Below are 71452 nucleotides of genomic sequence, written 5' to 3' on the forward strand. Positions count from 1 at the left end.
CTTTGGGAGGCTGAGCCAGGTGGATCACCTGAAGTCAGGAGTTCGAGACCAGCCTGGCCAACATGGTGAAACCTTGTCTCTACTAAAAATACAAAAACCAGCCTGGCATGGTGGCGGGTGCCTATAATCCCAGCTACTTGGGAGGCTGAGGCAGGAGAATCGTTTGAACCTGGAAGGTGGAGGTTGCAGTGAGCCAAGATCTCACCACTTGGGAGGCTGAGGCAGGAGAATCGCTTGAACCTGGAAGGTGGAGGTTGCAGTGAGCCAAGATCTCACCACTGCACTCCAGCCTGGGCGACAGAGTAAAACTCCGTCTCAAAAAAAAAAAAGAAAAGAAAAGAAAAAAAAAGAAAATGTATTCAACAAATACATTGAAAGAAAAGAAAAGAAAAGGGTTTTAAACTGGCTCACAATTCTATACAAGAAGCATGGTGCCAACATCTGCTTGGCTTCTGGGGAGGCCTCAGGATCCTTCCAGTCATAGTGGAAGGAGAAGGAAAGCAGGCAAGAGAGAGAGCAAGAGCGAGAGCAAGAGAGAGAGAAAGAGAGAGAATGGGGGAGGAGGTGCTACACACTTTTAAACAACCAGATCATGCATGAACTCAGGGGAAGAGCTCACTTATTATGAAGGGGATGGCCCAAGCCATTCATGAGGGATCCAGCCTCATGATTCAGACACCTTCCTCCAGGCCCCCCCTCCAACACTGGGAATTATATTGCAACATGAGATTTGGGCAGGGACAGACATCCAATCTATATCACCTGGATACTGTCCTTGCTTTCTAGTACTACTAGATGTCCTCATCTTGTTCCTCTTCTGCCCCAGACCTGGAGTCAGCCATTTCTCTGCCAACCCTGGTTTCTTTCAGTGGGAAATGGTGTTTAGAGAACATAATCAAAACATAAGGGTGCTTACCTTTGGCCTTGTTTTCAGGCCTCTCATTGAACAGCCAGGAAAAAATACACATAATGTCTTAACACAAAATACACAAGTTCAGCCAGGCACAGTGGCTCACACCTGTAATCCCAGCACTTTGGGAGTCTGAGGCAGGTAGACCACCTGAGGTCAGGAATTCGAGACCAGCCCGGCCAACGTGGCGAAACCCCGTCTCTGCTAAAAATACAAAAATTAGCCAGGTGTGGTGGCACACGCTTGTAGTCCCAGCTACTTGGGAGGCTGAGACAGGAGAATTGCTTGAACCCAGGAGGTGGAGGCCGCAGTGAGCCAAGATTGTGCCACTGCATTCCAGCCTGGGTGACAGAGTGAGACTGTCAAAAAAAAAAAAAAAAAATCACATTTACTACCCTGGGATTTTTAATTTAACCTTTTGCATCTCACATGGTGTATCCCCTTTCTCTCATGCCACAAACCTAGGTTCACAATGACATCAGGAGTGCTCGAGTTGCAATAGCCCAGATCTGCTCATTTGTCTTCCCCGGCTTGGTGAGCTCAGACCTGTGAGCTGTCGTAGGGTGTGACAGAGAAGCTGCACAAAAGAAACTCCAGGGCTTCCTGGAGTGCCTGAGGAGGAAGCTCTGCACACTGGCTGCGGCTCTGCAGGGGGCCTCAGGGCCAACAGAGCCAGCTGAGTTGAGATGAAGCAACGTGAAGTGTCACCAAGGGGAACAACAGGAGGAGTCCCACCTTGGGATTGAGTAGGAGACCATGTGAGGGGTGAAGAAGGGCCTGGGGGGTAAAGAAGGGCCTGAGGGGTGAGACATCTCTGGCCTGTGAAAGGGATTAAGGGTGGGGCTCTTCACACTGGAGAGGGGCCATAACTACTTCCATTTGTGGGGCCACCAGAATATTAAAAATAAAAATAAATAAAAAAATAAAATTTTTTTGAGACAAAGTTTTGCTCTTGTCACCCACGCTGGAGTGCAATGGTGCAATCTCGACTCACTGCAACCTCCACCTCCAGGGTTCAAGTGATTCTCCTGCCTTAGCCTCCCAAGTAGCTGCGACTACAGGTGCCTGCCACCGCATCCAGTTAATTTTTGTATTTTTAGTAGAGATGCGGTTTCGTCAGGTTGGCCAGGCTGGTCTCAAACTGCTAACCTCAGGTGATCTGCTCGCCTCGGCCTCCCAAAGTACTGGGATTACAGGCTTGAGCCACTATGCCCAGCAGAATATTTAAAAAATTTTTAAATCCCAAATTACAGGATGTTTTAAGTGTTTCTGTTTAACACCTTAAAGCTGTTATAAGGAAAAAAAAATACTGCAATGTAGTTATACTCACCCAGATCATTAGAAGATCTATAAACATGTGCATATATTAATCTGGAGTCACTGTAAGGAGTGAGAACAGTAGTGAAGCATGAATTTACACTGAATAAGAAATGTCCTCTTCTTTCAGCTCTGTTAGTGAATCTCTTTGTATGTTCAAAATACAACCTTTTGTTTCTTTTGTTTCATTTTCATTTTCAGTTTTTAAAATAAACTTTATTTTTTAGAGCAGTTTGATTTTCATAGTAAAATGGAGCAGAAAGTACAGAGTTCCCGTGTGCCCCCTGCCCCACACATGCCCAGCCTCCCCACACACACACTATCACCATCCCCACCAGAGTGGTACATTTAGCACAATCAGTGAACCCGCCTGGACCCATCATCACCATCCAGTGTCCCTCATTCCCATGAGGGCTCACTCTTGGTATTGTGCATTCTATGGGGTTGGGCAAACGTATAATGGCACATAACCACCATTGTTAGAATCACATAGAATGTTATCATTGCCCTAAAAATTCCCCCATGTTCTGACTATTCATCCATTATCCCCACCATCCCCTTCCAGCCCCTGGCAGCCACTAATCCTTTTCCTGTCTCCATAGTTTTGCCTTTTCCAGAATGTCACAGAATAGGAATCATCTAGTATGTAACCTTTTCAGATTCACTTAGTAACAGGCATTCTTCCTCTGCGACTTGTCATGGTTGAGAGAGCTCATTTCTCTTTAGCACTGAATGATATTTCATTGTCTGGATGACCTCCAGTTTATCCATTCACCTACTGAAGGACATCTTAGTTGCTTTCAAGTTTTGGCATTATGAATAAAACTGCTCTAAACATATGTGTGCAGGTTTTTGTGTGAACATAAATTTTCAATTCATTTGGGTAAATACCAAAGAGTGGGATTGCCGGATTGTATGGTAAGGGTATGTTTAGTTTTGTAAGAAACTGCCAAACTGTCTTCTGAAGTGGCTGTGCCATTTTGCATTCCCACAGCAATGAATGAGAGTTCCTGTTGCTCCGCATCCTTGCCAGCATTTGGTGTTGTCAATGTTCTGGATTTGGGCCATTCTTGTAGGTGTGTGGTAGTATTTAATTGTTGTCTTAATTTGCATTTCCCCGATGGCATATGATGTTGAACATGTTTTTACATGCACTTTGCCATCATCTGTGTATCTTCTTTGTTGATGTGTCTGTTCAGATCTTTTGCCCATTTTTAAATTTGGATATTTGGGGATTTTTTCTTTTCTTTTCTTTTCTTTTCTTTTCTTCTTTCTGAGACAGTGTCTCACTCTGTCACTCAGGCTAGAGTGCAGCAGTATACTTACGGCTCACTGCAGCCTCAATCTCTCAGGCTCAAGCAATCCTCTCACCTCAGCCTCCTGAGTAGCTGGAACTACAGGTGTGCACTACTATGCCAGTTAATTCCTGTATTTTCTGTAGAGACAAGTTCTTACCATGTTGCCTAGGCTGGTCTTGAACTCATGGCTCAAGCATTCCTCCCATCTCGGCCGCCCAAAGTGCTGGGATTACAGGTGTGAGCTACAGCACCTACCTGTTTTCTTATTGTTGTCTTAAGCATTCTTTTATATTTTGGATAACAGTTCTTTATCAGCTATGTCTTTTGCAAATATTTCCTCTCATTCTGTGGCCCATGTTTTCATTCTCTTGATATCCCCCTCTTTCAAGGAGGATGTTGAAGGCTTGAGTTGAGACTCACCACATGCAATATGGATCAGGCCTCCACTGTCCTGTGCCCCAAGGAGAGAGACGGGGCCTGTGAAGGAAAGAGGCGGACCTCCTCAGGAGGGAGGCCAGGCCAGAACCTGTGTGGAGGCTCCTCCCTCTGCGGAGAAGTTGCGGAGGGGAAAGTCGGGCCCCCTGAGGAAAAAAGTGTGAGGAAGGGGAGTTTAGGGGTGTAGGAAGCTGAGGCTGTTGCAGAAAGCTTGTCTGGGAAACGGAGCCCCGTTAGGAAGAGGAGGCCATGTGAAGCCATTGTCCCCGAGGCACGGGTGACACTGCTGGCAAGTCCTGTGGGCCCAAGCCCCGAGGACCTTCCTTTGCCAGGACAGGCAGATGCTAGAGCCAGCCTGGCCTAGGGTGCAGAGGAGACAGCGCTCCATGCGGTCACTAGGGGTCCCTCTTGAGCTGCTCCTACAGCCCAGCCCTCAAAGGAACACTAAGTGGGACATGCCGTTGTTCCTGACACTTGGGACAGTCAGGCCCTAAGAGGGCCAGTGGTCAAATGGGAATGTCGGGTTTCACTGTGCTCACCTGTGCCACACATCCTGGAAAATCAAGACCTTTCAAATCTACAATCCAACTTTAAGCCGCTCCTCGGGCCCAGCCTGTGGAAGTCACATTCCAGAGAGAAACTTCACTTAAACATTTCATGACTTGGCCAGGCACAGTGGCTCACGCCTGTAAACCCAGCACTTTGGGAGGCCAAGGCGGGTGGATCACGAGGGCAGGAGTTCAAGACCAGCCTGGCCAATATGGTGAAACCCCATCTCCACTAAAACTACAAAAATTAGCCAGGCGTGGTGGCAGGTGCCTGTAATCCCAGCTACTCGGGGAGGCTGAGGCAGGAGAATCACTTGAACCCAGGTGACAGAGGTTGCAGTGAGCCGACATAGCGCCACTGCACTCCAGCCTGGGAGACAAAGTGAGACTCCGTCTCAAAAAAAAAAAAAAAAAAAAAAAAAAAAAATCCTGACTTGACAAAAGAAGTCGTTTTAAGGATACATCCATGAAATTGTTTGCATTTGATTTCCCTTTTCAAACCCCACACACCAAAAATAATCAAGGAGGTAAACATAAAATCAGGCAGGAGCCCAACCTACAAATGTCTCTTTTGGCCTGAGATGTTGCCAATTTCACAAAAATTTGTCAACTGTCAAAGCAGAACTGCAGTTCTGGAAGAACAGGAGCTGTCACTGTGCCCTGACTGTAAGATCGCAAAGTGAAAACCTTAGCCAGACTTCTCAGCTCCCCATCTATCTACAAATAAACCAAATAAGGAACCTAAGCTTTAACTGTCCTGGCTCAAGACCACCTTTTTAGCTCATTAAAGCCAAGAGATTCTCACTGGAGGTCCAACTGGGCACCATTGGTCAGGTGGAGGGGTGTAGGGAGAAGAGAAGAGGAAAAAGTGAGGGCAGAGATCAATGTTGAACAGCATTCTGAGTCACCAACCTGCAAATGTCACAAGGAGGCCTGCGACGCCACGGGAAGGAAGCACGCTGACACACACATGCACAGGGTCTGCCCCGTGACAACCCGGCAAGGGCTCCTTCTGTCTTAAGGACTCCTGACCTCGAGGTGGACACAGGTGCTCCTAAGAGCACCCAGAAGCCCCGATCCCAAATACTTCCTCCATGTCTGGAATTCCACCATGAAAGATTCTGTCTCCTGGAGCACACACAATTAAAAAAAAAAAAAAAAAAAAAAAAAAAACTGGAATCAGCCCAAATGTGCATAAATGAGGGACTGCTTAAATAATCTACGATACACACTTCAATGGAACATACACAGCTGTGGAAAAGAAAAAGAAAAAGACGGAGGAAGCTGGGCATGGTGGCTCATGCCTGTAATCCCAGCACTTTGGGAGGCTGAGACAGGTGGATTACTTGAGGTCAGGAGTTCGAGACCAGCCTGGCAGCCACGGTGAAACCCCATCTCTACTAAAAATACAAAAATTAACCAGTGCAGTGGCGCACGCCATAGTCCCAGCTACTCAGGAGGCTGAGGCAGGAGAATCGCTTGAACCTGGGAGGAGGTTTCAATAAGCCGAGATTGCCCCACTGCACTCCATCCTAGGCGACAGAGCGAGACTCCGTCTCAAAAAAAATTAAATTAAAAAGAGGGAAGAAACTCTTACCAATGGGTCTCCAAGAAACACTGTTCCATGAAAATAAATCAAGGTGCAGAACCCTGGGCATGAGAAGGAAGGGGAGGATGTATCTACGTATCTGCTTGTGTATACAAAACCTCTCTCTGTAAGAATCCACGAGGAACTGACTATGCTTTTCTCTACAGAACATAACTGGGGGCGGGGTCAGGCCATGGGATGAGGCGGCTTGCATTACATGCTCTTTTGTGCCTTGTGAATATTAAATCCCGTGAATTTAACATAAATCTTTTAACATAGATTTAAATTTTAAAAGGAAAGGGATGAAAAAGATCTCTACGTAGAGACATGGAAAGATGTACAGGATTTGTGATTCAACAAAAAGTGAGTTGAATAACAGTGTGTCTAGTGCACTTCGATGTGTTTAAAAAAACACAGAAAGAGATAAGAGGATATTCACATATATACTTGTAAATATATAGAAAAAGACTTGAAGATTACACTAAGAAACAGAGGACCCTACTGGGGAAGATGGAAAAATACAGATCTTTCACTTTTTTAACCTCTTCTGTCATATTGCATTTTTTTTAAGAAGCATGTATTACTGTTCTAATAATAGTAATACAGAAATGGTGAAGTTAAAAGGAAAGACCTGGTGACTGTCACATGGTCCTGAGATGATACTGGCTCCTGCTACCCCAGCCATCCCTGATAGACAGCACAATGGTGGGCAAACTAACCCTCAATGGGGCAGCTGTGCCAACCTCCAGGGCTGCCATAAATCTCATATAAAGAGGTTGGTGTGAGCAGCTCCAGCATGGAGCCCAGCACTGAGGTCTCATGGGCAAGGGTAACAGGAGGGAGGCTGTGGTGTGGGAAGTGCTCGTAATCTCACTGCAGTGGGATATGCACAGCGGCACAGATGATAGAATTGCAGAGAACTAAATACACAGCACATACACATGCACACACGGGTGCCCCATGGGTGTGCAGACACAGCTAGCAAAACCTGCAGAAGATAGGAGGATTGTATTAATGTCAATATCCTGGCTGTGTGTTGCACTGCAGTTTTATGAGATGTTACTGTCAGGGGAAACTGGGTGAAGGGTACATGGGATTTCTCAGTATTATTTCTTACAACTGCATGTGAATCTACAACCATCTCAATCAAGATTTCAGTTTTTAAAAACATAGAAGCAACTTGCAGCCTCATGAACTTTGCCATGATCAGATGAGGCGTTTCAAGAGTTGAGGCCACAGCAGAGACGGGGGAAAGGAGATGAGCCCCTGCAAGAGGGTGAGGGAGACTCAGGATCCACATGTGTCCTTGGGTGCTGCTTCCTGGGTCCCCCAAAGGGAACCATCACAGGGCCCTCCCTGCAGCACACGGGGAGTTGGGCCTGAGAAGGAAGACTTCATCCGGGGAGGCGAGTTCCATAGAACAGGAGCACACAGGAGAAGCGCACTGGCCAAGGAGATCTCTCTCCACCCCCTTGAAGTGCGGCAGAAATATCAGGGTCTCCCATTTGTGAGGCAGGCCTGGCTCAAAGCCCAGCATGCCTTTGGGCAGGGGGCCTTGGCTCCAAGTCTCTGACTCGGCCTCTGCCACCTCCAGGCAGGCCTCTGCAACCCCCCGTGCCTGTTTCCTCTTTGTAACCTAGGATCGAGAACTCCCAGGATGAGCGTGAAGATTAAATGAGATAATATAGATGAAAGGGCCTTGCACACAGCAAGTTACTTGCTATTATAGTATTATTATCGATCCATTTGGTTACAGGACACATCTCCCCTCCACTGTCGCCTATGAGCACAGACCGATATTCCAGTGGAGGGAAGATTAAATGGTCATAGTAACACTTACATAGCAGGGCACAGCTTCAAGTGCTGGGCTTAACTGATTCTCACAACAACTGTGCGGTTACTGGGGTGATCCCCACTTTCAGGTGAGGAAAATGAAGCACAGAGAGATCAAGTCACTGACATGGTTTAAACTTCCCAGCTGAGCGTGGTGGCTCATGCCTGTAATCCCAGCACTTTGGGAGAGCGAGGTGGGCGGATCACAAGGTCAGGAGTTCGAAACCAGACCAGCCAATATGGTGAAACTCCATCTCTACCAAAAATTAGCTGGGCGTGGTCACGAGCGCCTGTAGTCCTAGCTTCTCAGGAGGCTGAGGCAGGAGAATTGCTTGAACCCAGGAGGCAGAGGTTGCAGTGAGCCAAGATTGTGCCATTGCACTCCAGCCTGGGTGACAGAGTGAGACTCCATCTCAAAAAAAAACAAAAACTTTCCACATAGCCCCAGTCAGCAGGCACAAGCAGCAGCCACCTTCCTGCGTGGAACATATGTGCACCAGTTCGCCAAAGTCCCCACCACTTCCTATTGCCACCTGACATGGAAGCTGAGATACTGTTTTCCTTCTTAAAGGCCCTTACGCTGTTGCTCTTCATGTGGTGGAGGCACCGTTTCTTGTTCCAAATTCACACTGTCTGGTTTAAGGAGATTAATGTGAACACACAGGCCAGGGCGGCACCTTTCATGAAGACTCAAACAGGCCTGGCATTCCTGAGTTGTGCAGTGTGGCAGCTTGATCTGGTGCCAGATTTGCACTTCTGGGGCCTTAGCGGGACCACTGGGAAGGCGGAGGCCAGTGTCAACATGATGTGGTGGAGGACAGCCCTCTGACCGTGCACACTCACCTCAATTCCTTTTGTTTAAGAGTTATTTATCTGTGCCCAGGAGTGCCCTCTCCTCTTTCAAAAATCAGAAAAGCTGCCCAGGTGCTGTGGCTCACACCTGTAACTCCAGTACTTTAGGAGGCCGAGGCGGGAGGATCACTTGAGGTCAGGAGTTCGAGACCAGCCTGGTCAACATGGAGACACCTCATCTTTACTAAAAAATATAAAAATTAGCCAGGCATGGTGACCTGTCCCTGAAACCCCAGCTACTCGGGAGGCTGAGGCAGGAGAATCGCTTGAACCCGGGAGGCGGAGGGTACAGTGAGCCAAGATTGCGCCACTGCACTCCAACCTGGGCCACAGAGTGAGACTCTGTCTAAACAAAAAAATCAAATCAGAAAAGCTGAAATCTTTGGTCCCCAAGTCACAGAAGACGAAAAGAAAAACAGAAAAGAAAAGCTGGGCGGGGTACAGTGGCTCATGCCTGTAATCCCAAAATTTTGGGAGGCCGAGGTGGGCAGATACCTTGAGCCCAGGAGTTCGAGAACAGCCTGGCCAGCATAGCAAAACACTGTCTCTACAAAAAATACAAAAATTAGCCAGTGTGCTGGTGTGTACCTGTGGTCCCAGCTACTTGGGAGGCTAAGGTGGGAGGATTGCTTGAGCCTGGGAGGCGGAGGTTGCAGTGAGCCAAGATTGTGCCACTGCACTCCAGCCTGGGCGACAGATATCTTATCTAAAAAAAAAAAAAAGGCCGGGCACAGTAGCTCATGTCTGGAATCCCGAGGTGGGCAGATCATCTGAGATCGGGAGTTCGAGACCAGCCTGGCCAACAAGGTGAAACCCCATCTCTACTAAAAATACAAAAATTAGCCAGCCATGGTGGCAGGTGCCTGTAACCCCAGCTACTCAGGAGGCTGAGGCAGGAGAAACGCTTGAGTCCAGGAGGCAGAGATTGCAGTGAGCCAAGATCGCACCACTGCACTCCAGCCTGGGTGACAGAGTGAAACTCCATCAAGAAAGAGAGAGAGAGAGAGACAAAGAGAAAGAAAGAGAGAGACGGAGAAAGAGAGAGAGGGAAAGAGAGAAAGAGAGAGACAAAGAGAAAGAAAGAGAGAGACAGAGAAAGAGAGAGAGGGAAAGAGAGAAAGAAAGGAAAAGAAGGGAAAGGAAAGGAAAGGAAAGGAAAGGAAAGGAAAGGAAAGGAAAGGAAAGGAAAGGAAAGGAAAGGAAAGGAAAGGAAAGGAGAAAAGAAAGAGAAAGCTGAAGTCTAACACCTAATCCCTACATATAAGTGGCTTCATTGAGACGGCAAATCAAAGGAAGCACTGAGGAGCAGAGGCAGTAGTCCTGCTTGCAGGGTCTTAGGTCTACTGTCCCATTACTCCTGACAAGGTAGTTGCTATGAGTCCTCCCACTCCACAGATGGAAAAGCTGAGGCACACAGAGGGTAAGTCACCTGCCAAAGATCATTGAGCCAGGAGGTTGGCCAGGGAGAGCTCTGCTCACCGAGTTGGGACTGAGGAGTGACAAGGGGGAGACTAGTGTTTACAGAGACCCACGCACAGGATTGAGTGCAGGGCTAAGGCAAGAGCCCGTCTGCCTGGCTGCAGGACCTAAGCCCTGGAGAGAGAAGACAACATCACCCTGCTGGTGCTGTCCTCTCAGCCCCCTCCATGCCCTGGGCACTGGTGCCTGATGCCCAGCAGGGGGTGGCGGCCTTGGCCCTGGGTGGACATTCTAGAAAGCCAGCAGTTCACTAGGTCCCCCGCTCCAAAACAAGGGCCATGTTTGAGACTCATAGGTGAGGGCAGGGCTCTGCTGCTTCTTCCAGCCCCCACAACCAAAGTGGGCAGGGTGGACACTGCTGTTTCTCAGGCCCCTGTGAGTGCCCAGCCCTTGCCCTACCAACAGGTGACAGATGTTGCTATCCCAGCTGCTTCTCCACGCCTGGTGCAGCCCTCCAGCGAGTTTTGTCAGGCCTATGTGGTAATTCAAACACATCTGAGTCAACATGTAAATATCAGAGGATTGCACTTTTTAAATCCGAATTTCAAATTTCTCTAGGAAAAAAAGTAGATCAACCAGCCCCAGGCCTATACCCTCACAGAGCCCCAGTCAGCTGGTGCTGAGCAGCAGCTACCTCTTTGCGTGAAACATGTGAGCATCAGTTTGCCCCAGTCCCCACCACCTGAAGCCGAACTACTGTTTTCTTTCTTTTTTGGAGGCAGAGTCTTGCTCTATCACCCAGGCTGGAGTGCAGCAATGCGATCTCAGCTCACTGCAACCTCTGCCTCCCGGGTTCAAGCGATTCTTCTGCCTCAGCCTCCCAAGTAGCTGGGATTACAGGTACGTGCCACCACGCCCAGCTAATTTTTTGTATTTTAGAAGAGATGGGGTTTCACCATGTTGCCCAGGCTGGTCTCGAACTTCCGAGCTCAGGCCTCCCAAGGTACTAGGATTACAGGTGTGAGTCACCACACCAACCCTACTTTTAAGGACCCTTCATTTTCAAGGGCCCTTATGCTGTTGGTTTGCTCATGGTGGAGCCATAGTTCTTGGTACCCATGTCTCCATCAAAAATTGGAAAATAGAAAATAAATGGAAGGGCCTCAAGTTTTCCTCTGTGGACATGCAGAATGTTCAGGTGCAGTCCATCTGCAGACACCTGTCCTGTTCACTATGTGCGGCACCGCTGGGCCAGAGGCCCCTCTCAACGTGGTAATGGCTGCACGCTGCTCCTCCCCAGGGGGCAATGTTCAGCCAGGTCTTTGAGAATGGCACCTCCACCGTCCACCCCCCACACAGCAGGGGCCCCAGGAGGCTTGGCGTCTGCGATCTCAGATCTCAAGGCCCTCAGCCCTGCTCCCCATGCCGTGCACACAGGGCTGCCTGGGTTTGAGGGTGCCCTTCCGTAGGCTCCACGCTTGTGGTGTGCATCTGCCCCAAGGCAGACCAGGCCTGGGGCTGGGTCCTCTCTACCAAGCCCCTGGCACTTCCCGAAAGGGCTGCAGATAATGCAGCAAAGATGGCCGTCAGCGATAAGGACAATGATGACGCCGACAAACGGCACTGCCCAGAAGCTTCCCGAAAGTGATCTGAGATGCATCTTCTGATCTGTGAACGTCCACGAATGAGAGTCCCCTAGTTTCAGTTTGGGCCTCACATAATCGCTGCCAGGAACCACTAAAATATAGTTTTTAACCTATCCCCCTTGCCCTGTTCATTTATTTCTGGAAATCTAGTCTTAGAAAGTCATAAAAAAAAAAAAAAAAAAAAAAACCGATAAGGGGAGAGGAAGAAAAAAGAAAAAGTTATGTTCGTGAAAATGTCCAGCGGGCAAGGACACACCCAAATGATCATGGTGGGAATGCGGTTTTGTGAGGAAATGTTTTGTTTGTTCACTTTGGTTTTCTTATTTTTAAAACTTCTGCAATGATATATCACTTCTCAGAATAAATAGATACAGGACGGGAGCAGTGACTCATGCCTATAATCCCGACACTTTGGGAAGTCAAGGCAGGAAGATCACTTGAGTTCAGGAGTTCAAGACCAGCCTGGGCAACATAGTGAGAACCCATCTCTTAAAAAAAACTTAGCTGGGCATGGTGGCACACACCTGTAGTCCTAGCTACTGGGGCAGAGGGGTGGGGGCTGAGATGGGAGGATTGCTTGAGCCCAGGAGGTTGAGGCTGCAGTGAGTTGTTATCATGCCACTGCACTCCAACTTGGGCAACAGAGCGAGATTTTAACTCAGAAAATAAAATAATAAATAAATGCGAGCTGGGCGTGGTGGTTCATGTCTGTAATCCCAGCACTTTGGGAGGCCGAGGCGGGTGGATCACCTGAGGTCAGGAGTTTGAGACGACCAGCCTGGCCAACATAGTGAAACCGCATCTCTACTAAAAATACAAAAAAAAAAAAAAAAAAAAATTGGTGGGCATGGTGGTGGGCGCCTGTAATCCCAGTTACTAGGGAGGCTGAGGCAGGAGAATCATTCTGAGGCAGAGGTTGCAGTGAGCCGAGATCACGCCACCAATCTGGGCAACGAGAGCAAAACTCCTTGAAAATAAATAAATAAATGCAACCTTAAAACTTCCGGGCCACCTGTGGTCACTCCACGTGAAGGTGGTGGTTAACAGCAAAGACAGGCTTCCTGGGCTCCTGTCCCAGCTCCTGCAGTCCCCTGCCAGTGTCTGTGGCAGGGTCCTATCCCCTCTTTTTGGCTCAGTTTCCTTTTTTTTTTTTTTTTTTTTGAGACAAAGTCTCACTCTGTCACCCAGGCTGGAGTGCAGTGGTGCAATCTCAGCTCACTGCAACCTCTGCCTCCAGGGTTCAAGTGATTCTCCTGCCTCAGCCTCCCGAGTAGCTGGGATTACAAGTGCCCACCACCACATTCAGCTGAATGTTTTTGTCTTCTTAGTAGAGATGAGGTTTCACTATGTTGGCCAGGCTGGTCTCAAACTCCCGACCTCAGATGATCTGACCACCTCAGCCTCCTAAAGTGCTGGGATCACAGGTGTGAGCCACCACACCTGGCCAGTTTCCTTATTTTTAAAATGGGCATAATAACAGTTCCGACCACGTCGGGCCATTGCTTGGATCAAATGAGTTAGTTCATGCAGAAGTGCTTAGAACAGCACCCAGCTCACAAGTCCTTCTGAAGCCCCAGTCACCCTCCTCCACCTGCTGCCCCCTGCCAGCGCCTGGGACCCTCCCTCCCCGAGCTCCTCACCTCCTCAGCTTCCCCAGGCCTGCCCTAGAGCCACCCTCTTTCTCAGCCAGTCCTCAACTTTATGACCTTTATCTCTGGAACGCTGATGTGAAGCTCCGATCTGAAGTTAAACTTAATTCATTTTATGCAGAAGAAAATCTTAATTCATTTTATGTTTAATGTTGACATAGTTCTCAGTAGATCACAGCCATCATGTCTTCATGCACTTTTATATACTCCAGTGCACAAGTTTAAAAAAATACTTTTTCTATATAGTCAAAACACATTATCATCGCTGACAAAATAATTCATCAATTCTGTCTAATAGCTGGTTCACAGGCAAATTGACAGGCAACATTTAAAAATTGTAATTTTTTTTTTTTTTTTTGAGACTGGGTCTCATTCTGTCACCCAGACTAGAGTGAGCCCAGTGGCATGATCTCTGCTCACCACAACCTCCGCCTCCCAGGCTCAAGCAATTCTCCTGTCTCAGCCTCCTCGATAGCTGGGATTACAGACACGTGCCACTGCCACCCGGCTAATTTTTGTATTTTCAGTAGAGACAGGGTTTCACCATGTTGGCCAGGCTGGTCTTGAACTTCTGACCTCAGATGATCCACCTGCCTCAGCCTCCCAAAGTGCTGAGATTACAGGCGTGAGCCACCGCACTCAGCCTGGGTTTTTTTGTTTTTTCTTTTTTTTTTGAGACGGAGTCTCGCTCTATCGCCCAGGCTGGAGTCCAGTGGCGCGATCTCTGCTCACTGCAAGCTCCACCTCCCTGGTTCACGCCATTCTCCTGCCTCAGCCTTCCAAGTAGCTTGGACTACAGGCGCCTGCCACCACACCCGGCTAATTTTTTATAGTTTTAGTAGAGACGGGGTTTCCCCATGTTAGCCAGGATGGTCTCGATCTCCTGACGTCGTGGTCTGCCCACCTCAGCCTCCCAAAGTGCTTTTTTTTTTTTTTTTTTAAGATGGAGTTTCACTCTTGTTACCTAGGCTGGAGTGCAATGGCGCGATCTTGGCTCGCTACAACTTCTAATTCCCAGGTTCAAGCGATTCTCCTGCCTCAGCCTCCCAAGTAGCTGGGATTGCAGGCACAAGTCACCACGCCTGGTTGATTTTTGTATAGACGAGGTTTCGCCATGCTTCCCAGGCTGGTCTCAAACTCCTGAGCTCAAGTGATCTGCCCACGCCTCAGCCTCCCAAAGTGCTGGGACTGTGGATGTGAGCTACCCTGCCTGGCCAAAAGTTTAAAAGTAAAAAAAAGAATGAGGCAGAAAAACATAACCAAGATACGCAATCTCCAAAACAACAGATGAAGCCCAGGTACCGCAGGCTGAATGGCTGTGCACTCTGGTCCTATCTACGGAAGAATTCACACAGCCGCGGATCTCAGCCCACAGGTGCAGAAGACCCCAGGAAAGCTTGCAAAATGGCCATGGGGGCAGGGGGTGCATCTCATTAAAGGGACAAGAAAAAGCCATCATTGGGGTAGAGAACGATTTAAGTGGCCCTGGGGAACCCCCGCAAGCTCTGTATCCCTCACAGTCTTACCACAAGGACAGGAGCCCTGGGTTTCTCAGGACTCCTGATTTCAAAAGTTCCCTCCCCTACCCTTGTTGATACCCTCAGCCAGCTGGGGATCCCAAAGTGGGCTTGAAAAATGTTTGGGTGAGGGCCTTGTCCTCCCCTACCCTCTGCCCAAGAGGGACAGGGCTGCTATCCCAGACTCAGGCCCTAGAGCCCATCACCACTGGCTGGGCAGTCTGAGCTTGGCTTGGGCCAGCAGAGCCCCCGGGTGCTCCAGCCCCACTTTGGCCATGCTGCCTGAGAGCGTCTTGCTGAACAGACAGCCTGGAGGCCTAGACCCTTGTGGGAAGTGGAGCCTGTGCCAGCCTGTGTGCCCCAATCTCCTTCCTCCCAGTGCAGGGCCTAATCACTCGTGGTCAGCAGGAGGCCTGCAGAGGGAGAGACGAGATTGGCCCTCCAATCCCTGCCTCTGGGAAAGCTGGCTGGTGCTAGGTTCTGGAGGAAGGACCTGGAGCTTCCAGGAAAGTTTAGGAAGCAGAGGGGGACCACTTGCCCTGCCAATTCAGACCACTCTCACGAGTTGGGGCCAGAATAACTAAGCGGCTTCCTCTGGCGCCTACTCTGAGGGGTCGGTAATGTGATGAGGAGGATTCTGAGGCACCATCCACGCTTGAAGGAAGGAGCTCCTCGGAGATGTTGCCACGTTCGCCACAGTGGAGGACGGGCAGTGTGCAGATGTCCGCCACCCTGGAGGTAGGGCCTTTCTTTCCCCCAAGTTCTATGCATGATCCCAAGTAGAGAGGGGTGGGGAGGTGTTATCAGGAGAATGATTCATTACGGTACAGCTCCCAGTCATGGAGCACCCACTGTTAGCCAGGCACTTCATAGATGCTGACCTGTAGCAATCCTGAAGTGCTGAGAGAATCAGCAAGGGCACACAGATCTTGCTGATCTCTGAACATTTACTAAATGGGGGCTGGGCATCATTATCCCATTTTACAGCTGAGGCAACTGAGACTCCAAGCACCTGCCAAGGCCCCACGCTGGTAGGAGTGGGCCCCAAACCTAGGTGCTCTCTCGAAGGCACCCTCAAAGCCAGAGCCTGGCCTCCCGCTGCCTCTCCTGAGCCCCCACCCCGGGCCTGAGCTCCCCTGCTGATGGGGGGCAGGGGACACGCCATCTGTCTGCAGAGGCAGGGGTGCCACTGGGGGGGACACGCCACCCCCACAGGCAGTGGACGGGGCCTCCCTGCATCCGTTACTTGCCCCCCGCCCAGACTCTGCCCACCGCACAGCAGTGATAGATAGTTTGTGAAATACCCTGAGCTTGCGGTTGACCAGAATTCTGAAATAATTCCATTGAGACCGGAATTCATGCAATGTTCTGTATCCTGATGTGGTAAAGCAGGCTGCCCGCGGGGGCGCAAGGGGATGTGAAGGCCCAGGGATGGTGAGGCAGCCTCCAGGCCCTGCAGCAGGGGCTTCTGCCACCCCCCCTCGCCCACGGGCTCCGGAAGGCCCATCTGACAGGAGCAGGGCCCTGATAAGCACCACCTGACCAGGAGGCCCCCGGCAGAGAGATTAATGCACAAATTGTCAACAACCTCCCCATGCTGCACCCCCACAGAGGAGCAGGGCGGGGTGGGCACTGGGAAAGGAAGGACAGAGGAGGCCTCACCCCGAGACAGGCAAGAGGACAGCACAGCCCTGCCCTGCAGCCTCAGCCTGGCTGCCCCACCTGCACCGGCCAGGCTCTGGGCACCTGGGGCGGGAAGAGGCCAAGGTGTGAGGCCAGGCTGGTATCATGGGCCAGTCTGATGCCCAAGAAGGCCCTGGCTGTGCAGGAGGGTGGGAGGGAGCTGCTGCTTGCTGAGCCCCCACAGCCTGGAAGCTCCCCAAAGCCGGGGCTGACTCCAAACCTCCCAGCCCAGGACCCTGCACTCCAGTCCCTGGTCCTGCCAGCCCCCAGGGTGGCTGCCCTGGAGGGAGGCATGTGTTTCTCCTTGGCAGGCACCTCTCTCAGTGCTGCGGAGTGTCCCTGTGTTTCTGCAGCCAGGCAGGGACTCCAGGACTGGACTTGGCAGAGCACAGTAGGACTGCAGGAGGAGGCTGGGGGTTGCTATGGGGTCATCACATGCAGGACCACACATGGTCGACAGGCTCAAGCCGATGAAGCTCCCCCTCCTCATGGGACAACCAGAAGCTGGGTTTTCTATAAAGCAAAATGCAGCCATTGAAAGGGCTGTCCTGGGCTCTGCCATTAGGAACTTCCTATTTCTTAGGTGGGGGAAACTTTTCTCTAAAGCAATGAAGGTACCAGCAAATCAGAGACACAAACTGAGGGCCACTAGCATACTGAGCTTGCTGCATGGGTTACCAGGTTTTTATTTTCTTTAAGTCCATTCTTTCAGGTTGTATTTTCTGCTTTGCTTTGGAAGCTCTGGCCACTCTGAGCCAACATTCCTTCACAGCCCCATGCCTGGAGCTGAGCAGAGGCCACCCTGAAACAGGCCCACCCACTTCCCGCCCCTGCTCCTCTCTGTAGTGAACAGAACAGTCAGGATCCACAGTGTGAACCCCACAGATCGGGAGGAGTATGTGTCACGCAGGACAGCACTGAGGTTCACGCTTCTGCAGGGTCCCCGGCCTGGGGTCCGTCTCAATCATTCTCCCACCTCTGCTGGGGCACTCAGCTGCTGAAGTCACAAATCTCATGGACTATTTTCATGCAAGTCCATCTTCCTCATTAGGTTGCCAAGGACAGGGGACAGAGGCTTAGGGGCCCCGGGGCTTGGGGACCAGGAGTGAGGGTGGACGTACGTGAGGCTGCACAGACCTGAGTGCTCAGGTGAACCCTCTGAACTTTTTCAAGAGATCTGGAAAATTCGATTGTGCTTTTTTTTTTTTTTTTAAAGTGGTTTTGCTCTGTTGCCCAGGCTACAGTGCAGTGGTACAATCAGCTCACTGTAACCTTGACCTCCTGGGCTCAAGCGATCGCACCTTGGCCTTGGCCTCGGCCTCACGAATAGCTGGAACTACAGGCACACACCACACATCTGGCTAATTATTAACATTTTTTGTAGAGATGAGGTCTCCCTCTGTTGGCCAGGCTAGTCTTGAACTCCTGGGCTCAAGCTAGTCTGTTGGCCAGGCTAGTCTTGAACTCCTGGGCTCAAGCGATCCTCCCACCTTGGCCTCTGAAAGTTCTGGGATTATAGGCATGAACCACTGTGCCAGACGGGAAAATTATATTTTTTTAAGTAATATCTCTCGGGTTTTAAACATTGAAAATGAATTCACCCTTTAGGAATGATAATAATAATAATATTCTATAAGGAAAAGAAAATACATCTGCCAGCTAGGAGATGCAGCCTCCAATCAGGAGCAAGGAGGTTCACCAGATCCCATGCTATTAGTCAGTTGGTGTCAGGCGGGAATAAAACTATCCCATGCAAAGTTTTCTGATCGTCTTTTCCAGCGCAGCCCAGGACTGCTTCCCAGCACCTACCTAAGTCAGATCCTAGCCGGTCCTCGGGGAACTAGGCATGGAGCAGTGGACAGAGAAGGATAATTAAAGCAAAGAGATAGTATGACATCCCGTACATGAATGGAGACTTTCCAGAGGAATTCACAAGAAATTGCTAACACCGTGTTTCTCTGGAAGGGAAGCTGGTAGGAAGCCGGAGATTCTGCTTGCCTCTGTATACCCTTCTGATCTGTCTGGATCCTTACTATGAGCATGTGTTAACTCTTACAATTTGGTTGGGTTTTTTTTGTTTTTTGTTTTTGTTTTGTTTTGTTTTCTGAGATAAGATCTCACTCTGTCACCCAGGCTGGAGTGCAGTGGTGTGATCTCAGCTCACTGCAACCTCAACCTCCTAGGCTCAAGTAATCCTCCCACTTCAGCCCCCTGAGTAGCTGGGACTACAAGTACTCAACTCCATGATCGGCTAAATTTTGCATTTTTAGTAGAGATGGGGTTTCATCATGTTGGGCAGGCTGATCTCGAACTCCTGAACTTGAGCGATCTGCCCACCTCAGCTTCCCAAAGTGCTGGGATTACAGGCATGAGCCAGCATGCCTGGCCTTTTACAATGTTTAAAATCTCTTTTTGTTGTTACAAACAGGGTCTTGCTATGTCACCCAGGCTTGCCTCAGACTCCTGAGCTAGAGCGATCCTCCCTCCTCAGCCTCCCAAGTAGCTAGGACTATAGGCCCACACCACTTTTACAATTTTTAAAACACAGAAACATTTTTTAATGAATCTGGATATAAACAGATGTGGTGATACCATCACAACATTGTAACCCCAGTGCACAGAGAGCCCAGCAAGGCGGTAACCGTGTCTATGAGAGGGAGAAGGAAAGTAGCACTTAAGCTTTCCCAGGGGTAACACTGGAGGTGGGCTTTAGAGAATGAATAGGAGTTTTTCCAGGCAGACAAGAAGGAACACTTCGAAGACCCAGGACATCAGTAGCTGTGGGGATCACTGGGGAATGTTTTGTGGCATTTGTGGAGGTGTTAAGCCTTGAAGGAGGGGAGAATCGGAGTGAGAAGGGGGTTAGGATGGGGAGTGTAGCACAGGCATGGACACAGAACAATGCCAGGGACAGTGGGATCTGGCTGTGGCTCCAGGAAGGCTATCTCCCTGATGGCGGGGAGGGGTGAGGACCGGGGTTCAAGTCCAGGTTCTGCCACTTACTTGGCGTGAAGCCTTGAATTTGCCCTTTCCATGCCCCGTTCGCGTGCCTGTTAAATCGGGGATGTGTAGTAGGGCGCAATGGCGTGTGCCTGTAGTCCCAGCTACTCAGGAGGCTGAGGCAGGAGGAAGGCTTGAGCCCAGGAGTTTGAGGCCACACTGAGCAACATAGCCAAACCACATCTCTAAATAAATAAATGGGAGCATGGAACTTGTGCCCTACTGAAAGAGTGTATGAGAAGCACCTGAGAACCACAGCTAATGAACTGCCCACAGGCTGTGAGGAGTTGGCACCGATCCTCACTGCCTGGCGCAGAGTCAGCCCAGGAGAGGGGCCGCCCCACCCACCACTGCCACACAGGCTGGGAAGAGCCATGGCTCTCCAATGGGCATCCATTCTCCCCCCTAAGCAAAGGCTCTGCAAAGCTGGGGCCAGACAGCCTCTCAGTATCTGCTGTCTCGTCTGGCCCTGAATCGCAGGCCGCGCTGGATGGTTCTGGTACCAAAGGGTGGCCTCTGAGCAGGAACCTCGGCCTGGAAATGTCCCTGGGACCCCACAGGACCTGACCCGGAGCCACCACTAGAAGCCCGGAGCTCCCAGGCCAGAGCTGCGGGAACAGCCCCGGGTCCTCTGCCCAGGGCCTGCAGGTGCTCCAGGTCAGCGGGCGGCTTTGGCCGCTGCAGAGGCCGAGATATACAGGGTGACAGCCCGTTCCGGAGCCGGTCATCAGGCGCCAGGCCCCGCTGGGCTCCTCGCAGCCGCGGGACCTTTCGCTGCCCTTCCCGATGTTCGGTTTCCTGAACGGGAAGTTGCCGGCTTGCGGGGCAGCCGGGAGGAGCCCGGGCGTGAGGACGTGGGTTCCCGTCACCCCAGGCTTGGAACAGCAACGCCGCAACAACCGCTGGCGTTCATCGAGCCTCTCAGCAGCCCTGCGAGGCGATCCGGGGGAGAATCCCACGCCACAGCTGAGGAAACTGAGGCAGGCAAGGTGCCACAGTCTGGGAGTGGCGGGCGGGCGCCCAGACTGCCACCGCGCTGGGGACCGGCCCCTCTGCCCGCCGGGATGCGCGCGTGGCCTAGGCGGGGGCGCCCTCTGGCGGCCACGGGCTCCGATCCCCGCCGGCCTCGCAGGCGTGGGGCAGGACAGCCGCGCTCTAGCTAGGACCCAGAGCCCCACTTTGCCATGGAGAAACCAAGGCTGTCCCTAGAGCGGTGACTTTGTTCAGGACTATGGAACACGTCCACGGGAGAACTGGAGGAGGAGACCAGACTTGCTGCTAGGTAGATGGCACATCGGACACGGGGTGTGACTCCAGCATTTATGGAGCGCCTGCTGTGTGCTCTGCAGGTATGGTCCCACGACCCCTCCTACCGCCAGCATAGGGTTATCCCTTTTTTTTTTTTTTTTTTTTTTTTTTGAGATGGAATCTTGCTTTGTCGCCCAGGCTGGAGTGCAGTAGCGCGATCTCGGCTAACTGCAACTCCCTGCCTCCCAGGTTCAAGCGATTCTCCTGCCTCAGCCTCCTGAGTAGCTGGAATTACAGGCATGCACCACCGTGCCCAGCTAATTTTTGTATTTTCAGTAGAGACGGGGTTCCACCATGTTGGTCAGGCTGGTCTCGAACTCCTAACCTCATGATCCACCTGTCTCAGCCTCCCACAGGGGTTATCTCATTCTATAGATGAGACCCTGAGGCTCAGAGACCCATCTGACTCTAAAGCCACCCATTTCGACTGACCCCAGACAGCCCCTTAACAGCCACTGGATTCCACTGGAGCCAGCAGAGTGTGGCATGAGGCAAACGGGACCATTTTCCCTCTGAAACCTGAGCTGAACTAGATCAGTGTTTTGCCAGCGTTCAAGTCCACCTTGCAGTGTATGCAGGACGCACCTATCACCCATGTTCATATTCACATCCTAACGCCAGGCCTACGCAGTGCTGACCATGGGCACCACCTGACCGCTGTCAGCTCATCTGAGGATCACACCAACAACCACACTCTTGTTAGAAATTAATATGACCCCGTTTTATGAATGGAAAATGGAGGCTCAGAGCAGCTGAGCACCTTTCCACAGTCACACAGCCAGGCAGCATCAAATCCAGCAACCCAACTCAGGCCACCAGCTCCCGGCATCTGCGAGGTGGAGCTTCCAGCTAACCCAGCTCTACTCTGCTCAAGCCATTCTTTTTTTTTTTTTTTAAAGAAATGGGGTTCAGTATGTTGCCTGGACTAGTCTTGGTTCCGTACTCAAGCAGAGTACAGGAATTAAAACCATGAGCCACCACCCAGGCCTATATTCTTTTTTACAATTTATCCTTAAATGAAACTTTGTATCTCTGACATAAGTGGAAAAGCACTTTCACATGGCTAAATACAGGTAGCTGTAAAAATCAAATACAATTTATGGCTAGTGCGGTGGCTCACACCTGTAATCCCAGCACTTTGGGAGGCTGAGGCAGGAGGACCACTCGAGCCCAGGAGTTTGAGACCAGCCTGGGCAACATAGTGAGACTTCATCTCTTAAAAAAAGAAAAAAAATCGGCTGGGCGTGGTGGCTCACGCCTGTAATCCCAGCACTTTGGGAGGCCGAGACGGGCGGATCACGAGGTCAGGAGATTGAGACCATCCTGACTAACACGGTGAAACGCCGTCTCTACTAAAAATACAAAAATTAGCCGGGCGCGGTGGCGGGCGCCTGTAGTCCCAGCCACACGGGAGGCTGAGGCAGGAGAATGGCGTGAACCCGGGAGACGGAGCTTGCAGTGAGTGGAGATCGCGCCACCGCACTCCAGCCCGGGCGACAGAGCGAGACTCCGTCTCAAAAAAAACCAAACAAACAAAAAAATCAATCAAATACAATGTACATCAAATAAAGTGATCCAGTTTTGGCTAGATAGAGAACGGTCAGCAGACAGCCTGGCATCCTAGACAGGGCTCCATTTCCATTGAAGAGGTTTCTGTGTTACAAGCAAGTGAACTGGTGAGGCACTACCTGGTTTTCTCCTGAATCCCACCCCACTGCGGCACAGATCTCACTCCCCACACCCCAGCAGCACCTCCTCCCAACCCCCAGCCTCTCCACTGCAACACGAAGCAAGGAAGAAAGACGAAGGTGTGTGTGTCACTCACTGGAGAGTGCTGAGAGATGCAGGGAAGACAGAGGCATGGGTGTCCGTCATTGGGGTGCAGGTGGTGAGACACGGGGAAGATGGTGGTGTGGGTGTCCATCTCTGCTGTGAGGTAGAGGGCAGACCCCACGTAGAACTAGGGTCATGGGTTAGCCTTGATATATGAGTGGTGACTTAGATGACAGCTGAAACTGGTGCCATGGTCTGAATGCTGTTATCCCCCCAAAATGTACTTGTTGATGTCGTAATTCCATAGTGATGGTATCAGGATGTGGGGCCTTTTGGGGGCGACTAGGCCATAAAGGAGGAGTGCTCATAATTGGGCTCCAGACCCTGAGAGCAGAGCCCTCGCTTGGCGTGCCAACTTCTGCCTGCGAGGACACAGTGAGGACACCGGCAGGCTGCATCCCGGAAGACAGCCCTCTGCAGAGCTCGCCCCTGCTGCCACCCTCATCTTGGAGTTGCCACCCTCCTGAACTGTGAGAAAGGAATGTGTGTTGGTCTAAGTACCCCGATTGTTGTTATTTGTTATCACAACCTGAACAGACTAAGACACCAGCATAAGTGTGTGCTCTTGATCCACATGGACACAAGTACATGAAAACCCACACATGTTCCCGAGGGTGTACACATACCTGTCCCCATGCGTCTCACACAAGATGCGCTGGCGGTGGGAAAGGGGAGGGAAGTTGGGACTGGGAAGCAGGAAGAAGCAGTGAGCCTAGAGGGCAGAGTGCCCTGATCTGATGAAAAAGATAAAAATAGAATGGACTAAAATCAAATGCCCCACACAGGGCCTGGCCAGCTCTAACCCTCAGGGCCCCCACACCTAGCTGTGGACCCTACGACAGTCACTGTGTTATCTGTGCCTCTGTCGGTCAGCTGGGGGCCCTGTGGGCAGGACTGCTGTGTTGCCTCTGTGCCTGGCCCATGGATGTCTGACTATGGGTCTCTGTAAACACGGGGACAGTGTCCCCAGTCCCTCAGAGCAGCCACACCAGATGGGCCTTCCAGACTGGCTCTGTCAAGACCTGAAATTCCCAAGTCCTTAAAAGGCTCCAAATCCTCCCCCCACCCCACAAACACAACACACAAATCAATCACAACTGCTGTGTCCTAAGCACATCGTGTGTGCCCGGATTTTACACACATATTTGTCATCCTCACAACACAGGTAATATTTGGTCCATTTTTTTAATGGGAAAACAGGCAGAAAGAACTTAAGTGACTTGCCTCAAAGTCACCCAGCTGGCACAAGCAGGGTCCAGGTCCAGCTAGGACTGATCCCACCTCCTGCCCTCTTCTGACAGCCCCAGGCTATCTCCCACCACACACAACCCACACACATATGCACACACACGTGCACATGCACAGCCACATGAACATGCACAAGGACACACACATATATATACACAGACACACACATGCACACACAGAGACGTACGGATACACACACAAGGGCCATAGCCCAAAATAACACCTTCCTGGAGCTAACGCCTCTCCTTCCCCCTCACCCCGAGTGTGTATGGATTCCCCCAGCCCAAGCCTCCCTCCCCAAATCACCCCTCTCTAGTACTGTCAGGTTTAGAAGTGTCTCCTCCTCAGACCAGCCTCCATCTCTGACAAATCCCCCCCCGCCCCATCCTCTGGTCCTGCTCCCCCAGGGTTCCCAGTACCTGGCCCAGTGGCCCGGCTACAGACCACACCTCTCTGCTGGTGGAGAGGGAAACCCTGGGCTCTCGGGTAGAGCTGTGGGTGTTGGTGATGGGAGGCTGTGCCTTCATCCATGTCCATCCAACACGTACTCCCTGTGTGCCTGGACCCCACCCCCTCTCCTCCAGGCCTTTGTGCCATGTACAAGCTCCAGGCCCAGGGCCCCATCCTGATGGAGAGAAGTGGTCAGGAAAGTGGGCAGGCCTCAGGGCTTCAAGGGGCAGAGGGGACAGTGACAGGACCTGGGGCTGAGACTTAGGAATGTGACAGGTGGCCAGCATGATGGCTCATGGCTGTAATTCCAGCACTTTGAGAGGCTGAGGTGGGCAGATCGCTTGAGCCCAGGAGTTCAAGACCAGCCTGGACAACATAGCAAGACCTCATTTCTACAATTTTAAAAATATGTATATAATTTTTTTTCTCTTTTTTTTCGAGACAGAGTCTTGCTCTGTCACCCAGGCTGGAGTGCAGTGGCACAATCTCAGTTCACTGCAACCTCTGCCTCCCAGGTTCAAGCAATTCTCCTGTCTCAGCCTCCCAAGTAGCTGGGACTATGGGCACATGCCACCACACCCAGCGAATTTTTGTATTTTTAGTAGAGAGGGTGTTTCACCATGTTAGCCAGGATGGTTTCGATCCCCTGACCTCGTGATTCGCCCGCCCTGGCCTCCCAAAGTGCTGGGATTACAGGCATGAGCCACCGCGCCTAGCCTATATTTAAAATTTTTTTAAAGAAAAGAGACAGGTGCTCTCCAGAGACAGGCGCGTGGTAGCACACAACGGCAGGGTGCACTCACCGTGTGAGCAAACCATGCGAAGTGTTTCTGCACACACATGTGCCCCAGAGCAGCCTGTGTGCCTCTGCGTGCCTCTGGGAGTCTGTGCACGTGTGCATGAAGGGGAGAGTCTGTGGGAAAGGATAGAGAGTGAGAACACAGGCTCTGAGACCGGCACGCCACGCTCACATGCTGTGCAAGTTCCTTCAGTGACAAGGGTGGTGGCCAGAGCAGTACCTGGCAGAGCGTGAGTGAGCTCCTTATCATTTCCACTCTGCAGGCATGTCCGTGGGCTGCACAAGGTCCCTGTGGCGGGGACTCTGCCCACTCCCTACTGTATCCCCAGGGCCAGGGACATGGCGAGTGCACATATCTGGCATGTGTGAATCTGCCTAGCGCCGGCTGTGCACCTGCGTGTGTTCACTCGTGTGTGCATGTCTGTGAGCCTCGGTGACAGTCACAGGTGTGAGAGTGGCATGTGCACACCTGAGCATTGGAAGGGCTGCATGTGCATGCCCATGTGCCTTCTGCGCACTCCCCATGAGGGTAAACATGAGAGGGAGACAGAGAGAAAGGCCCACCATGCTAGCACAGGTCACAGGGATCAGGATCCACATTGCATCACAGCACCCCCAGCATTCGCTGACAAGACAACCAGGAGACCCGCCGTGGGAACCTCACACCTGCCTCATCCCAGCACTGTGGAGAAACAGGAATTTGGAAAAATAAAATAAAAACAAAAACCTGTGCCTCCTCCCCCGCTCCACTGAGGCTGCTTCTGGGACTCCACCTGCACTAACTGGCCCCAGAATCCCAACTCATCAATGCTAGAAGGCCCTCGGACATCTGTCATTGTGCAGTAAGACTTGAGGGCCAGAGAGGTCAGGGACTTGCCCAAGCTCACACAGGTGCTGGCTGCAGAGAGGGACCTGTCCCAGGTCTGTCTGTCTCGGCAAGGGCTGGCTTCTCCCTCCACACCTAGGGCTCCAACCCAATGTGTGCTGAGACCTCGATCTGCAGTCTGAACCAATGAATAAAGGGACATTTATAAAGAAAGCACTTTGTAAACAGCTACGCTCAGTTCAAATCAAAGTGTTATACTTGTCATCCTGGTATCTGTCAAAGGAATAGACTCCTGCTCCTTGAGCCGGTGCTGCGCCAGGGGCTTTCCCGGGCAGCATAGCTCTGAGCTCCTTCCAGTCCTGATATCGTTATGGTCCCCACTCTCCAGGTGAGCAACGTGAGGCTCAGAGAAGAGAAACAGAAAGCTGGGAGCCTTGAGTGGGTCAGACACCCATCAGGAGCCTGGCATGGGTATGACTGCTCCTTGATGCAAAGTCTAGGGGGTGTGAGTGCTGGGGCCATTGCAGGCACTAGGACCCAGGTCTAGGGGAGAGGAAGCTGGAAGCTGGGAAGCTGGAAAGCTGGAAGCTGAGAAGCCGGAGCGCTCTAGAGGGCAGGTATGCACGAGACCTGATTTGGAGGCAAGAGGTCCTGCAGCCACCAGAGGCCCAGATGGGGTGAGGAAGAGGCCAGGAGAAGAGGCTGCAGGATTTATGGCCGCCAGCCCACACCCTGCTACACCACCCTGCCCAGCTCTCAGCTGTCCTGGATCTCAGCTCAGGAGTCTCCTCCAAGGAATGGCCTCCTGACCCTCCAGACTACATCCATTTATCACATCACTCATTTTATTTCCTTCATAGCATTGATCACTATTATATTGCTGGTGCCCAAAACAGTGCCCACTACAAAGTGGATTTCTCTTTGGTGGGTGTTTGTATGGTCGGTTGGTTTGTTTTTAGCCATTCAAATTGCATTATTTGTAAAAATACGATGCAGCCCTCCCTCTGGTCTTCCAGTTCCTGTCCCTTCCAGGGCAGGGCCCTTTCTAGAATACTCCTGTCTACCCTCTGAGTTGCCGACTTTTAGAAATCACAAAGAGGCCGGGTGCGGTGGCTCATGCCTGCAATCCCAGCACTTTGGGAGGCCAAGGTGAGTGGATCACCTGAGGTCAGGAGTTCAAGACCAGCCTGGCCAACATGGTAAAACCCCGTCTCTACTAAAAATACAAAAATTAGCCGGGCATGATGGCGGGTGCCTGTAATCCCAGCTACTTGGGAGGCTGAGATGAGAGAATTCCTTGAATCTGGGAGACGGTGGTTGCAGTGAGCCGAGATCACGCCACTGCACTCCAGCCTGGGTGGCTGAGCGGGACTGTCTCAGAAAAAAAAAAAAAAAAGAAAGAAAAGAAAAGAAAAAGAAATCACAAAGAGCACCCATTTTTCTGTTACTAGCTTTCCTACTCAACTTTGAAAAGGGCAAAAACCTCAACAATACATAAACCGCACATAAGAGGGCAAATTCACAAAGAAAAATGACCAACCTCATCCATTATTTAAAAATGGCAAATAGGCCAGGCACAGTGGCTCATGCCTGTAATCTCAGCACTTCAGGAGGCAAAGGCAGGAGGATCACTTGAGCCTAGGAGTTCGAGACAAGCCTGAGCAACGTGGCAAAACCATGTCTCTACAAAATACAAAAATTGTTTTTGTTTTCAAGACAGGGTCTCACTCTGTCACCCAGGCTGGAGCACAGTGGTGTAATCATAGCTCACTGAAGCCTCAACCTCCTGGGTTCAAATGAGCCTCCCAACTCAGCCTCCCAAAGTGTTTGGAGGACATTTATGAAGTCCACTGCACTCAGTTGAAGATATTTGTTGAATGAATTGATGCACTGCCTCTGTTTAAACTCTGCTGGAATACAGCACCCAGTCTAGGGAGGCAAACAGTCCATTCCACTTCAGAGAGCGGTGTCCAGTAGTGTAAGGTAGGGACATCTCAGCCCACCTGGGGAATAGGGAAGGCCGCCCAGGAGGCGAAGCTTAAACAGGTCTTTGCTGATCTCCTCCTCAGTACTAACAAAGGCACGATCTCTCAGGGCTCTCCCATGAGATCTCTCCCTTAAGTCCTCAGTCCCACCCAATCCTGCTCTACTGGGACCTATTCACTGGCCCCTTGTATCCTGGATCTTCTGCCTTTATGTCCCTGTTACCTCCCTCCTTCCCATCAGCATTTGAACAGGCTCCTGTCCTTCCCACTGCTACAGACTGAATGTCTGCATCCCCCCAAAATTCTTATGTTGAAACCTAACCCCCAATGTGAAGCATTAGAGGGTGGCACCTTTGCGAGGTGATTAGGCCATGAGGGTAGAGCCTTCATGAATGGACATTAGTGCCCTTCCTTATAAGATACCTTCAAGAATTCCCTCATCTCTGCCACCATGTGAGGACACAAGAAGGTGCCATCTTTGAACCAAGCAGCAGGACCTCTCAACACCAAATCTGCCGGTGCCTTGATCTTGGACTTCCCAGCCTCCAGAATTATAAGAAGCAAATTTCTATTTATAGCTACCCAGAATATGGTACTTTGTTACAGCAGCCCTAACAGACTGAGACACTCGTCTTAAGTCTTTCCGGATGCTATCTCCTGAGTGGAAGTCAAAAAAGGAGTCTGGGCTCCTCCCTCCCCACCATCCCCCACAGGCAAACCCTTCAGATGTGGTGATGGCCCCTCCTGATGACCCTCCCCTCCGGCCTGCCTTTCCTGATGCCCAGCACTTCTGCTGTCTGCTCCCTTTTGTGTCCCCTGCATTTAGTCCTGGGCCTGTCACACCACATATGGAACCAAGGGCCTGACGGAAGCTGAGACTATAAAGGGCTGGGCTGGGGGCACCATGAAGGGTTTGGCCATGGTAGGCGACAGGCTGCATCATTCAGCTTTCACTTCAGGGCTAGCCGAGTTTGAATATTCTCTCTTCCTTCCCTGTCATCTCCCATACCTGTCCAGGCAGGTGACAAAGCAGTCCCCAGATCTCAGGTCACCAGCCCCAGAACCAGGCCAGGGTCCCAGAGTCAGGCCCAGCTTCAAAATGGCGCCGGGCCTCATCCAAAGCATCAGGCCTTTGCAGAGGGCCCTGGGGTACACTTGGGGGCATTTCCTGTCTGAGCCTGCGGCCCCCAACCGCTGGCAGCGTGGGCTTCCGGCGGGGCTGCGGCCGGGGCCTGCACTATCAGCTCGGCACCAGACGCCCGGTCAGGATACTTGTGGTGAAACTGTGAGGGCGCGCTGAGTCCTTTGGGGTTTTCTCCCATGACAGCCTCCAAGACAAATGGAAGAGAGAAAGTGACACCCAGCCCTTCTTCAGCAGTGTTTTCCCCTCCCTGAGCCAGGGTTCAGGTTCAAGGCTGGGGGCCTGCCATGCGGCCACCTATGGCTACAGGGACATCCCAAAGCTGCAGCCATGGAGGCTGCCAGGACCAGGCCGCTAGGGTCAGGCATCTTGGCCAATGCTGGACAAAAGGCACTGTGGCCTGGGGATCTGAATGGGAGTGGCAGTGGGTGGGTCACTCCTATACAGCCACATGAGGGCCACAGAGAAGGTAAGCTGGGTCTGAGACTAAGTGAGAGGTGTCAGGTGTCTGGAGCATGTCACCTTGAGCCAAGGGATGCCCGGCCTGAACCTGGCTTTACACCTAGGGCCCCCCTTGACCTCCTCTCTGAGATTTACAAGGGGGAAACTGAGGCCCTGTTTACAACTGGGGAAACCGAGGATCAGGGAAGCGCAGGGCTGCGCATGGCCTAGGGCGCTCCGTCCCAGCAAGCAACGGATGTGAGGCCATAGGCGGGGAGGGCAGCGCTGGATGCCCCACTGGGCCCATGGATGCACCCAGCACAGGATGCTGGGGGAGCCACCGGCCTTGGCCAACCCAGCTAGCCCTGCGGCCTTCCAGGGCAGCTGAGAGCCCAGATCCCCATGGCTAAGCCCCTCAGCAGCCCAGTGGTCCTGAGCCCGCCGACCCCAGACCCAGTCTTAGTCCAGGCAGAGGCGGCCGTTTACGAGCCCACACCCGTAGGTGGCGCCACAGCCGGAGAATTGGCTTTGGTTATGTTGGAGCCGCGCTGCCTTTAAATTAGGAGCAGCCCCACGCATGCGCGACTTTTCTAGCCAGAGCCCGCCGTCTGCGCCTGCGTGCTCGCCCATACTCCCTGGCGACCCCTAGTGACGCGCTGCAGTGTTACGAAGGGACACCAGGGCGCAGGCGCAGCTGGCTCCTCAGGCCTGCGAGAGGCCCGCCGGCCCAGCAGAGGGCGCCCACCAATCTGCACGCGGGCCCAGCGAGTTCTCTTGGTTTCGGCCAAGCTTTCTGACTGCTCCTAAAAACGGAAAGTTTCAGAGAGAGTAAGAGGATGAAGAGAGCTGGTGAAGCAGCTGGCCAAATGGCCCGAGGTGGTATGCAGTCGCGGTAAAACAGGGCCCCCTCCGTGAGGCGCAGCCGCCCAGGGGTTCCCTAGGGAAGCAGGGGCTGCGGCGGACGCCTCTCGGGCAGGTCAGGGTATGCACCTTCCAGCAGGGGCTCCCGAGGCCGGGCGTGCGTGCGGCCAGGTCCATGGGCACACCATTGTGAACACGGGTTAAACGTGGCCTCCACGGCTTCCAACCCCCAGGACAGAACCAACCCTCCGCCCCCAGCTTTCGGGCCAGAGCTCGGTGAGACCGTCACTGTTTAACAAGCATTTGCTATAGGCCACCTTGCATTATGACTGCACGTGACCCATACAGCCATCCTAGGAAGCAGGTAACAGCCCTGCTTCATTTTGCACGGAAAGGCTTGCCTGAGGTCACAGGGAATGGCAGGCCTGGGATTTCCATCCAGGGATCCTACTGCAGAGCCCCATTCTGGAGGTTCTTCCTTCTTGCTCCTCCCATTCTTCCACTGTCCTTGGATCCCCATTTTCCCCTGCACAATCTCTTAATCCCTATGTTCAGCTTCTCATTTTCAACTGGATCCTTCCCAGTGGCATTCAACACACTTGGTGTCTCCCACCTTAGAATAGAACATTCAAGCTGCACATCCTTCTGTAGGCCCTCACTCATCCCATTCCCAGCCTGTTTGCGAAATGCATTGTCAGGATTCAAAGAAAGCCTCACATCGGTCCAATTCCCATCCCCACACCAACACAGTTCTCAAGTCACCAATGCATAAAAGGCTTCAGTGATCCACTCCTATAGCCAAAAGGCACTGCTCGGTCTCTTCAGCATTTGCTGATGGTTCACTCCTGGAAACATTTTTCCACTTGGCTTCATGACACTACGTAGTCCTGGTCTTTCTCGTCCCAGGTAAGGACAGTCCTGGTCTTTGTCAACCCAAGTGGCCACTATTACTTCGTCATCCTAATGTTCAGTTCTGGATCTCTTCTTATTCTACACCCTTCCTAGGCACTGTCCCCTGCCACAGCCTCTTTCTCACCTTTTCCATAACCTTGTCTAGGCCCAGCAGCCCCACATTTACCAGTGTCACACCAGACCTTAGAGTTCCAGGCCTGAGTATCCACCTGCCCAGGGACATTCCCACTTGAATGTCCCAAGCACCTCCATTTTGCCATGTCTGAAACAGAATTCAGTATCAGTTCCTCACAACTGGTCTTCTACAGACTTCCCCAGTAATCCCTCAACCCACCTGTCAATATTTAGGCTGTTTGTAAGCCACTCATGCAAACATTCAGTAACCCAACTACGTGTCATAGATTGGTCTGAACACCTAGCTGTTAACATAAAGATGAGCACATCAGATAAAACTCCTGCCCTATTGAAGCTAGTTCAGTAATCACACACATTCCAACTGTGGTATATGAGGTGGAGAAGAGGTACAAAGGAAAACAAGAGGGTACCACAGGAGTCGACTGAGTGTGGCAGGCTGTGGATGGCTTCCTGACACAGTAACCTTAAGATGTTGCTTGAGGCTGAGCAGGAATTCATTAGGTGGAGACAGGGAGTGAACCCCTGCAGAGAGGAAAGAGGGGCAGAAAGCCTGGCACTCACTGGCACTGTTGATTCTCCACCTGACCTTTCAATCCCTTGCCCCTTGAGAGGAACTCTCTCTGCTTTGCTCATCACTGTTGCCTTGATGCTGAGTAAAACATGACTCACAGGAAGGATGCAAAAACTACAAAAACGGAGGCCTTACTCCACTACTCCATTCTGTGACCTAAGCCACTTCACCTCTTTCAACACTCTGATACCTCTTTCAACATTCTGGTACTAGAATACCTCAGTGTTCTAATAAGTAAAATGTAAATACTTGCCTTACAAACCTGCTGAGAAGCAAATCCATTATTTAGTAAATAAAAAGCACTTGATAAAAGCACTATTCCCAAAATTAAGAATTATGAGAGATCTTCAACAGACCAAAAACAAATGTTCACAGTCCCTGCTTTATTTCCATTTGTTCACACACACTTTAAAAAAAAAAACACATGCACTCACAAAATACCCAAACATCAGGAATTAGAAGGGCATAAAACAGGGGGCTTTATAGGCTGAAAAAATACCCTAGCTTCAGAACAGAATACCAATCAAATATTGAAAATTCCTTTGTTCAAAACACAAAGATGTTTTGTTTTTAATTGGAGTTTTTTTTTCTTTTTTTGTAAAAAAAGGAAAGATTTAAGGACAAACAGCAAGCTTCTCACACTGCCTGAGGCAGGGCCTGGTTTCTCTTCCTTGAAGGCCTTTTACAGATGTCAGCCTTCACTGGCCTCCATGCACAACCTCCCACTACCACCCATTCTGCCTGCCACTGCAAAGTGCAGGCACCCTGGGCCCCCCTGAGGATGCGGGCAGGGGCTACAGGGCATCCAGGATGTGGTCGATCTTGGTGACCAGCTCCTGGCGCTTTCCTGAGATGAGCTTCTCATTCTCAATGTACGTGTCTTTCTTGAGCTTGCCAGCCACCAGGCGCTCAGCCTCCACCGCCGACTTCAGCACCAGCTCCTTGACCTGTGCATCCAGCTTCTGCATTTCGCTCACCTGGCCGAGGTAAGAGCAGGGCAGGACTTGTGAGCGATCCTCCCACCCCACTCGGCAGGCCCCACCATCTCCCAGGCTTATAGACCCCAGAGCTCCACAGGGATCAGCCACAAATGCAGCCAACAGCACAGTGTCCCAGGGCAGCAAGGCTGGCTATGGAGGAAGATAGGCCTGGCTTCAAATGCCAACTTCACCACCCACAAGCCCTGTTCTTACGCCCTTGTGAACAAGCCCTGCACCATCCCTGGGCCTCATCTACGTTCCAGGACTCTGAGGACTGAGTGTGAAAGTACTTGGCAGCACCTGGCACGCGCCCTGGCACATAGCAGCTCCTCTATGAACGTCACTTCTCTCCCTGCAGCTTGCCAAATTAGGTCCAGGGATTCAATTAGGCAAAAGATCAACGGCAAGGGAAGGGGGGGTGACAGCCATTGTCACCTACTGTATGTCACATTGAGGACTGGTACAGTCACATTCATTCAACATTCAACAAATTAGTAAGCCATGGCGCAAGGCACAATTCTAGGTTCCAGAAAACAGCACTAAGGACAGATAAGGGATCTTGCCCTTAGATGCTGACATATAATTCACACTTAAGTAGAAGAATAAATTGTTTCAGAAAGTGGTAGGTGTGGGCCAGGCATGGTGGCTCACATCTGTAATTCCAGCACTTTGAAGGCCACAGCAGGCAGAACACTTGAGCTCAGGAGTTCAAGACCAGCCTGGGCAACATAGCAAAACCCCATCTCTACAAAAAATACAAAAAATTAGCTGGGCATGGTGGTGTGCACCTGTGATCCCAGCTACTTGGGAGGCTGAGGTAGAAGGATTGCTTGAGCCTAGAGGTGGGGCTTGCAGTGAGCTGAGATTGCGCCACTACACTCCAGCATGGGCAACAGAGTGAAACCCTGTCTCAAAAACAACAACAAAAAAAGTGAGGCCGGGCGCAGTGGCTCACGCCTGTAATCCCAGCACTTTGGGAGGCCAAGGCGGGCAGATCACGAGGTCAGGAGATCGAGACCATCCTGGCTAACACGGTGAAACCCCGTCTCTACTAAAAATACAAAAAAATTAGCCGGGCGTGGTGGCAGGCGCCTATAGTCCCAGCTGCTGGGGAGGCTAAGGCAGGAGAATGGCGTGAACCCAGGAGGCGGAGTTTGCAGTGAGCCGAGATCGCACCACTGCACTCCAGCCTGGGTGAGAGAGAGAAAAAAGTGGTAGGCGCTATGAGGAAATTCACATAGGGTGAGGAGAGGGAATGCCAGGAAGTGGACAGGGAGTCAGTGACTCTGAGGGGCACCTCTGCGAAAAGGCTACTATCCTCATTTACAGATAACTCCTTTACATAGCTTGTATCAGGCAGGGTTCTGAATATTTTGCATGCATTAACTCATTTTACACTCACAACCCCTATGAGGGGCTAACAGCATTCCCATTTTACAGATGAGGAAACTGAGGCACAGAAGTTAGGTGACTTGGCCAGGTTTACGAACTCTGAATCAGAGCCTGGATTCGAACCTATTGATTCTAAAGTCTAGGTTCATTTTACCATGACATAAGCGGCCTGGGACCTACAACAGTCTGGCCTCCATGAGAGGATGCACCTACTCTCAATACTGGCCATATGGGCACACAGTGCTGAGGAGGCTGGCAGAGCTTCCTCCACACCCAGCTCACAACCAGGACCCCAAAATCCCTTGTTCCTCCACAAGGATTGGCACCACATGAAAAGCTATGGCCAGATGCAGTCTCATCCCACAAGCATGCAGGTAAGCAAGAGAGTTGCCTAGTGTCTGCCCTAGACAGAGCAGTGAGGCATGGAGAGCCCCAAGCCAAGCAACTCAGTGATGCCCGACACTTACTCTGTCACACAGATCAGAGCCCTCTGTCTTCAGCCTGGACTGCAGCAGTGCAATCTCACTGGTCAAGGCCTTGTGTTCGGTCTCCAGGCTCTTCTTGCCACTGTTGAGGGTGGAGATGTCCCGGGATTGCTTGTACCTATTGACAGTCTCGTCAAAGTGACGGTAAAGGCCTATTCTCTTGTTGACCAAGGTCAAGACCTGCTCTGTGATGCAGGCTACCTTCATCCTGGCTTCTGCGGCCGGATCCTGAAGGAAGGAGAGGCACCATGTGTGACAACATCCAGGCTTGGGTCCACTCCGATCTTATCTCCCAAAGAACATCTGCCACCACCAGCCATCCAAAAAAGAAATGCCACCTTCTTGGAAAGTCAGAGTCAAACCCCTACTGACACCTAATCTGGACCAGGTTCAGCAATGGGCAAAACTAGGGCCATAAAGATGAAGCCGACTGGCCGGGCCTGGTGGCTCATGCCTGTAATCCCAGTACTTTGGGAGGCCAAGGCAAGCGGATCACGAGGTCAGGCGTTCAAGACCAGCCTGACCAATATGGTGAAACCCCATCTCTACTAAAAAAAACAAAAAAAAAATTAGCCGGGCATGGTGGCAGGCGCCTGTAATCTCAGCTACTCAGGGGGCTGAGGCAGGAGAATCACCTGAACCCAGGAGGTGGAGGTTGTAGTGAGCCAAGATTGTGCCACTGCACTCCAGCCTGGGCGACTGAGTGAACTCTATCTCAAAAAAAAAAAAAAAAAAAGATGAAGCAGACTTTTTACTTCACAGTCCAGTAAGGCAGGCAGATAGGTGTGAACAAGGATGATAATGTCAGTGTGCCCTGCATATACATTACAGCAGTCTTGCCCATTTAATCAGCAGGAAATATTAGATAAACCAAAATTAAGGGACATTCTATAAAACTGGTCTCTACACTACAAATGTCAAGGTTATTAAACACAAAGAAAGGACCAGGAATGGTGGGTCACACCTATTAATCCCCACACTTCGGGCAGCTGAGGCAGGAGGATCACTTGAGGTCAGGGGTTCAAGACCAGCCTGGGTAACATAAGGAGACTCCATCTCTACAAAAAAAAATGTTGGCCAGGTGCAGTGGCTCACACCTGTAATCCCAACATTTTGGGAGGCCAAGGCAGGCAGATTGCTTGAGTCCACGAGTTCGAGACCAGCCTAGCCAACATGGCGAAACCCTGTCTCTAATAAAAATACAAAAAATTAGCTAGGCATGGTGGTGCATGCTTGTAGTCCCAGCTACTCAGGGAGCTGAGATGGGAGGATCACTGTATCCCAGGAGGTCAAGGCTGCAGTGAGCCCTGATCGTGCCACTGCACTCCAGCCTGGGTAACCGAGTGAGACTCTGTCTCAAAAAAAAAAAAGACAACAACTTTTTTTTAATTAGCTGGGCATGATGGCATGCTCCCAAACTACCTGGGAGGATGAGGTGGGAGGATGGCTTGAACCCAGGAGTTCCAGGCTGCAGTGAGCTGTGATTGATCAGGGGACAGTCAGTAAAATTATGGACTCCATGTTGGTCAACAGTACTAATTAACTGGCCAATTAATAGTATTAATTAACTAATTAATTACACTATCCATTCTTTGAGGAAGAAGGCACAGAAGGCAGAACAGTGGAGCCACTCACCACAAAGTTCTGAACATGCTGTTCTACCAGATTTTTAGCAACATTACATTTCCTGAATTTGATCATTATATTGTGATTATGTAAGAGAATACCCTTGCTCTCAGGCTACACACATGCTCAACTATTCAAGGGTAAAGGGGCACAATGTCTACAACTTAACCTCCAATGATTCAGCAAAAATAATTAAACACACACCCACACGCATGCATGCACACACGCGCACACACACACAGTTATTCCTCCAGGTCCCCCACTCTCCGACTATGCACATACTCAAGTCCTATAGTCAGCCCTGCAAAACCCAAGCATACAAAAAGTCAGCCCTCCACATATTTGGTTTCAGATCCCTCAAACACTGTATTGGGTATTGTATTTCCTATCTGCATTTGATTGAAAAAAATCTGGCCAGGCACAGTGGCTCACACCTGTAATCCCAGCACTTTGGGAGGCCGAGGCGGACAGATCACAAGGTCACGAGATTGAGACCATCCTGGCTAACACTGTGAAACCCCCGTCTCTACTAAAAATACAAAAAATTAGCCGGGTGTGGTGGCACATGCCTGTAGTCCCAGCTACTCAGGAGGCCGAGGCAGGAGAATTGCTTGAACCCAGGAGGCGGAGGTTGCAGCAAGCCGAGAGCACACCACTGCACTCCAGCCTGGGCAACAGAGCAAGACTCCGTCTCAAAAAAAAAAAAAAAAAAAGAAAAGAAAAACATAAAAACATCTACATATAAGTGGACCCACACAGTTCAGCTGGATCAACATCTTTGCTCACAGGTCCCACCAAAACCCCTCCCTGCTGTCTCAAAAACATCAGCCCCTCCAGCTGAATGTCCTTCCCCACCTTCTTTGCCTGTCACCTCCTCAGGGTAGCCTTGGGGCCTGCCAGGTTGCCCCACTCAAAGCACACCCTTGGTGCACACCTGTAGTCCCAGCTACTCAGGAGGCTGAGGCAGAAGAATCGCTCAAACCCAGGAGGCAGAGGTTGCAGTCAGCAGAGAGAGCGCCACTGCACTCCAGCCTGGAGACAGAGCGAGACTCCATCTCAAAAAAAAAAAATAGAAAAAAGCACACCCTGTGCCTGTCATCACATTCCCACAGTCCTCAAGCACCAGCTATGCTCATCTCCTCCCCCAGCCCTCACCCACCTGACTACAATAAGTGCCTGGTACTAGCACCTACCCTGGGGCATGGTGCCAAGAGCCCTAAGGAACAATGAGAGAATGAGAAATGGAGGAAAGAAGGAAGAAAAGACCAAGAGGATGAACTGAGGATAATGGCAGTGCAGCCTGGGGAGGACCAAGGAGTCACGGAGCTTGTCTGTCAGGGAGCAGAGAGTGGGGGTGGGGAGAAGGGTGCTGATGGGGCCAGGTTAGTGGTTTCTGCTCCCAACAAGGGATCACCACAGGGGAAGGGAGAGGGGACACTGGCAAGGGGACTAAGAGGGGAGTTCCACCTCCCAAGTTCCACTGAATAACAAGAAGCAAAACAGCTAAACACAAGCACCAATCTTTTCGTTTTTCCTACCTCACCTGAGCATCCAAGTTACTCTGTCTCCAGAGACAAAACAAGACAGAAGCAGGGACTTAACCTCCTGTGCTGGTGACCACAAGCAACAAAAACAAAGTACCCTTCTGGCAAGGATGAGCACAGGCAGAGGTCTTCTGGCCATGGCGTCTTGCCCTGGGCTCACTGTGAGGATCAGTGCTCAAGCTGGCAAAATATTACCAAGGACACAAATGACAAGTAGGAAGAAGGCTGAGAGGGTACCTTAGTGATGGAGAAGTCCAGCCGAACATAGATGATGACGGTGAAGAACAGGATGTAGAAGGCCGCCACCACCAGCAGGGGCTCCTGCAGCATGAGCACCTTGTTGAACGTGTAGTGGACCTGGGAGAAGGAAGAGGACAGCTTCATCGGAGCTGCAGGGACACGGGAGCCTAGACTCACCCAGGCTGGCCCACTTGACCTGCTGCCCCACCCTAAGACCAGAAGACGCTGTGAGCTCAAATGACTCCAGCCCAAGGAAGGACGGGGGGTGAGTTCTTGGCCCCAGAGCTCACTGTCTGGGGAAGATGACATGGAAGGCAAACAGTGGAGCCACTCACCACAATGTCCTGAATGTGCTGTTCTACCAGATTTTTCTTGTAGGCAACAATCACAGGGCGGCCGAATGTGTCCAGATAGGTGTAGTGCAGCTCATCTGGGGCACGGCTGATTTCATAGGGACTATCGATTTCAATGTTCCTGGAAGAAGATGGGAATAAAACATAGCCTCCAACTAACTACTCCAATAAACCAGGTTTAGAATCAGAGAATTCCAAGGCTAAGGGGCCTTTCAAGGTCACTAAGTTTACACTCCTCCACTCTGCTCCCTTCCCAGCTATGGAGAACACCCACTCTCTTGAGACAGGGAAGCCAGTGCCACAGAGCCCTCTGTTTTAAAGCCCTTGTCTGCTGGGACAACAACTGTCCCTCTGAATCTTCCACTCCCAAGTTCTCACAGATACTGGCCCCACTCCTTGGAGTCACAAAGTTGACACAGCTCTCCTGTACATCCGACCCAGTGAGTCCCTTGGGGGCTTGAACAGATGCCTCACGGGCTGTTCTGAATGTTCTTTCTCTTCACATGAATAAGAGCTTCTTACGGGGCAGGGGACATGTCCTGCTTTTGTCTGCCCAGGCCCACTGTCCCTTCTCCTGGTAAACAGCACAGCCTGGATTTACGTGAGGAACTATCCTTCCCCTATGGAATGTTCTCCACAGGAAGAAAATCAAGGGGTCTCTCATTCTGTCAGTCAGAGTGGACATGTCACTCAAGAGAGGCCAAGTAGATGTTCCCTGATAAAGTAAATCTAGAGCAAAGTGACACAAAGACTGTGCCCCTAGAACATACACTCCCATTAGAGTACCACAAGGGTACAACCAGAAAAATCAGGTGCAAAGGAAAGGAACAGTCACACTCACTTGGCTCCTTCAGGCAGGATGATCTTCACAGTCAGAGAATCTATCACTTGTTCATCAAACACATGGTCTACAAACCTCATCTTCAGTGCATACTGGTCACCTGAAGGATCAAGCAAGCATAAGCAATGATGTGGAAAACAGATCAAATGGGCAGGAGAGAAAGAAGTACAGGGGCTCACATAAAGACAAAGCAACTAGACAGCAAAACCAAAAACCCACGGACCATGTTTACAACAAAACCAGGCAACAAAGTATCTCTACTGAACCACACAACACAGAGACAGGGAAGGGGGTCAAAACACCCACAGCCACAAGACCTTCACGTTATCAGTGTCTGTAAAGGAGAAAGCAGAGAGAAGCAACAGGGCAACTGGTGTGCTCGAGAACAGCAGAACCCCAAAACACACAACCGGGATTCCCTAGAGAGCACAGAAGGCCAATGTGAGGAGTGGCTGAAACTCGGAGCACTCATGCCCTGCCTAATGGTGAGTGAAACAGGCCTGCAGAAGGTCACGAGTCTGCAGCAGTCTAGTCCCTGAGAGCAGAACTCCCCTTCTGGGACAGTGCCCTACAATAAGAAACCGCTCAACACAATCAAAATTGAGCATGACAGGGACAATGGAACTCAAAAACCGCGCAGGTGAAAGCTCAGAAATCAAGTCACGTGTTTTTGCAGTATACCACACTAAAATAGCAGAGATCTGGGAAGGTACAAAAGCCACCCTACACCATCCCTCCTTTGGAAAGGTCACATTAAAAATGATCAACAGACAGTGGCTCATGCCTGTAATCCCAGCACTTTGGGAGGCAGAGGCGGGCAGATCACCTGAGGTCAGGAGTTCAAGACCAGCCTGGCCAACATGGTGAAACCCTGTCTCTACTACAAAAATTAGCCAGGTGTGGTGGCACATGCCTGTAATTCCAGCAACTTGGGAAGCTGAGGTAAGAAAATTGCTTGAACCCAGGAGGTGGAGGTTGTAGTAAGCTGAGATTGTGCCACTGTACTCCAGCCTGGGCGACAGTGCGAGACTCTATCTCAAAAAAAAAAAAAAAAAAGAAGAAGAAAAGAATAAGTTATATAAGAAAAATGGGATGAAAATGAGAACATCCCTATAAGAAAATGAAAACATGCCAGAAAGACGTCCATAAAAATGAACCAGGAGACTGCTCCTGCTATTCCAAAACAAGCTAAAGGTATTTAAAAAATGACACAAGTGATGCAAGAACAACATAAACAATTAGAAAAATTCAGGCTGGGTGTGCTGGTTCACGTCTGTAATCCCAAGCACTTTAGGAGGCCGAGGCAGGTGGATCACCTGAGCTCAGGAGTTCGAGACCAGCCTGGCCAACACAGTGAAATCCCATCTCTACTAAGAATAAAAAATTAGCTGGGCGTGGTGGCACGCGCCTGTAGTCCCAGCTACTCGGGAAACTGAGGCAGGAGACTCTCTTGAACCTGGCAGGCAGAGGTTGCAGTGAGCTGAGATCGCGCCACTGCACTCCAGCCTGGGAGGTTACAGTCAGCTGAGACTGCACCACTGCACTCCAGCCTGGGTGACAGAGTGAGACTCCATCTCAAAAAAATAAGTAAATAAGTAAATAAATTAGAAATAAAAAGCATTTTAGGAATTAAGGCTAAGCTAGATAGATTAGAGTGAATATAGATGGATTAAAGTGAATAACAACAAACAATAATGCTTTAAGATAAATGCGAAGAAAAGCAACTTTAATTATTTTATAGAGACAGAGTCTTGCTCTGTCACCCAGGATAGAGGGCAACTTCCTGGGCTCAAGTGTTACTCTGGCCTCAGCCTCCCAAGTAGCTAAAACTACAGGTGTGAGCCAGATAATTTTTCACTTAAAAAAATTTTTTTGTAGAAACCCGTTTTCACAATGTTGCCCTGGCTGGTCTCAAACTCCTGAGCTTAAGCAGTTCTCCTGCCTCAGCCTCCCAGAAAAGTTTTAAATGAAAAAACGGGCCTGGCACAGTAGCTTCAACCTATAATCCCAGCACTTTGGGAGGCCAAGGCAAGTGGATCACTTGAGGTCAGTTCAAAACCTGCCTGACCAACGTAGTGAAACCCCATCTCTACTAAAAATACAAAAAATAGCCAGGCATGATGGCAGGTGCCTGTAGTCTCAGCTACTCGGGAGGCTGAGGCAGGAGAATCGCCTGAACCTAGGAAGCGGAGGTTGCAGTGAGCGGAGATCACGCCAAGAAAAATAGATGTAGGAGTTAACTGCAGATTAATAGATAAGACAGGCCAGGCGCGGTGGCTCACGCCTGTAATCCCAGCACTTTGGGAGGCTGAGGCAGGTGGACCACAAGGTCAGGAGATCGAGACCATCCTGGCTAATATGGTGAAACCCTGTCTCTACTAAAAAATACAAAAAAAATTAGCTGGGCATGGTGGTGGGCGCCTGTAGTCCCAGCTGCTCGGGAGGCTGAGGCAGGAGAATGGCGTGAATCCGGGAGACGGAGCTTGTAGTGAGCCGAGATGGCGCCACTGCACTCCAGCCTGAGCAACAGAACGAGACTCCGTCTCAAAACAAAAAAAAAAAAAAAAAAAAGATTAATAGATAAGACAAATTGAAGAGATTGAAAAGGGCAAAACTAAGGTATAGTATATAGAGACATATACTTGGGTGTTAAAACTACAAAGAAATTCAAGAAAGTGATTACTCAAAGTCAGGGAAGTGATTACTTTATGGAGAAGGAAGAGGTGCATGGAACACTTTTTGAGTAGCTAGCAAATTTTGGTTTATTGACGGGAGGGGGTGGAGAGTGGCACAAGGTGTTCCTCTTATAATAATTCACTGAACTATATATATTTTTGTGTGGTTTTCTATATCTTATTTTTCAATAAAAAGGTTTAAAAAAAAAGACTTGGCTGGGCATGGTGGCTCTCACCTATAATCCCAGCACTTTGGGAGGCCAAGGCAGGTGGATCACCTGAGGTCAGGAGTTCAAGACCAGCCTAGCCAACATGGTGAAACCGTGTCTCTACTAAAAATACAAAAAATTAGCTGAGCGTGGTGGTGGGCGCCTATAATCCCATCTACTCGGGAGAGTGAAGCAAGAGAATCACTTCAACCGGGAGGTTGAGGTTGCAGTGAGCCAAGACCGCACCATTCCACTCCAGCATGGGTGGCAAGAGACTCTGTCTCAAAAAAAAGAAAGACTTGAAGAAAATACGACACAATGTTTACAATCATTAGTTCTGGGTGCTCATATAAAAGTGTGTTTTATTATTCTCTGAATTTTATTTTTTAAATAACTCAAAAACTATTTAAAGGAATTTAAGCGGTTCCATCTGTTGACAGAACTACAAGGAGAGGACTTTTACATGCTGTTCGAATTGACTATCAAATGCATGTATTACTTTTACAATAGTAACTTGTACCCACTTAATAAAAGTTCCTGATAAACCAGTCTTCCTAAGAATGACAAATGAACACTCCCTATCTATAAAGACTGGTAATTGAAAGAAAAAAAATGCACAAAATTAAAGAAAAGGTTAGTTCCTCCCTTGCTATTGAAGACTGACCCAAATTATAGAGGTACTCATAGCTTGGGAGGTTGTAGCCAACGATGTAATGAGTCTTCCACCCGCCAAAGAGAGGGAAGCGAGGCCGGATTTCCATCTCTACAGAGTCATCCAAAATAAGGAGGTGGCTGGTGGAAACATTGCCAATCTCATCCCTGTAGTAAACATCCTGGGCAGCAGCAGGGAGGATGGTCTGCAAGAGAGTAGATATGCCCTTCTATAACTCCAGGAGTCAGCTCAAAGAGGAAATGATCCTAAACACAGAAGACTTTCTGCACCAAGATCCTCACATGGTACTACTTAATTAAAACAGTCCCCAAACACAACCTAAAAAAGTCTAACTTTCCCACAAAGGTTTCAGAATTTCTAGAAATTGCGTCAACCTCTCAATCAAGGGTGCTAACTACCCAAATTCTTCTAAACAGTAAATAATTAAGGGAATTGCAAATACCTTTGTGAACACTGAAGACTTGATACAAAGGTAAAAATAATCTTTCAAGTTATTTTGCAAATAAAGATGGAATATGGAAGAAATGTCATCAAATTACTAGGTGGTAGGGTTACAGAAAGGGTTTTTCTACTTGATATTCTTCATTGTATCTTCCAAATCTGTCAGTGTATTTTGATCATGGGAGGAAGGGATAACACCTTTCTTCACATACTGACCCCTTCTATCATACATAAGTTAAAAAAAAAAGTTTATCAGATTTCATTTATAAGACAAACAAGATTTAAAAACTATATGCAATATGATAAAATGTTTTTTAAAAACATTACAAAAGGGCCGGGCACAGTGGCTCACACATGTAATCCCAGCAGCCTGTAATCCCAGCACTTTGGGAGGCCGAGGCGGGTGAATCACCTGAGGTCAGCAGTTCGAGACCAGCCTGAACAATGTGATGAAACCTCGCCTCTACTATAAACACAAAAATTAGCCGGGCATGGTGGCATGCGCCTGTAATCCCAGTTACTCAGGAGGCTGAGACAGGAGAATTGCTTGAACCTGGGAGGCAGAAGTTGCAATGAGCCAAGATCGGGCCATTGCACTCTAGCCCTGGGCAACAATAGTGAAAACTCCATCTCAAAAAAAAAAAGAAAAGAACAAAGAAATAGGTCAAAATGTCAGCTGTGTTTGGGTGGCGTGGTACTGAGTATGCTTTTCCTTTTCCTATTCAAATTTTCATTTAAAAAATATGGTTTAGGCCGGACATAGTGGCTCACGCCTGTAATCGCAGCACTTTGGGAGGGCAAGGCAGGCAGGTCACTTGAGGCCAGGAGTTCAAGACTAGCCTGGCCAACATGGTGAAACCCCGTCTCTACTAAAAATACAAAAATTAGTCTGGGCACAGTGGCTCACGCCTGTAATCCCGGCACTTTGGGAGGCCGAGGCAGGCAGATCACGAGGTCAGGAGATCAAGACCATGCTGGCTAACACGGTGAAACCCCGTCTCTACTAAAAGTACAAAAAATTAGTCGGGCGTGGTGGCGGGTGCCTGTAGTCCCAGCTACTCAGGAGGCTGAGGCAGGAGAATGGCATGAACCAGGGAGGCGGCGCTGGCAGTGAGCTGAGATCGCGCCACTGCACTCTAGCCTGGGCGACAGAGCGAGACTCCATCTCATAAATAAATAAATAAATAAATAAATAAATAAATAAATAAATAAAAACCACCTCCTGGGTTCAGGTCATTTCTCCTGCCTCAGCCTCCCGAGTAGCTGGGACTACAGGCACCCGCCACCACGCCCGACTAATTTTTTGTACTTTTAGTAGAGACGGGGTTTCACCGTGTTAGCCAGGATGGTCTCGATCTGATCGAGATCCACCCGCCTCGGCCTCCCAAAGTGCTGGGATTACAGGCGTGAGCCACCGCACCCGGTCATGGGGGGGTATTTTTAAAGATTCTGTTGGTTTCTAACACTCCCAATCAACAACATGAACATCAGTCAACCCTAAACAACTGCCTATATATTTAGCTAGTTTCAAAAAGCAAAGAGTAAGTAGCTATGATGAAGTCCTCGTTTCTCACAATGTCCAAGTTGAACATTCCATACCTTAAAAGAACGGATGGAGGATATTCCACTATCTGGCTGTCTCTGGTAATCATAACGTGAGAAAGGCCCCTTAAGCACAGCTCCTGTGTGCTTCAAGTCCACATTTTCTTCCACAGCAATATTACCCCAGTGAGAGACTTCAATGACTCGGGTCATGCTGGTGATGGTCAGGAAAGGGCTGTTGTTCTCATAATGTACTTTAAAAGTATCCTGGAAGGAAGGAAACAAATAGTCCAAATTTTGGCAACAGAGAAATCACCATTAGTTTAAATCAAATTGATTGGAGACAACCTATGTATCAGCAACAGAATGGGTAAATTATGATGTATCCAACGTATGCAACATTTTAAAATGATGTTTACTAGGACTTCTTGCTAACATATGGGAAAAAATGTTCATGATATATTATTCAAAAAATAGGACACAAAACAACAACTAATGTGTTTGGAGCTGATTGTATGTATTAGGCAGTTTTATGAGTTCTAAATAAGTGCATTATCTCATTTCATTCTCAAGACAATATGATGAAGTAAGAACTACTTATCCCCATTTGACAAATAAAAATCTCAAGGCCTAGCAGTTTCCATTACCTTGTTCAAGGTCATAAACCTAAGTAGCAATACAAGGTCTGCTAAATTCTGACTTTGCTTTTTTTTTTTTTTTTTTCTTTTTGAGACGAGACAGAGTCTTGCTCTGTCACCCAGGCTGCAGTACAGTGGTACAACCTCAGCTCACTGCAACCTCTGCCTCCTGGGTTCAAGCGATTCTCTTGCCTCAGCCTCCCAAGTAACTGGGATTACAGGAATGCACCACCACATCTGGCTAATTTTTGTATTTTTAACAGAGATGGGGTTTCACCATGTTGGCCAAGCTGGTCTCGAACTCCTGACCTCAGGTGATCCGCCCACCTTGGCCTACCAAAGTGCTGGGATTACAGGCGTGAGCTACCACGCCGCCCAGCCAGCTATCATGCCCAGCCTGATTTCACTCTTCTATATGTTAAACATCACCTCTCAATAAGGCCCAACACACCTTGCTTCCCAAAAGTCCATGAAAAAGACAATCTATTTTGTTAGCTCTTACAGCTAGTTTATTCACTAGTTTATTTACTCATTCTATGACTAGATTTTTAAAAGTACAATTCACTCATAATCATATTTGATAGCATTTAATGCCAGTACAAGCAAGGGCATAGGGAAACCAGCAGTTTCACACAGCTGGAATCCTAAAAAATTGATTAAATCTTTTGAAAAACTACTTGGTAAACTACTGCAAGAGGTTTTTCTCTTTTTTTTTTTTTTATTTTTTTTTATTTTTTTGTAATGAACAGGGTTTCATTCTGTCACCCAGGCTGGAGTGCAGTGGCACAATCTTGGCTCAATGCAGTCTCAACTTCCTGGGCTCAAGCAATCCTCCCACCTCAAGCCCTATGAGTAGCTGGGATTCCAGGTGCATGCCACCATGTCCAGCTAATTTTTTGTATTTTTTGTAGAGACAGAATTTCACCACGTTGCCCAAGGTGGTCTCAAGCAATCTACCTACCTTGTCCTCCCAAAGTGCTGGGATTGCAAGCATGAGCCACTGTGCCCAACCAGCAAGAGATTTTTAAATGTTCATATCCTTCAATTTGAAAAACATTACTTCAGAAAATTCTGAGAATACAAAGTTATGTGCAGAGATGTATATTATAATATTAAATAGAAAAAAAAACTGTTTAACTATAGAAACTTGGCAAATGAGCTCTAGGACATCAAATCAGTGAGTTAGCCACTTAAAAACGGTGTAGCAGCTGGGCACGATGGCTCACGCCTGTAAACTTTGGGAGGCCAAGGCGGGCAGATCACAAGGTTAGAAGTTTGAGACCAGCCTGGCCAATATGGTGAAACCTCATCTCTACTAAAAATAGAAAAATTAGCCAGGCGTGGCCAGGCGCGGTGGCTCATGCCTGTAATCCCAGCACTTTGGGAGGCCGAGACAGATGGATCACGAGGTCAGGAGATTGAGACTATCCTGGCTAACACTGTGAAACCCCGTCTCTACTAAAAATACAAAAAAGTTAGCCGGCCTGGTGGCGGGTGCCTGTAGTCCCAGCTACTCGGGAGGCTGAGGCAGGAGAATGGCGTGAACCCGGGAGGCGGATCACGAGGTCAGGAGATTGAGACCATCCTGGCTAACACGGTGAAACCCCGTCTCTACTAAAAATACAAAAAAATTAGCCGGCCTGGTGGCGGGCGCCTATAGTCCCAGCTACTCGGGAGGCTGAGGCAGGAGAATGGCGTAAACCCGAGAGGCGGAGCTTGCAGTCAGCCAAGATCACGCCACTGCACTACAGCCTGGGCGACAGAGCGAGACTCTGTCTCAAAAATAAAAAAAATAAAAAAAAATTTTTAAAAACATAAAAAAGGCCGGGCGCGGCCGGGCGCAACCCACTACCATTGTAATCCCAGCACTTTGGGAGGCCGAGACGGGCGGATCACAAGGTCAGGAGATCGAGATCATCCTGGCTAACACAGGAAACCTGGCTCTCTACTAAAATGCAAAAAACTAGCCGGGCGGGTTGGCGGGCTGCCTGCAGTCCCAGCTACTCGAGGCTGAGGTAGGAGAAGGGCGTGAAACCCGAGTAGCGGAGCTTGCAGTGAGCGAGATCCGCCACTGCACTCCAGCCTACAGAGCAAGACTCCGCCTCAAAAAGGCCGGGCGCTGGGTGGCTCAAGCCTGTAATCCCAGCACTTTGGGAGGCCGAGACGGGCTGGATCACGCAGGTCAGGAGATCGAGACCATCCTGGCTAACACACGGTGAAACCCCGGCCCCATTAAGAAATACAAAAAACTAGCCGGGCGAGGTGGCGTGGCGCCAGTCCTGTGCCACCGGGAGGCTGAGGCCGGAGAATGGCGCAACCGGAAGGCTGAGCTTCTGCAGTGAGCTGAGATCCGCCACTGCACTCCAGCTCAGGATAGATGGTGACTGGGCTCAAAAAAAAAAAAAAAAAAAAAAAAACACATTTAAAAAAAAAAAAGAAAAGAAAAATTAGCCGGGCGGCGGGTGGCGGCTTCTGTAGTCCCAGATACTCAGGAGGCTGAGGCAGGAGAATTGCTTGAACTCAGGAGGTGGAGGCTGCAGTGGAGCTGAGATTGAGCCACTGCACCAGCCTGGGTGTGAGGGAGCAAGACTCTGTCTCAAAAAAAAAAAAAGGGGTCAGTCTCGGGGCACAGTGGCTCAAGCACTTGGAATCCTGTGCAGTTTGGGAGGCCAGAGAGTGGGTAGATCATTTGAGGTCAGGAGTTTGAGACTAGCCTGGCCGGCTGGGCGCAGTGGCTCAAGCCCGCAATCCCGTAGCACTTTGGGAGGCCGAGGGCGGTGGATCACCAGGTCAGAGATCGTGAGACCATCCTGGGCAATCATGGTGAAACCCCGTCTCTACTAAAAATACAAAAAACTAGCCGGGCGTGGTGGCGGGCGCCTGTAGTCCCAGCTACTCGGAGGCTGAGGCGGGAGAATGGCGTGAGCCCGGGAGGTGGAGCTTGCAGTGAGCCGAGATCGCGCCACTGCACTCCAGCCTGGGCGACAGAGCGAGACTCCGTCTCAAAAAAAAAAAAAGAGACTAGCCTGGCCAACACAGTGAAACCCTGTCTCTACCGAAAAATACAAAACTTAGCCAGGCGTGGTGGCACATGCCTGTAAGTCCCAGCTACTGGGAAGGTTGAGGTGGGAGAATCACTTAAACTCAAGAGGCAGAGGTTGCAGTGAACTGAGATTGCACCACTGCACTCTAGCCTGGGCGACAAGAGTAAGACCCTGTCTCAAAAAACAAAAAAAAGGTTGACAAAGGTAATGTAGTAATATGTAAAATGTTTACAGAATATTCTAAGTGTCAAAGGTATTACACAATACTTTTACATAATATGACATTAAACATAATACATATATTAAAAAGCCCTATGCTTAGAAATGACTCAGGTACTAAAATGTCAATAGTGTCGATAGTGGTGGTGAACTGACTTCAAATCTTCCTTTATATTTGCCAAATGGTCTCTCATGAACGTTTTTTTTAATTTTTTTTTTTTTTTTTTTGAGACAAAGTCTCACCCTGTTGCCCAGACTGGAATGCAATGGCGTGATCTCAGTTCACTGCAACCTCCACCTCCCGGGTTCAAGTGATTCTCCTGCCTCAGCCTCTCGAGTAGTTGGAATTACAGGCGCATGCCACCATGCCTGGCTAATTTTTTGTATCTTTAGTAGAGATGGGGTTTCACCATGCTGGCCAGGCTGGTCTCAAACTCCTGACCTCGTGATCTGCCAACCTCGGTCTCCCAAAGTACCAGGATTACAGGCGTGAGCCACCGCGCCCAGCCTCTCAAGTACGTTCTATTAACTTAAAATGGAGGCAAGTTTGAAAACCCAAAACATTTACATTTTTAAAAGCCTGCATAGAGGAAAATCAAATCAGTGTCCCAATATGAACTCTCACTCAGTTTTAAGTAAGTAAAAGAAATCATGCAGTTAGAGAAAGCACAGCTCAGAGTGGCAAGGCTGTCATCTTCACAGTGGGCACATGGGCCCTGGGCACTCTACAACCACAACAGGAGGCACAGAGACCCTCCCCCTCCCCAAAAACAACCCCACAGAGCAACAATATACATAGGGAGCTATGTTTTGAGACATGGAGGAATATGAGTATGTTTACTACAAATCTGCATATATTTAGAAAGAAACACTAGAAGAATAAACCAAAAGCTAACATAAATGGTTACCAAGGAGAACAAATGAACGGGAAAATTGGAAGCAAGAATTCTCTGACTATAACTTGCCTGTTTTTTTGGAGACAGACTCTTGCTCTGTTGCCCAGGCTGGAGTGCAGTGACATGATCTTGGCTACTGCAACCCCTACCTCCTGGGTTCAAGCAGTTCTCGTGCCTCAACCTCCCTAGTAGGTGGGACTACAGTTGAGTGCAACTACACCCAGCTAATTTTTGTATTTTTAGTAGAGATGGGGTTTCACCATGTTGGCCAGGCTGGTCTTGAACTCCTAGCTTCAAGTGATCTGCCCCACCTCAGTCTCCCAAAGTGCTAGGATTACAGGCATGAGCCAGTGCACCTGGCCTTATAACTTGTGAGATATATATATATATAACTTAAAATGGTACACTTGGCCTTATGTATGTATGTATATATGTGTGTGTGTATATATATGCACCTTATGTAAGTGCACTTATATATATAAGGCCATATATATATATATATATATATATATGCACCTGGCCTTTTAACTTGTTATATATAACTTGTTATATATAATTTTGTTATGTATAACTTGTTTTATATAATTTTGACTATGAAATCATGTTGTTTTCACATTCAAAAAATTAAGTTAATAAAAAGTTCTTAAAAGTTTAAAACAACCCAAAATGAACAGCCCTAACTATGTATCAAACTGACATTTGAAACATAAAAAAACAGACCAGGCGCAGTGACTCACAACTGTAATCCCAGCACTTTGGGAGGCCGAGGCAGGCGGATTACCTGAGGTCAAGAGTTTGAGACCAGCCTGGCCAACATGGAGAAACCCCGTCTCTACTAAAAATACAAAAATTAGCCAGGCGTGGTAGCGGGCACCTGTAATCCCAGCTACTCGGGAGGCTGAGGCAGGAGAACTGCTTGAACCCAGGAGGCAGAGGTTGCAGTGAGCCAAGATCGCCCCACTGCACTCCAGCCTGAGTGACAGATCAAGACTCCTCAAAAAAAAAAAAAAGAAAAAGAAAAAAAGAAAGAACAAAAAAAGACAAAAAAAACAAACAATTATTTCATGTAGCATTAGAACAAAGTATTTTGGTTGCACATCCTTAGTGACACATGTTCTAAACACACAGAGAGATGCAAAGCAATCTTTTTTTTTTAGAGTGGGGTGGTGCAATCATAGATAACTCTAGCCTTAACCTCCTGGGCTCAAGTAATCCTCCCACTGCCTCCCAAGTAGATGGGACTACAGGAGTGTGTCACCACACCCAGCTTAATGTTTTTTGTAAAAATGAGGTCTCACTATGTTGCCCAGACTGGTCTTGAATTCCTGGTCACAAATGATCCTCCCGTATCGGCCTCCCAAAGTGCTAGGATTATAGGCATGAGCCACTGCACCCAGTGCAAAGAAATCTTAAACGTCTAAAATATCCACATTTTTTAGAAATGGTAAGGAAGTAGGTAGAGTAAAAAGACATGACTCCTGAGATTTCCTTTAAAATCCTCTAGCAGCCGGGCACAGTGGCTCACACCTGTAATCCCAGCACTTTGGGAGGCCAAGGCGGGCAGATCACGAAGTCAGGAGATCGAGACCATCCTGGCTAACACGGTGAAACCCTGTCTCTACTAAAAATACAAAAAATTAGCCTGGTGTGGTGGCGGGCGCCTGTAGTCCCAGCTACTCAGGAGGCTGAGGCAGGAGAATAGCATGAATCCAGGATGCAGGGCTTGCAGTGGGCCAAGATTGCGCCACTGCACTCCAGCCTGGGCGACAGAGTGAGACTCTGCCTCAAAAAAAAAAAAAAATTCCTCTAGCAAAGAGGCCAGGGACCACGGCTCATGCCTATAATCCCAGCACTTTGGGAGGTCAAGGCAGGAAAATCACTTGGGCCCAGGAGTTTAAGACTGGCCTGAGCAACAAAGCAAGATCATGTCTCTACAACAAAAATAAAAAATTAAATGGGCATGGTGACACACGCCTGTCATTCCAGCTACATGGGAGGCTGAGCTGGGAAGATGGACTGAGCCCAGGAGTTTGAGGTTACAGTGAGCTATGATTATGCCACTGTACTCCAGGCTGGGCAACAGAGCTGGATCCTGTCTCTTAAAAAAAAAAAATTTTTTTAAAGTACTCCACCAAAGAAAAAAAGAGGTGGGTTAATTATGGTAACCTGATAACCACTGAATCTAAGTGATGTGTGTGGGAGTTTATACTAGTCTTTGTACTTTGGCATGTTTGCAATTTGCTATAGTAACAAAATCTTTGTAAGCCTTAATTTTGCCCTCTCCCTTCAAGTTCCAACCGAGGCCCAACATTCAAGGAAGGCCTTCAACCACTCGGACAGCTTTGCTACCCCAGTATCTGCCCAGCCACACTATCTCAAGTCCTTACTGCCTCTGCATGGAATGTCTTGCTTCCATCTCCCCCAACACCCATTCCACCTCTCTGAATGCTACTCCCAGCCTCTACCTGTGATCCCCAAAGGAGAAACAAGACCCCCATGGAATCATTTCACTGCAGGTTAAACACTTTTGGAATGACCTTAGAAATGACTGCAGATTCCATCCACCCCACACCACCCAAGCCTATCAACCAGTAGTCACTCTGCAAGACATTCTCTGAAGCAGACAGGGATGGGCTGGACTCCACCTGAGCCTACCTGACTATAGGCAGGGACATCTCTGAAAGGCCCATAATCCAGTAGGTCCTCGGAGCGTGTGGGGTTCCCCAGTTTGGTGTAGCTCTCCACATTTCGAGAGGCAAGCTTCACACGCATGGTTTGTGTCTTCGTTGGATAGGGAGAGTAGAAATAATGGTTCCCCTCAAACACCACAAACTGTTTCTCTGACTGGGTGATCTGGGTTGGATACGGCTGAAGCACATGGGTGTAGACTGTTTCCACAATGACTGAAATCTTGGCCCCAGGATCAAGGGCAACTGGGAGCTTGACTATGAAGAATCTCCCACTAAAGGAAGAACAAGGCAAGAGAAATAAGAGAGACTGAGGATACTGAAAACACTAGTAGCAGTTCAAACTCAGAATAAAATTTTGAACCCAAAACAAAAGCAATTATCTTTAAGAGATCACCTTTTTCTTTTTGAGATGAAGTCTGGCTCTATCACTCAGGTTGCAGTGCAATGGTGCGATCTCGGCTCACTGCAACCTCTACCTACTGGGTTCAAGAGATTCTACTGCCTCAACCTCCCAAGTAGTTGGGGATTACCTATTAGAATGTTTTTAACTTTTGTTCCATTGTTGAACATTTATGTTATTTTACACTCTTGCTATTTATAAACAGCCCTGAAAGAAACAGCTAGATATTTGTCTTAAAAGACTTAAATTATTTTTTTTCTTTTTCTGAGATGGAGTCTTGCTCTGTCACCCAGGCTGGAGTGCAGTGGTGTGATCTCAGCTCACTGCAACTTCCACCTCCCAGGTTCAAGCGATTCTCTTGCCTCAGCCTCCCGAGTGGCTGGGACTACAGGCACCCGCCACCGTGTCCGGTTAATAAAAGACTTAAATTATTACATTAAAGGTGATCTCTTGGCCAGGTGTGGGGGCTCACGCCTGTAATCCCAGCGCTTTGGGAGGCCGAGTCAGGCAGATCACCTGAGGCCAGGAGTTCAAGACCAGCCTAGGTAACATGGCAAAACCCTGTGTCTACTAAAAATGCATACACACACACACACACACACACACACACACTAGCTGTGTGTGGTGGTACACACCTCTAGTCCCAGCTACTCAGGAGGCTGAGGTGGAAGGATGGTTTGAGCCCTGGAGGTGGAGGTTGCAGTGAGTCAACATGGCACCACAGTAATGCAGCCTGGGCAACAGAGCCAGACCCTGTCTCAAGAAAAAAAAAAAAAATCCTCTAGGACAGATGCAGTGGTTCACACCTGTAATCCCAGCACTTTGAGAGGCCAAGGCAGGAGGATGGCTTGAGCTCAGGAGGTCAAGATCAGCCTGGGCAACATAGCTAGACATCCTCTCTACAAAAAAAAGAAAAGAAAAAAAGAAAAGAAAAAAATGTGTAATACAGCAGGCACTTCCTGAGCAACTTGCCTAGTTTATGATCCCATATGAGCCCAACCCTGACATAACCTTGAACAAGAGACAAGGTATATTGTTTGTCAGCTTACCTTTTACCCTTAATTTTGGTTTCACGTACTTCCAAATTGTTGTCTTCCTCATCTTCTCCCTTCACCTAGAACAGAAAAAGATAGTTTGTTCTTCACGTCTTTTGGCTTCTAAATTTTGAGTCAATAATTAACCAAGTGCTTCAGTACATCCCCATTAAAGTAGTCAAACTACCAGAACTTTTTAGAGATTGAATTTTCTTTTCAGTAACAATTTTTTTTCTCTGAAACACAAGAATATTGTCAAAGACTTACTTTTACAAAGTGGCATATGGCCAGACGCAGTGGCTCACACCTGTAATCCCAGCACTTTGGGAGGCTGAGGCAGGCGGATCACCTGAGGTCAGGAGTTCGAGACCAGCCCGACCAACATGGAGAAACCCCATCTCTACTAAAAATACAAAATTAGCGAGGCATGGTGGCACATGCCTGTAATCCCAGCTGCTCAGGAGGCTGAGGCAGGAGAATCGCTTGAACCCGGGAGGTGGAGATTGCAGTGAGCTGAGATGGCACCATCACACTCCAGCCTGGGCAACAAGAGCAAAACTTCGCCTCAAAATAAATAAATAAATAAATAAAAGTGGCATAAAACTTCTATAAATGCATATTTTCCTGAATGATGAAATACACATCTACACAGAAAGATTACACTTCCAAATATACTTCTCAAAGGCCTCTTTCTTGATGCTTTTCTTCCTCATTTATATTCAAATAAGCATACTCAAAGAAATGTATTTAGTGATGTAACAGAAAAGTCTCGGGGCCGGGCGTGGTGGCTCACGCCTGTAATCCCAGCACTTTGGGAGGCCAAGGCGGGTGGATCACCAGGTCAGGAGTTCAAGACCAGTCTGGCCAATATAGTGAAACCCTGTCTCTACTAAAAATACAAAAAATTAGCTGGGTATGGTGGTGTGTGCCTGTAATCCCAGCTACTCGGGAGGCTGAGGCAGGAGAATTGCGTGAACCTGGGAGGCAGAGGCTGCAGTGAGCTGAAATCATGCCATTGCACTCCAGCCCAGGCGACAGTGCAAGACTCCATCTCAAAAAAAAAAAAGTCTCAGGGGTTTTTATTTTTTATTTTTGTACAGACAGGGTCTCCCTATATTGCCCAGACTGGTTTTGAATTCTTGGGCTCAAGCAATCCTCCCACAGATTACAGGCATGAGATATAACGCCCATTTTAAAACTGTTTTTTCACTAATATAAGAGTTAAAACTGGCCAGGCACAGTGGCTCACGCCGGTAGTCCCAGCACTTTGGGAGGCAGAGGGGGGGTGGATCACCTGAGGTCAGGAGTTCGAGACCAACCTGGCCAACATGGTGAAACTTCGTCTCTACTAAAAATACAAATTAGCTGGACGTGGTGGTGGGCGCCTGTAATCCCAGTTACTTAGGAGGCTGAGGCAGGAGAATTGCTTGAACCCAGGAGGTGGAGGTTGCAGTGAGCTGTGACCATGCCACTGCACTCCAGCCTGGGCGACAAGAGTGAAACTCCATCTCAAAAAAAAAAAAAAAAGTTGGTCGGGTGCGGTGATTCACATTTTGAGAGGCCGAGGCAGGCAGATCACGTGAGGTCAGGAGATCGAGACCATCCTGGCCAACATGGTGAAACCCCATCTCTACTAAAAATACAAAAATTAGCCAGGCGTGGTGGCGGGCACCTGTAAGCCCAGCTACTTGGGAGACTGAAGCAGGAGAATCACTTGAATCTGGAAGGCAGAGGTTGCAGTGAGCTGAGATCGTGCCACTGCACTCACTCCAGCCTGGGCGACAGAGTGAGACTCCCTCTCAAAAAAAAAAAAAAAAAAAGTTAACACTGGCAAAAATCCCTTGGGGAGGAGCCAATGACCACTGTTTGGGGTACCTCACAGCAACAAGCTATGTAACCAGGAAAAGGACGTTCACTCCAGCAGGCTGCAGGGGTTTTCTGAGAAAGAGGAGTTATCTCCAATCATAAGACTCTGGAGCAGGCTGCAAGGGAAAAGTGTATACATACCCCACTGATCTCTCTGCCAACCCACCCTCAACTGAAAAAAACAAAAATTAGGCTATCTTTTAGGACTTAAGTAGTGATTCCCAGTAGGATACAAAAAGCTGTAATGGTGAACTTTTAAAATATTATATCAAAAAGTCTAAAACAATCATACAATCATCCTCAATAAAGCTGTAGAGTCTAACACAAACAACAAGTTTCATGACTTTGACTAGAATCTTATCACAATGGGAACCAGCCAGGCCAAGTGCAGTGGCTCACACCTGTAATCCCAGCACTTTGGGAGGCCAAGTCAGGCGGATCACGAAGTCAAGAGATCAAAACCATCCTGGCCAACATGGTGAAACCTTGTCTCTATGAAAAAAACACAAAAATTATCTGGCCATGGTGGCACGCGTCTTTAGTCCCAGCTACTCAGGAGGCTGAGGCAGGAGAATTACTTGAACTCGTGAGGCAGAGGTTGCACTGAGCTGAGACCGCGCCACTGCACTCCAGCCTGGCGACAGAGCGAGACTCCATCTCAAAAAAAAAAAAAAAACAAAAATTAGCCGGGTATGGTGGCATGGGCCAGTTACTCCAGAGGCTGAGACAGGAGAATCGCTTGAACCTAGGAGGCAGAGGTTGCAGTGAGCCAAGATAGGGCCATTGCACTCCAGCTTGGGCAACAAGAGTGAAACTCTGTCTCAAAACAAAAAAAAGAAGAAAGAAAGAAAAGAACCCACTGAAAAACATTTCAACAACCTCATCAGTTTCCAACACAACTGTTGGAAAATATGCACCTCCTTGTTAAGTTCATCATCCAGTTGTTTCCCACTGGGATAAGAGTACAAAATAGAACATATATCCATTTAACTAATGTCTTGGACTACAAAATTTAAAATGATTTTAAATAAATCTGTTGATGTGACTGCAGGTCTTATACCCAATACAACCCTACCTCACAGCCATCAAAGCCAGAAGAGGCAACATTATACAGTGTGAGAATACACAAATTATGGAATAAGCTGGAGCCCTGACTTACTCTGCACTGTAAGACCACATGTAGGGGGCTAAATAACTTAATCTGCCAGACTACAGCCTCCTTGCCTGCTATATGAGGACTTATACCTTAAATGGTTGCTATGAGGGCTAAATTAAAATATATTTAAAATACCCACCGTAATATCTGACACAAAGTAGAGTCCCAGTAAGAAAGTATCTTACAAGGCCGGGCGCGGTGGCTCAAGCCTGTAATCCCAGCACTTTGGGAGGCCGAGACGGGCGGATCACGAGGTCAGGAGATCGAGACCATCCTGGCTAACACGGTGAAACCCCGTCTCTACTAAAAAAATACAAAAAACTAGCCGGGCGAGGTGGCAGGCGCCTGTAGTCCCAGCTACTCGGGAGGCTGAGGCAGGAGAATGGCATAAACCCGGGAGGCGGAGCTTGCAGTGAGCTGAGATCCGGCCACTGTACTCCAGCCTGGGCGACAGAGCGAGACTCCGTCTCAAAAAAAAAAAAAAAAAAAAAAAAAAGTATCTTACCACAAAAACAAAGAACAAAAGGAAACTTCTGGAGGTGACAGATATGTTTATTACCCGGATTGTGGTAATGGTAACACCAGTGTATATGTATTTTGAATATATTAACAATAGGCAGTTTTTTGTATACCAATTATACCTCAATAAAGTTGGGAGAAAAAATAAAAACAAGATAAAATAAGCACATTAACCTAGCTCGCAGGCATGATGGCAGGATAGCCGAGCTCCTGCTGTGGTTCACTTATACTGTAACAAGCTCATTAAATCACAACTGGCTTCTATAAAGAATAGGATTTAACATTCAAGACATTCAAAAGTGGCAAGGCAAATTTACATGAAGTTTTGATCTATCTTTCCACAAGCCTTTGAGTAAAACTTTATTTCATCACGGACAAGGCATGAAAGAAAATAGGAGTCATTTCAGAAACGTAATCTCTATAAACCCAGCTTTATAGCTCCATATTCAGTCAGAGAACGAAGTTTGCTTAGAGGGAAATGTGACACTGTAATGACTATTCTCTCAACAAATAATTAGGTAATCATTTAATGAAATTGTTTAACAACAATAGTAATAAAAAACAAACCTCTGTGTAAGTATATTCTCTCTACTCCCAAACCCAACATTTTCTTTGGTGATCACTGAAATACCTGGAAACACTTAAGCCAAACACAGCCATTTATTGCCAAGGTTAAGAATGAGAAGCAGTAGGGGGACGGGAGAAAATTGGACTTTCCTTTCCTGTACGGCATAAGAAAACTTATATTACGTGCAGGAATTTCAAAATTAACTTTAAGAAGAGTTTTAACATTTAGAAAGTGTTCATTAGCAACCTTAAGAAATGCGTCACATTAATAGGGATTTCAAGTGATTACCGACTTAAAGATGCCAAACCTGTTACATTTCTGATGGTTCTCTATGTCTAGAAAGAAGCACCTACAACGGACCAGATACTGAATTAAGAGAATGAAATTCATTTTAATTCATTTATTTGTCCTCCACTTGGGCCACCGCGTCAGCCCGTGAGAAATGAAGTCCGGCGCCCGCTGGCACCGGGCCGAGCGGCTGCCGCGCTCGCCTTACGGAAGGGAGATGCGTTCTATCGGCCAGAGGTCGCCCGAGCGGTGCCGAGAACGGCCCCCGCAAGGGCAAGCTCCGAGGCGGGTCCGCCGCGAATCCCAGCAGCTGCCCACGCGAGCAGCGACCCGCGCGGGGGCAGGCCAGTGCTGACGTGGCCCAGGCATCAGGGTGCGCGTGCACCGGCCGCGGAGGCGCCGGGGCCCCGAGGCAATCCCACCGACCCCTGCGCCCCGCCCGCCGCCCAGGTCTCCGCATTTCCTGAGGCCTAGAGGGGCGCGGGCCGAGTCGGGGGACCGGCAGGAAGGGAGGCGGGAAGGGCCCCGGGAGCGGCGGCGAGGGGTGGCCCACACTCACCTGCACGCCCAGGTGCGCCAGCCGAGCCTCGAGCTCAGGCTCCAAAGCCAGAAGGAAAGAGGTAGCTCGGGACGTGGAGCTGCCGCCCAGGTGCGCCAGGACCACCTCGGCCGTCACCTTAGCCAGGTGGCTGCTTAGGTCCACTGTGCGCTTCACGTCCTCGTTGATCAGCGGCGGTGCCTCGGAGGAGGCACTGCCTGGCGCCGGGGTCCAGGACCCGAGCAACAGGAGCAGAAACAAGCGGGCGACTGGCGCCTCCATGACCGAGAAGAGCAGAGGCCCAAGGCGGGCAGAGCCCGGCCGCGGTAGCCCGCCCTCCCGCCACTGAGCAGCCGCTCATTGGGCAAGGGCTGGTGACACAAGATGGAGGCGCCCAACAAGGAAGGACCCTGTCTCCAGGGCAACCGGGAAGTCGACCCGGCGCCTGATTGCAAACCCCTCTCAGAGCTGCCCGGGCTATCCTTCTGTTTGTAGTGCGAGTGCACTTATTATTATTAGATTTCACTTACCTAATTTTTACAGGAGCGGCACTTGCCTAGGTCTCTACTCTCTCCTACCATTCTTCCTGTCCAATAATTCTGCTCGTTTTGCTCCTTAAAGCAGTGAAATTTTGCTCAGACTGAGAAAGTAAAAGTCGGCCTTCTTCATCCACCGATGGATGCTAAAATTAGTAGGCAGAACTTGAAGCCGAAACAGGATATATGCAAAGTTTCAAAACATCTCTACTAAAATGTTTAGTAATTAGGCCGGGCACTATGGCTCACGCCTGTAATTCCTGTACTTTAGGAGGCCAAGGCGGGCGGATCACCTGAGGTCATGAGTTGAAGACCAGCCTGGCCAACATGGTGAAACCCCATCTATACTGAAGATACAAAAAATTAGCCAGGCGTGGTGGCGGGCGCCTGTAATCCCAGCTACTCGGGAGGCTGAGGCAGGAGAATCGCTTGAACCCCGGAGGCGTAGGTTGCAGTGAGCCAAGATAGCGCCATTGCACTCCAGCCTAGGTGACAGGGTAAGACTCCGTCTCAAAAAAAAAAAAAAAAAAAAATTAGACGGGCGTGGTGGCGCACGCCTGTAATCCCAGCTACTCTGGAGGCTGAGGCACGAGAATCGTTTGAACCCGGGAGGCGGAAGTTGCAGTGAGCCAAGATCATACCACTGCACTCCAGCCTAGGCGACTAAGCGAGACTCCCTCTCAAAAAGAAATAAAATAAAAATAAAATGTTTAGTAATTACAAAGGAAAAAATAGTCTACAGTGGAGAATCCTGGCAGGCACCACTTTAAACACGTGATCAAAGTTAACATCACCACGTGTAAAATATAGTAACATTAGGTATCTACTGATAGGATCCTTTGAGAAAGGCACATCACTTCTGTGGTATTGCCACAAAATTACAGAAAATCCATCACTTCAATCTAGTCATAAATATAGACAAGGCCAGGCACAGTGGCTCATACCACCAATCCCAGGTCTGGATCCTGACCCCAAGAGCGGGTTCCTGGATCTCACACAAGAAAGAATTCAGGGTGAGTCTGCAATGCAAAGTGAAAGCAAGTTTACTATTTTTTATTTTATTTATTCTTTTTTTTTTTTTTTTTTTTTTTTTGAGATGGAGTCTCACTCTGTTGCCCAGGGTGGAGTGCAGTGGCGCAATCTTGGCTCACGGCAACCTGTGCCTCCCTGGTTCAAGCAATTCTCTGCCTTAGCCTCCCCAGTAGCTGGATTACTGGCGCCCACCACCACACCTGGCTAATTTTTGTATTTTTAGTAGAGATGGGGTTTAAACATCTTGGCCAGGCTGGTCTTGAACTCCTGACCTCGTGATCCACCTGCCTCAGCCTCCCAAAGTGCTGGGATTACAGGCAAGAGCCACCGCCCCCAGCCAGCAAGTTTATTAAGAAAGTAAAAGAATAAAAGAATGGCTACTCCATAGACAGAGCAGCCCAAGGACTGCTGGTTGCCCATCTTTATGGTTATTTCTTGATGATATGCTGAACAAGGGGTGGATTACTCATGCCTCCCCTTTTTAGACCATATAGCGTAACTTCATGACGTTGCCATGGCATTTGTAAACTGTCATAGCGCTGGGAGTGTAATAGTGAGGACTCATTGCCATTTTGGTTTTGGTGGGTTTTGGCCAATTCCTTTACTACAACCTGTTTTATCAGCAAGGTCTTTATGACCAGTATTTTGTGCCAACCTCCTATCTTATGCTGTGACTTAGTATGCCTTAACTGTATGGGAATGCAGCTCATAGGTTTCAGTCTCATTTTACCCAGCTCCTATTCAGGATGGAGTTGTTGTGGTTCACATGCCTCCAACACCTGTAGTCTCAGCTACTTGAGAGGCTGAAGCAGGAGGATCACTTGAGCGCAACAGATCTTGGCTTCAGTAAGCCATGTTCATGTCACTCCAGCCTGGGTGACAGAGCAAGACCCTGTCTCAAAAACCAAAAAAACAAAACCAACAAGGCTGGGCATGGTGGCTCATGCTTGTAACCACAGCACTTTGGAAGGTCGAGGCAAGAGGATTGCTTGACCCCAGGAGTTTGAGACCAGTCTAGACAACATAGCGACATTCCATCTTTACAAAAAATATTTTAAATTAGCCTAGTGTGGTGGCATGCACCTGTAGTCCCAGCTACTCAAGAGGCTGAAGTGGGAGGATCACTTGGGCCTGGGAGGTCGTAGCTACAGTGAGCTGTGATCATGACACTGCACTCCACCCTGGATGACAAAGTGAGACTTTGTCTCAAAAAAAAAAAAGAAGAAGGAGGAGGTCGGGTGCAGTGGCTCACACCTGTAATCCCAAAACTTTGGGAGGCTGTGGCAGGCAGATCACCTGAGGTCAGGAGTTCGAGACCAGCCCGGCCAACATGGTGAAACCCCATGTCTACTAAAAATACAAAAAATTAGCCAGGTGTGGTGGCAAGGTTGCAGTGAGCCAAGATCATGCCACTGCACTCTAGCCTGGGTGACAGAGCAAGACTCCATCTCAAAAAATAGTAATAATAAAAAAAAAATAGATAAAATCAGACAAACCAAAATTGAAGAAAATTCTACAAAATAACTGACTCTTCAAGTATTAATCCTTCTTATCTCCATGTCTCTTCATAGGTTGTATGTGCACCTGATTTTCTTTGTGGGAAAGGAGAACACCGAGGCTCCATCCATTTCTTCCCCATTGATGACTTCCAGAGTGACTGGGGTGTTGCAAGTCTCAATAAAAAGTTGTAGAAAAGTGTTTCCACATAGTCAAGTAAACATGAGAAGTACCACACTGCACATCAGCAGATTAGCGAAACTCCTTATTCTCTAATTTTGGAAAGATAGAACTAACCAGATATCACAGGAAACAAAAACACTGAGCCCACCAAATGCACATGGAAGAATGTTCAGAACAGTTCCTTCACACTCCAAATTTCTGTTATTATCTGTATTAGTCAAAACTCGGCCAGGTACAGTGGCTCACGCCTGCAATCCCAGCACCTTGGGAGGCTGAGGCAGGTGGATCACAAGGTCAAGAGATCGAGACCATCCTGAATAATATGGTGAAACCCAGTCTCTACTAAAAATACAAAAAATTAGCTGGGCATAGTGGTGTACATCTCTAATCCCAGCTACTCAGGAGGCTGAGGCAAGAGAAACGCCTGAACCCTGGAAGCAGAGGTTGTAGTGAGCCGAGATTGTGCCACTGCACTCCAGCCTGGGTGACAGAGCGAAACTCTGTCTCAAAAAAAAAAAAAAAAAAAAAGACACCAGCAGGACTGGCTGTCTGGTGAGGGCTGCTCTCTGCTTTTAAGAGGGTGGCTTGGGCTCACGCCTGTAATCCCAGCACTTTGGGAGGCCAAGACTGGTGGATTACTTGAGGTCAGGAGTTCGAGACCAGCCTGGCCAACATAGTGAAACCCTGTCTCTACTAAAAATACAAAAAATTAGCAGGGTGTGGTGGTAGGTGACTGTAATCCCAGTACTCGGGAGGCTGAGGCAGGAAATCGCTGGAACCCGGTAGGCGGAGGTTGCAGTGAGCTGAGCTTGCACCACTGCACTCCAGCCTGGGTGACAGAGCAAGACTCTGTCTCAAAAAAAAAAAAAAAAGAGGGTGGCTTGATGCTGCATCTTCCAGGGAAAGGAATGCTGGGTGTTCATATGGCAGAAGGGCAAAAAAGCAGTGAACTCCCTCCCATCAAGCCATTTTATAAGGGAACTTAACGCAATTCACAAAGGCAAAGCCCTCATTACTCAATCATCTCCCAAAGGTCACTCCTTCCAATTCTGTGGCATTAGGGAATAAATTCCAATATGAATTTTTGGAGGGTACAAAAACATGCAAATCTGAGCACCATCTAATGAGAAGAGAAGTAGGGAAGCAGGAGGGCATGTTCCTTCCCTACAGAGCAGGAGTCTGCAAATTACCACGTGCAGGCAAGCCACAAATTTCTGTAAATAACTTTTTTTTTTTTTTTTTTGAGACGGAGTCTCGCGCTGTGTCACCCAGGCTGGAGTGCAGTGGCGCGATCTCGGCTCACTGCAAGTTCCGCCTCCCAGGTTCACGCCATTCTCCTGCCTCAGCCTCCGAGTAGCTGGGACTACAGTCGCCCGCCACCACGCCCGGCTAGTTTTTTGTATTTTTAGTAGAGACGGGGTTTCACCATGTTAGCCAGGATGGTCTCGATCTCCTGACCTCGTGATCCACCCGCCTCGGCCTCCCAAAGTGCTGGGATTACAGGCTTGAGCCACCGCGCCCGGCCAAATAACTTTTTTTGTGTGTTTTTTTTGTTTTGTTTTTTTGAGATGGCATCTCGCTCTGTTGCCCAGGCTGGAGTGCAGAGTTGCAATCTTGGCTCACTGCAACATCCACCTCCTGGGTTCAAGCAGTTCTGCCTCAGCCTCCTGAGCAGCTGGGATTATAGGCATGCGCCACCACGCTCAGCTAATTTTTGTATTTTTAGTAGAGATGGAGTTTCACCATGTTGGCCAAGCTGGTCTCGAATTCCTGACCTCAGGTGATCCGCCGGCCTCAGCCTCCCAAAGTGCTGGGATTAAAGGTGTGAGCCACCTCACCCAGCCTAAAGTCTTAACGTTTTATTAGAATATATCTTAGCAGTGATAGTTCTGGGCATGCATTATGTTCTTTCAGCTTGTAGTTTCAAACCTTTTTGAAAATCGTCTTTTTTGGGGATTCCTCTTATTTTACTGTTGGGTTTTGCCCATCTTCAATATTTTGGACTTTGTCTTGAATTTTTTTTTTTTTTTTTTTTTTTTTTTTTGACACCATGTCTCACTCTGTCGCCTAGGCTGGAGTGCAGTGGCGAGATCTCAGTTCACTGCAACCTCCACCTTCCAGGTTGAAGCGATTCCCCTGCCTCAGCATCCTGAGTAACTGAGATTACAGGCACATGCCACCACACCCAGCTAATTTTTGTATTTTTAGTAGAAACGGGGTTTTACCATGTTGGCCAGGCTGGTCTCGAACTACTGAACTACTGACCTCGTGATCCACCTGCCTCGGCCTCCCAAAGTGCTGGAATTACAGGGGTGAGCCACAGCACCCAGCCCCTTCTCTTTTCTTTCTTTCTTTATTTTTTTATTTTTTTTAGATGGAGTCTCGCTCTGTCGCCAGGCTGGAGTGCAGTGGCGTGATCCCTACTCACTGCAAACTCTGCCTCCCGGGTTCAAGGGATTCTCCTGCCTCAGCCTGCCAAGTACCTGGGATTACAGGTCCCCACCACCACGCCCGGCTATTTTTGTATTTTTAGTAGAGACAGGGTTTCACCATATTGGCTAGGCTGGTCTTGAACTCCTGATCTCAGGTGATCCACCCGCTGCAGCCTCCCAAAATGCTGGAATTACAGGTGCGAGCCACTGAGCCTGCCCTCTTTTTTATTTATTTTTATTTTTATTTATTTATTTATTTATTTTTTTTTTTTTTTTGAGACGGAGTCTTGCTCTGTCACCCAGGCTGGAGTGCAGTGGCCGGATCTCAGCTCACTGCAAGCTCCTCCTCTCGGGTTCACGCCATTCTCCTGCCTCAGCCTCCCAAGTAGCTGGGACTACAGGCACCCGCCACTTCGCCCGGCTAGTTTTTTATATTTTTTAGTAGAGACGGGGTTTCACCGTATTAGCCAGGATGGTCTCGATCTCCTGACCTCATGATCCGCCCGTCTCGGCCTCCCAAAGTGCTGGGATTACAGGCTTGAGCCACCGTGCCCGGCCTATTTTTATTTTTTTAGTAAGACAGAGTCTTGCTTTATTGCCCAGGCTAGAGTACAGTGGTATGATCTCGGCTCACTGCAACATTTGCCTCCCAGGTTCAAGCGATTCTCCTGCCTCAGCCTCCTGAGTAGCTAAGACTAAAGGCACCCACCAACATGCCTGGCTAATTTTTGTATTTTTAGTAGAGATGGGGTTTTACTACATTGGTCAGGCTGGTTTTGAATTCCTGACTTCAAGTGATCCACTCACCTTAGCCGCCCAAAGTGCTGGGATTATAGGTGTAAGCCACTGTGCCAGGCCCATTTTTTCATTTAAAACTTTTCTGGGCTGGGTGTGGTGGCTCACGCCTGTAATCCCAGCACTTTGGGAGGCCGAGGCAAGCAGATCACGAGGTCAGGAGATCGAGACCATCCTGGCCAACATGGTGAAACCCCGTCTCTACTAAAAGTACAAAAATTAGCTGGACGTGGTGCCACATGCCTGTAATCCCAGCTACTCCGGAGGCTGAGGCAGGAGAATCGCTTGAACCCGGGAGGCAGAGGTTGCAGTTTGCCGAGATCGCGCCACTGCACTCCAGCCTGGCGACACAGCAAGACTCCATCTCAAAAGGATAAAAAAAAAAATTTTTCTAGGAGGCTGAATCAGGAGGATTGCTTGAGCTCAGGAGTTTGAGACCAGCCTGGGCAATATGGTGAAAACAAGTCTCTACAAAAAAATTTTTTTAAATGAAAAATGATCTGACTCTCACCTGTAGTCTCAGCTACTCAGGAGGCTGAAGCAGGAGTAACAGGAGCCCAGGAAGTTGGGTTCCTGGCTGCAGAGACCTGATTGTGCTACTGCCCTCTAGCCTGGGTGACAAAGCAAGACCCTGTCTCTGAAAAATAATTAAAGTTGCTTTTCTTCGTTTTACCTTCTATTTATCTTAAAGCATTATTGTTTGTTGTTATTCACTCTAATCCATCTAGCTTAGCCTTAATTCCTAAAATGCTTCTTTTATTTCTAAATTTCTTCCTGATTTCTATCTTTTTTCTGAATTTTTCTAATTATTGTTTATGTTGTTCTTGCATGACTTGTGTCATTTTCTTAATACTTTAGCTTGTTTTGGAATAGCAGGAACAGTCTCCTGGTTCGTTTTTATGGGCATCTTGCTGGCATGTTTTCATTTTCTTATAGAGATGTTCTCGTTTTCTTTTTTTTTTTTTTTTTTTGTGATGGTTTGAGGCGGTGTCTCGCGCTGTCGCCCAGGCTGGAGTGCAGTGGCGCGATCTCGGCTCACTGCAAGCTCCGCTTCCCGGGTTCACGCCATTCTCCTGCCTCAGCCTCCTGAGTAGCTGGGACTACAGGCGCCCACCACCGCGCCCGGCTAATTTTTTGTATTTTTAGTAGAGACGGGGTTTCACTGTGGTCTCGATCTCCTGACCTTGTGATCCGCCCGCCTTGGCCTCCCAAAGTGCTGGGATTACAGGCTTGAGCCACCGCGCCCGGCGAGATGTTCTCGTTTTCATCCCATTTTTCTTATATAACTTATTCTAACAGTGAGGGACACCCTTACTCTTTTCTGTTGATCCTTTTTTTTTTTTTTTTTGAGACGGAGCTTCGCTCTTGTTGCCCAGGCTGGAGTGCAATGGCATGATCTTGGCTCACTGCAACCTCTGCTTCCCGGGTTCCAGAGATTCTCCTACCTCAGCCTCCCAAGTAGCTGGGATTACAGCCATATGCCACCATGCCCAGCTAATGTTTGTACTATTGTAGAGACAGGGTTTCACCATGTTGGTCAGGCTGGTCTTGAACTCCTGACCTCAGGTGATCTGCCCGCCTCTGCCTCCCAAAGTGCTGAGATTACAGGCATGAACCACTGTCTGTTGATCATTTTTAATGTGATCTTTCGGAAGGAGGGATGGTTTAGGATGGCCTTTGTACCTTCCCAGATCTCTGCTGTTTTCACGTAGTATACTGCGAAAACATGTGGCTTGCTTTCTGAACTTCCCCCTGCTCGGTTTTTGAGCTCCATTGTCCCTATCATGCTCAATTTTGATTGTGTTGAGCAGTTTCTCCTCATTGTAGGGCAGAAGGGGAGTTCTGCTCTCAGGGGCCAGACTGCTGCAGACTCGTGACCTTCTATAGGCCCATTTCACTCACCATTAGGCAGGGCACGAGTGCTCCGAGTTTCAGCCACTCCTCACATTGGCCGTGCTCTCTAGGGAATCCTGGTTGTGTGTTTTGGGGTTCTGCTATTCTCAAGCCCATCAGTTCCCTGTTGCTTCTCCCTACTTTCTCCTTCACAGACACTGATAACGTAAGGCATTAGTTGCCATTGTATTCCAGCCTGGGCGACAAGAGCAAGATTCCATCTTAAAAAAAAAAAAAAAAAAAAAAAAACCAAGGGGGCCAGTCGCTGTCGCTTATGCCTCTAATCCCAACATTTTGGGAGGCCCAAGGCAGGCGGATCACCTGAGGTCGGGAGTTACAGACCAGCCTGACCAACATGGAGAAAGCTTGTCTCTACTAAAAATACAAAATTAGCCGGGGGTGGCGGCGCATGCCTGTAATCCCAGCTACTCGGGAGGCTGAGGCAGGGGAATCGCTTGAACCCGGTAGGAAGAGGTGGCAACTCCATCTCAAAAAAAAAAAAAAAAAAAAGGATGCCCACCCAATTCTTTATTATTCTGTAAGATAGTCACATAAGGGAATGCTATGTGAAGGATGCCAGATGCAAATTGGCAGCTGTGCAGACACTCCTAGATCAGACAAGAATTCTATTATTTTTTCAACTCCTATATATCAGAAATTCAAAATTAGAGAAAAAGATACCATTAACAGAGTAGAAATAAAGCTTCAGAGTGGGAGAAGATAATTGAAATACATCTAACAGACAGAAGACTCATGCCCAAAATATACACAAAAAGACAACTTATTAAGAAAAAGATAACATAATAGAAAAATGAGCAGAAGAATTGATGCTGTACTTCCAAAAGAAGAATATACAGTGGGGTGCGGTGGCTCATGCCTGTAATCCCAGCACTCCAGGAGGCTGAGGCGGGTGGATCACAAGGTCAGGAGTTCAAGATCAACCCGGCCAAAATACAAAAAAATTAGCCGGGCATAGTGGCAGGCACCTGTAATCCCAGCTACTTGGGATGCTGAGGCAGAGAATTGCTTGAACCCGGGTGGCCAATGTTGCAGTGAGCCAAGATTGCGCCACTGCACCCCAGCCTGGGTGACAGAGTGAGACTCCGTCTCAAAAAATAAAAATAAAAAAAAAGAAGTGTATACAAATGGCCAGCGGGGTTACAGTACATATAATGTCATTAGTAATTAGGGAAATGCATGCCAGGCGCGATGGCTCACGTCTGTAATTTCAACACCTTGGGAGGCTGAGGCAGGTAGATCACCCGAGGTCAGGAGTTTGAGACCAGCCTGGCCAACATGGTTAAAACCCTGTCTCTACAAAAAATACAAAAATTAGCCAGGTGTGGTGGCATGCGCCTGTAATCCCAGCTACTCGGGAGGCTGAGGCACGAGAATTGCTTGAACCCAGGAGGCAGAGGTTGTGGTAAGCTGAGATGGTGCCACTGCACTCCAACCTGGGCGACAAAGCAAGACCATCTCAAAAGTAATAATAATAATAATTAGGGAAATGCATATTAAAACCATAATAAGATACCAGTATATGCTCATCAGCTAGCAAAACTTTTTCTTTTTCTTTTTCTTTTTTTTTGGAGGCAGAGTCTCGCTCTATCTTCCAGCCTGGAGTGCAGTGGTGTGATCTCGGCTCACAGCAGCCTCCACCTCCCGAGTTCAAGCAATTCTTCTGCCTCAGCCTCCCAAGTAGCTGAGAATACAGGCCCCTGCCACCATACCCGGCTAATTTTTGTATTTTTAGTAGAGACGGGGTTTCTCCATGTTGGCCAGGCTGGTCTCAAACTCCTGACCTTGGGTGATCTATCTGCCCCAGCTTCCCAAAATTTCAGGATTAGAGGCGTGAGCCACCGCACCTGGCCAAACCTTTTACAAGTTAATATCTCTGCACAATGGGCAAAAATTTTAGTTTCGCAATACCAACTGTTGCTGAGGGTGTGGATCAAAGGGACTCTCATTCCCTGAAATAAATAGGTATCATCACTCAGGAACAGTTTGGAATAGTCTGCTAAAGATATGCAAACCCAATGGCCTACCAATGTCATTCCTAAACATATACCCTAGAGAAATGTGAGCACATGTACCCCAAGCTACATAGACAAAAATATTCGCAGAAGCGTTGCCTATAATACCAAAAAGTGAAAACATCCTAGATGAAAAGAAAGGTAAAGATTTCTGTAAATATTATATGGGTAAGACAATATCAGTAGGAATGGGAAAGTAAGGACCTCTAAAAAATCATTTCCTCCAAGTCAACAAAAAGTGCGAAACTTTGTAAAATATTTGAAATATGAGTCAAATGTGATTGGCCATGGCCTGTGACACAGTCACAGGAGATCCTGTGCCCAAGGTGGTAGGGCTACAGCTCAGTTTTACACATTTTAGACATCAGTCAATATATGTAAGATGTACATTGGTTCCGCCAGGCGTGGTGGCTCACGCCTGTAATCCCAACACTTTGGGAGGTTGCAGCTGGTGGATCACGAGGTCAGGAGTTCGAGACCAGCCTGGCCAACACGGTGAAACCCTGTCTCTACTAAGAATACAAAAATTAGCTGAGCGTCGTGGTGGGCACTTGTAATCCCAGCTACTTGGGAGGCTGAGGCAGGAGAATCATTTGAACCCAGGAGGCAGAGGTTGCAGTGAGCCAAGAGCGCACCATTGCACTCCAGCCTGGGCAACAGGGCGAGACTCCGTCTCAAAAAAAAAAAAAAGGCCGGGCGCGGTGGCTCAAGCCTGTAATCCCAGCACTTTGGGAGGCCGAGACGGGCGGATCACGAGGTCAGGAGATCGAGACCATCCTGGCTAACAAGGTGAAACCCCGTCTCTACTAAAAAATACAAAAAACTAGCCGGGCGAAGTGGCGGGCGCCTGTGGTCCCAGCTACTCGGGAGGCTGAGGCAGGAGAATGGCGTGAACCCGGGAGGCGGAGCTTGCAGTGAGCTGAGATCCGGCCACCGCACTCCAGCCTGGGGGACAGAGCCAGACTCAGTCTCAAAAAAAAAAAAAAAAAAAAAAAAAAAAAAAAAAAGATGTACATTGGTTCCATCTGGAAAGCTGGGACGACTCAAAACAGGAGGGGGCGCTTCCAGGTTATCGGTGGATTCAAAGATTTTCTGATTGGTTATTGGTTGAGAGTTTATCTAAAGCCTTGGAATCAATAGAAGGGAGTGTCTGGGGTTAAAATAAGGGGTTCTTATTGTGCAGATGAAATTGAGGTTCTATTATGCAGGCTTCAAAGAGAATAGATTATAAATGTTTTTATCAGACTTAAAGAGACAGTTTTTTTTTGGTTTTGTTTTGTTTTGTTTTGTTTTTTGAGACGGAGTCTGGCTCTGTCGCCCAGGCTGGAGTGCAGTGGCCAGATCTCAGCTCACTGCAAGCTCTGCCTTCCGGGTTTACGCCATTCTCCTGCCTCAGCCTCCCGAGTAGCTGGGAACACAGACGCCCGCCACCTCGCCCGGCTAGTTTTTTGTATTTTTTAGTAGAGACAGGGTTTCACCGTGTTAGCCAGGATGGTCTCGATCTCCTGACCTCGTGATCCGCCCGTCTCGGCCTCCCAAAGTGCTGGGATTACAGGCTTGAGCCACCGCGCCCGGCAAGAGACAGTTTTATCAGACTTAAAGAGACAGTTTTGCAGGCCCATTTCAAAATATGTCAAAGCAATATATTTTGGGATAAAATATTTGTATTTATTTTGCAACTGCAATCTGTCATGTTGGTATCTTATTGCTACAGAGTCTGCTCTCTCCGTCTCAAAGTCTCTGTTTTAATGTTAATGCTGGTCAGCTGTGCCTGAATTTCAACAGGAGGAAGGTATAATGCTGCCTGTCCCACCACCCATTCCCATGATGGTCTGAAATAATGTTTCAAGTTTATTTTTGAATGCCCTTGGTCAAGAGGAGGAATCCATCCAGGTGGCTGGAGGGTTTAGAATTTTATTTTTGGTTTACATCCATTAATGCTGGATGTAATGCTGCCATTAAGAATACTAGCAGAAAGGGTAAAAATGC

At 48.8% G+C, this 71452-nt stretch overlaps 1 protein-coding gene across 1 annotated transcript; it reads right to left on the bottom strand.

Moving 5' to 3' along the window:
- Positions 1-32568: 32568 nt before the first annotated feature.
- On the bottom strand, positions 32569-59444 carry RPN1 (ribophorin I). Its single transcript, XM_003906902.2, has 10 exons — positions 59084-59444; positions 54143-54207; positions 52659-52965; positions 45264-45473; positions 43215-43407; positions 39667-39766; positions 38808-38946; positions 38470-38589; positions 35045-35290; positions 32569-33182 (listed from the first exon to the last, which is right to left on the bottom strand). The coding sequence occupies exons 1-10, from the start codon at positions 59342-59344 to the stop codon at positions 33000-33002; spliced, it is 1824 nt and encodes a 607-aa protein (XP_003906951.1). The 5' UTR covers positions 59345-59444; the 3' UTR covers positions 32569-32999.
- Between the last annotated feature and the right edge of the window lie 12008 nt (positions 59445-71452).

This window comes from Papio anubis, chromosome 2 (assembly GCF_008728515.1).
Source record: "Papio anubis isolate 15944 chromosome 2, Panubis1.0, whole genome shotgun sequence".
Classification (NCBI taxonomy): domain Eukaryota; kingdom Metazoa; phylum Chordata; class Mammalia; order Primates; family Cercopithecidae; genus Papio; species Papio anubis.

Bases quoted from the DNA above. Each gene is read 5' to 3' on its own strand.
- RPN1 (XM_003906902.2), bottom strand. From the start codon at position 59,344: ATGGAGGCGCCAGTCGCCCGCTTGTTTCTGCTCCTGTTGCTCGGGTCC. The intron at 39,767-43,214 runs GTCAGTCTTCAA...TTGATCCTTCAG, and splicing joins TGAGTACCTCTATAATTTGG to GTGACCAGTATGCACTGAAG. The intron at 33,183-35,044 runs GTAAGTGTCGGG...TACCTCGGCCAG, and splicing joins GCTCTGATCTGTGTGACAGA to GTGAGCGAAATGCAGAAGCT.